Source organism: Lepidochelys olivacea, assembly GCF_965140295.1.
Source record: "Lepidochelys olivacea isolate rLepOli2 genome assembly, chromosome: 6".
NCBI lineage: Eukaryota > Metazoa > Chordata > Testudines > Cheloniidae > Lepidochelys > Lepidochelys olivacea.
In genome coordinates this window covers 4,729,941-4,798,642 of record NC_140416.1, presented here as the reverse complement: position 1 = coordinate 4,798,642, position 68,702 = coordinate 4,729,941, and the positions used below count along the sequence as shown (strand labels likewise).

The following is a 68,702-nucleotide window of genomic DNA, read 5'->3' as shown; positions in this document are numbered from 1 at the left end:
TAGCATGAAAATACATTAAAATTCAGAAAGGAGGTTTCATAGATTCATAGATACTAAGGTCAGAAGGGACCATTATGATCACCTAGTCTGACCTCCTGCACAACGCAGGCCACAGAATCTCACCCACCCACTCCTGCGAAAAACCTCTCACCTATGTCTGAGCTATTGAAGTCCTCAAATCGTGGTTTCGTACGAATGCAACATAGCCAGAATATTTTAAGCACCTCTAGTCGGCGGGGTTTGATTGTATGTGGTATGGTATAGTCAGGAAAAGTACAAAAAACTGTACTTACAAGTATCACAAACAGCTAAAGCTTATCAGGGGTAATAAAAATGAAAACTGTCTAAGTGCAGCTGTAAGTATGAGCTTACAAAGCAGGGTGTTAACAATCCAGGAAACTGAATCGCATAGAATGGTTTAAATAAAACATAAAAAACTACAACAATTGTTACTTCCCAGAAAGCACTGAAAGCTCACTCCCCCCGCCCCGCCCCAGTGGTACAGACTGTAACTCATATCTCGTACTCTGTCAGGCTGACCGTCACTCTGCTTTTCATTTAGGATTTCTAAGCCAACAGGAAACAAAAAGTCACTGAACCTTTGATGAGCAGCTAACATGTTGCTGTGAAAACTGTAGGGAAAATGCTTCTGAGCGTTTTGAAAAAACAAAAAAGGAAGTGGGCAACGTAAATTGCTTCTGACAAAATAATATTAAAGTTAAAAACCCGTAAAACATCTCATTCAGCACCCTTTTGATTCATTGGGCTATGTCTAATGTACGTGTACAAGGTAAAGCAAAGGCTTGCTTACTTGCTTACCTGTAAGTGGGAGGCAGTAGGAAAAGAAGTGAGGGTAACACCCCTTGGGTGAAATTAATTATTGTTTTGTTACTTGCCTATTTGTGTTAGCCAAATTGCAGTCACAAAGCTTTGGGGCTTAAATCAGTTGCTGTGCATCGTGATTCCAAAAATAGGTATCACGTCAGTTGTGATTTCAGACATACCCAGCACGGTAAAAGGAAGCCAGCAACATATAAGCTTTCTGCTTTACACAGGAAGTATCGAAGCAAAATGCAGCCACCTTTACTACTCACAACCTAAATCACAGTTATGGTTACAAGTCGTAATTCACCAAAATAAAATATTCGATTTATCGCTTGTAATTTTCACTTTACATACCCTAAACAAATAAAGTTAATCTTTTAATATATGTTAATATTTTTCTCTCTTACCCACTTATGTTTTAAGCTAGGGTCTAAAGATGCAAAAAAAAAACAAAACCCCATTTTGGCTCCTAACTAAATCATTAGATCTCTTTTACAGGCAAACCAAGGTGTAAACCCGAAACGATTACTGATTTCAACCCTTAGGTTTCCTAGACCTGCTCTGAACAACGTTTAACCATTGGTGGTATGGTTTGTTGAAATTACTTGTCTGTGAGTGCTGTGTTTTGTGTCACATGACTCAATTATGGTTCTGAGGGAGTTTTTGTTGCAACGACATTTTTGCACACAAAAATGTGCATAATAATAATTAATAATTAACAGTAAAACATTTTTCTTTTTGGTACCACACTATTTATAATTAGGGTTTAACCCCATGGGTGTGTCCCTATAAGACACCAGTAATGGTTCTATCTTTGCAAAAGTCAGTCATAAATATAGGTATGTTAGTCAACAAATAATTTAATTGCAACGAACGATTTATAAATATACAACTTTAATTTGAAGTTTGTCAGGCAATGTGGCCAGTTGTTTGGCAAAATCCAATTTAAAATTAAAAAGTTCATTGGGCAAGCCACCGTAATATTAATGTAAAATTCTGCCTTGTTATAATATGATATAATTAATAATTAATATTGTTTTGTTATTATAATCAAACTCAATAAATATATAAAATCAAGTTCTAGCTAAAGTAACATGGTGTTGGAATAATAATCAAAACTATCCCCCGAACAAAGTGGGGTGCATATGTCTATACTGGAACAAATGCTGGGTCATCATCCGAGACTTGTCTGTCTTAGCAATTGGCTGAGCAAGAAGTAGGACTGAGCGGACTTGTAGGCTCTAAAGTTTTACACTGTTTTGTTTTTGAGTGCAGTTATCTAACAAAAAAAAATCTACATTTGTAAGTTACACTTTCAGGATAAAGAGATTGCACTATAGTACTTGAATGAGGTGAATTGAAAAAGACTATTTCTTTTGTTTATCATTTTTACAGTGCAAATATTTGTAATAAAAATAATAACATAAAGTGAGCACTGGACACTTTGTATTCTGTGTTATAATAGAAATCAATATACTTGCAAATGTAGGAAAACATCTAAACTATTTAATAAATTTCAATTGGTATTGTATTGTTTAACAGTGCGATTAAAACTGTGATTAACATTTTTGAGTTAATTGCATGAGTTAACTGCGATTAATCGACAGCCCTAAAAAAAACCCAACTAAACAGGACCATTATTAAATGTATTGCCTAAACTGTAGGTGTCATATATATATACACAGTATGTATCTAAAAGGGACATATTGTAAAGGGACATAACCGGTGACCGTGCAACCCTCAGCTGTAAGCTAGTGAATGTAACCATGTCACATTTAGTAACCTGGAAAAGCGTTTATCTTCAAATCAATAACTCCAAAGTGCCTACATCTATACCAGGTGTAGCAATGGGTATAGTATGGCATAAATCAGTTCTGCTAACAGTATATATATAGAACACCATCCTATCATTTTAAAATTGAAAAAGGCCCCACATTTCATCAAGAATTAGCAATAGCTAAAGTGTATTGTTAGTTGCTGTTTTTAAAACGGAAAACAGAAAAGGCCACTTGTTTAATTGTTGTCAAAAGTGCCACTGAAAGCAGTTCGGGTCTGGGGTCTATAACGCTGTACCCTAATTAAAACTCTTATTTAACTAAAATTATCACGGCAAAACCTTGTTCCCAGCCTCTTTGCCTGTGTTCAGTCCAGGTGAGAATGTATTAGGTCACTGGGCAGTTATCCACGCAGTCGGTCACCTTAAAAACAACGTCTCCAATAAACACTGCAATGTATCTCCTCTGGTAATTTATCACTCAAATGGGGAAATTCCACCGCTGGCCTATTGCTCTGGAAAGGGGTATCAGTACATTGGCAGATACAATATGTTTAAGGTGGACACACCGTGGGGTGGCCAAAAGGAAGGTACCTACACAATCTGTCGTCCTGGTCGTCGGTAGCATGCCAGGCCAACCAAGCAATAGGCTTGTATGCAAAGGGTAATGTAGAATAAAAATGGCCAGTATTCTAGTATTGTACTATCAAAACTATTTTTATGGCCAATTAAAGTGCAGGGTCACGGGTCAAATTTTTGCCAAACCCCAAAGGCACATTTACACCTATACTAATTGAGAAGGTGGCAATTCCCATTCACCTCGTGTGTTAAGGGTAAAGTCCTCATCTTCTGTGATAGGGTTCAGTGACATTCACCCTATCAAAGGGGGGGCCTGTAGCCCAGTTTCCCTTTGTTATATTTACTGCTACTGTAGCCCAGTGGGCTAGCTTGCCTTTATTATATTTACTGCTTTGCATTATATTCTGCTTTGCATTACGTTCAGCAGTAATGCAGGCAACCTACAGGCCTGTATCCTGGAAGACATTAGCTTCAGCAAGTTAGCATAAGGCTTAAGGCCTATAAACTGTGAACAAATAACCTTTGCACAGATAAACGGCCCAAGGGAAAAAATATAAGTGTTTGGGGAGCTAAAAATAGCATTTAAGGGGAAGTTCTGACCCCAGGTACATGAGTCAACCGCAGAAGTGTCCTGGCAACGAACTGACCTATGTAACAGGTACGTAGGAAGGCTAGCCTGCTTGCTTGCCTATATATCTTTTCTTACACGTTTCTTCATTTCTTATGGGTTTAATTATTTGTTTTATTATAATAGGTTTATAGGTTCATATTAAAGTATATTTTGGCTGTAACACCAGAGACCTGCAGGCCACATCCTTTATGTTGAGCTAAGGCAAAGTTAGCATATGTATATTTGGGACCTTTCACCAAAATAAATGGTGATAAGATAAAGCATAAGATCCATGTATGGCTACGACCATAGAGGATGCATTAAAGCAGGTTGCCATAGGGGCTTTCCTAAGTTCATACCCTTTTAAACTTACTAGGTACACCACAACTTGGAACTTGGGAAAAAACAAAATATCCAATTACAAGAGAAATAACAAATGTAATACCTAATCACCAAAGGGTTGCACTTTCACGAGAAAGAGATTGCACTACAGTACTTGTAGGAGGTGAACTGAAAAATACTATTTCTCTTGTTTATCATTTTTACAGCGCAAATATTTGTAATAAAAAATAATAATATAAAGTGAGCACTGGACACTTTGTATTTTGTGTTGTAAGTGAAATCAATATGTTTGAAAATGTAGAAAAAACATCCCAAAATTGGCTAAATGTCAACTGGTATTGTATTGTTTAACAATGCGATTAAACTGCGATTCATTTTTGTAATCGTGGTTAATTTTTTTGAGTTAATCACGTGAGTTAACTGCGACTAATCGACAGCCCTTGTAATGATAAGTTCAAATCATGAATATACTAACCTATAAAAAGAACCACTCCAACATTAGTAAGGTAAAAAAATACAAATAAAAAAAATCCCCTACTAAATATACATCAAACATAGCGGCATCAGCGTAACATATGATAGAAGGGGCATCCCAGCCTCGGGGCGGTAAAAAAAAATGTAGCCCTTGGAAAGTGCCAAAATAATGGCCACTGGTAATAATAAAAAAGGTAATGGTAACAATATATATATATATATTGGCGAACATTTCAGGTTCTACAAAAAATGGGCAAATGTACATTCTGTAGTATCTCTAAAAAGAACAGGAGGACTTGTGGCACCTTAGAGACTAACTAATTTATTTGAGCGTAAGCTTTCGTGAGCTACAGCTCACTTCATCGGATGAAGCTCACGAAAGCGTATGCTCAAATCGATTGGTTAGTCTCTAAGGTGCCACAAGTCCTCCTTTTCTTTTTGCGAATACAGACTAACACGGCTGCTACTCTGAAACCTGTATTATCTCTATCTATCTTACTAAGCTGGGGTGTTTGTGACTGTGCTAAATATATTAATAAACTATATTTGTAAAGATAAAAGAGTTCCTATAATGGGAGTGTTGCAACTGTGCATATCAGGGTTCCCAATTATATAATAATTTAAATAATACTGGGCCTGAACTTGGGGCAAAAACCTGGCAACCCTCAAAGTAATAACTAAAAATTCTTAAGTAATCAATATAGTTAATACATAACCTAAAAACCAGGCAACAATATCTATATAAGCAAGTTATCTTTTATTTACAACTTTTCATAAGAATTGATAACAATTCATATTAAGTTATTCGCACACTTTATTGTGTTAATTTAGTAATTTAAGGCATTTTCCATTACTTTATATTACTTCATTTTAAAAAAACTCTGTGGAAATAAGGAAAACACGTTTCAAATAGTGGTCAGTGGTTAGGATTAGAAGCAGAGTCTGCATTTCTGTTGCTTGGGAACCATATCTTCAAGAAAGTTGAGAGTAATTCCAGCTGTGGCATTCCTGAAGGGTTAAAATGGTTAATTTACTGGGTTTATTTAAAGTAAGTTTTTACCTTGTTTTCTTTTCGTTTTGTTTTGTTTTGAGGTGCTTTGTCTTTTTCAGAAATGGAGGTTTATGTAATAACCATAACTTTTAAAACAGAGGACAGAAGGGAGCAGAAGTAGGGGAAGAGGGAGGGAGGGAGACCCGAGCCAGGAGAGATTAAGTAACTTCTGTCCAGGTATCTTAAAGTACAGGCAGCCGCAGCGAGGTGAGCAAACAGAGAGGATATAAAGGAAAATTGAACTGGTATGTAGAAATATTTGAGAAAGATTATACTATTAGCTCTGAGCAAGGAGTGGGACTCTGAGGGTTAAAGCAGCTGGGAACCCGTACCCTTGGCTTTTATACTGATTCTGGGAAGAGAGTAGTGGCCATGTGCTCTTGCAAAACCTGAATTTGTTCCCTCAGTGTCTGTTGCTTTTCGTCTACATGCCGACTGGATTGCAGGAGGGCCCTTCTCTGCTGCAGTTAACCCTTTCTGGACAACTCCATGTGCTAAAGCATCAATTTTAGGTGTTAACCTGCTTCCTCTCCGTTTTGCACTTGGAAATTCTTTTTTATCCACTCCTCTGTGATCATGTCGCATCTCCTGTCTCCTAAGGTGCTCTGTTAACCCCACGGTTTTCTCCTTCATCTGATTTACTAATCCATGTTTGTTACCTTTCTCCTGCTGTTTCAGACAAAACATCCCTCTTCATTACTTCTGTCAAACCATCTTATCAGGGGCTAGGTTGCAGTGAACTTGTACTGGCCTGCTGGAATGTGTTTACATATTCAATGTGTTTTACCAAGGCTAACAGTGTCTGTGCCAAGCAGCGTTCCCTCTAATTTCTTACGCCCATGTGCGGATTGAATTTTGCTATGTGCACCAATATGGAGGTGATGTGTGACACGTCACCTTCATATCGGTCCACATAACAAAATTCACGTGGTCGGGGTGGGGCCGAGGGGTTCAGAGTGTGGGAGGGGGCTCAGAGCTGGGGCAGAGGGTTGGGGTGCGGGGGATGGGGGTGAGCGCTCTGGCTGGGGGTGCAGGCTCTGGGGTGGGGCCATGGATGAGGGGTTCAGGGTACAGGAGGGGGCTCAGGGCTGGGGCAGAGGGTTGGGGTGTGGGGGGGATGAGGACTCTGGCTGGGGGTGCAGGCTCTGGGGTGGGGCTGGGGATGAGGGGTTCAGGGTGCAGGAGGGGGCTCAGGGCTGAGGCAGAGAGTTGGGGTGTGGGGGGATGAGGGCTCTGACTAGGGGTGCGGGCTCTGGGGTGGGACCAGGGATGAGGGGTTCAGGGTGCAGGAGGGGGCTCAGGGCTGGGGCAGAGGGTTGGGGTGTGGGGGGGATGAGGGCTCTGGCTAGGGGTGCAGGCTCTGGGGTGGGGCCGGGGATGAGGGGTTTGGGGTGCAGGAGTGGGCTCAGGGCTGGGGCAGAGGGTTGGGGTGTGGGGGGATGAGGGCTCTGGCTAGGGGTGCGGGCTCTGGGGTGGGGCCGGGGATGAGGGGTTCGGGGTGCAGGAGGGGGCTCAGGGCTGGGGCAGAGGGTTAGGGTGCGGGGAGTGCAGGCTCTGGAGTGGGGCTGGGGATGAGAGGTTTGGGGTCCAGGCTGCCCCAGGGCTGTGGTGTGGAGAGAGGACTCCCCCCAGCCCTCTCTCGCCACAGCAGCTCGGGGCCGGGGGAGAGGAGCTTCTCCCCAGCCGGGCTGGGCTGGGCCGGGCCAGGGGAGGAGCGCCTCTCCCCAGCATGGCAGGTCTGAGACAGTGGCCGCGCAGCTCATAGGGAACTTAGGGGCCAAGTTCATGTACCAGACAGTGAACTTGTAAGAATCTGCTTTAATACCTGGCCCGACTTTGGTCAGAGGCAGATTAACGTGTGCAGGGGTCCCAGGCAATTTGGGGGCCCCCGCAGGAGCACCAGAGCCTGTGTAGGGGAAGGGGGCGGGGGACACCAGCATTGGAACTATGGCCTTGCCCCCCCCCCCCGCTCCTCCTCTTTTCCCCAAGACCCCACCCCGGGCCAGAGCTGGGCTAGGGTAAGCGCTGCCCAGGGAGCCCGGGCCACTGTGGGGAGCCCCGCCCGGACCCTCCACCTGCCCTGGGTGGGGTGCCCGAGAGCAGCCCCCAGCCTGTGTCTCTATCCCTGAGGGCGCGCCGCCCAGGGCAGGTGGAGTGTCTGGGGCTCCCCACCGTGGCCCGGGCTCCCTGGGCGGCTTTGGCTACTGCCTGGTTCCAGCTTCTGGCCTGGCTGGGGAGCAGGGCCTCGGGGGGAGAGGAGAGGAGGGGCCCTGCGGTGAGGGGGGGGGGGGGGCTAAGGCCCACCGACTGGGAAGAGACCGATGCCACCGGCAGGGGCTGCGATTTGCTATGGGGGAGCTGCTCACCTTATCACCTCCTCTGCCGCATAGCACTCTGTGCCTCAGTTGCTCTGTGCCTGCCCTCGGCGTCTATGCCCATGTTAAAAAAGGGGGGGCATGGCCCCCCCTGATTCCGGTGGCCCTGGGCCTCCAAAGCATGGGGGGCCCAAATGTTCTTTGTGCCCAGAACCCCAGTAAACCTTAATCTATCTCTGCTTTGGTTCATGGCGTGGTCTGACTTTGGTTCACCACCTGTGGTTCAGGCCTCAGGTCCCGCACCAGGCCCAGTGCTCCAGGCTCTCTCTCTGCTACAGTGGGGTTGGTCAGCCCTGGCGAGAGCGACTAGGTCCACCTCCGTCCCAGCCTGATGCCCCCTTTGCACCAGCCCCTCATCATGCCCACCCCATTGCCTCTCCAGATCCAATGCACTACACTGGACTCAGAGCATCCTGCGGGAGGGGGCTATGAACCAGGACTCCTGGGTTCCATCCCTGTCTCTGGAGCTGGAGTGTGGTCTAGATGGTTAGAGCAGGCGGGGCTAAGAACTGGAACTTCTGGGGTCTATCCTTGGCTCTGGAGTGGGATGGGGGGGTCTCGTGGATTAGAGCAGGGAGAAGGGGCTGGGAGTCAGGACTCCTGGGTTCTGGTTCCAGCTCTGGGACAGGAGTGAGGTCTATTGATTTATGGTGGGGGTGGTGCTGCATCTCTCTGGGTCTCAGTTTCCCTACCTATAATGAGAGAATAATAATGTGCTGTTTGGGGCAGAGCCTGTCTCTCACAATTTGTCTATGCAGCGCCCAGCACGACAGCCCTGATCTCGGTTGGGGCCTTGAAGCGCTCTTGTAGTGCTTCTGATAAAACCAGCCTCTCAGCGTCCTTTGCCTGACTTGTTTGAATTCTCAGGTCATTGCAAAGTTTCTCTAAATAGGGTGTTTGTGAGAGACAGGAGCTGTGTTGTCAGCCCCGGGCCAACTTCCACCTCACACCAAAAACCTAAATTATTTTTAATAGTACTGATTAAAAAGAATAAAAATAAATGTCCCCACACTGCGGATAGACCCTGTGGAATTCGCTGCCACAGGATAGAATTAAGGCCGAGCCCTGTCGCTAGAACTGCCAAGGCTGATGTAGTCGAGAGAGCGAGCCAGCCTGGAGCACTGGGCCTGGTCTGAAGTTCGAACCAGAGTCTAGAAACCAAAGTCAGGCCATCTATTAAAGCAGATGCTTACAAGTTCACTGTTCAGTACATGAACTTGGCAAAGTTGTTGCTAGTGTACGAGGCCCTAGATAGTTACATAAACATATTTCAGCAAGTACAAATACATTCCCATCTAGTACAAGATAAGGCGGCTTGACAAAATAACAAACGTTTTGTCCAGGATAGTAGGAACAAGGGGAGGTAGCAAACAGATGTCATGAGACATGTAAGATGGTGCATAGTATGCTTATTCCAATTGCGGGGTACCTCGCCGTAACCCTTTGTCCAGCCTAGGGGGCAGCAGAAAATCCCGCCGCTAACTAAACTGAGTCCATTGGAACAAGCATCCATGTGTTAGTGTACCTGTCAACTAATCCGGGGACCGAATGCTGTGCTTTGTTGACAATAAGTCTGGCTGAGCGTCTTCGCCGCCAAACCAAGCTTCTGGTCTTTCTGTATAAGGATCATTGAGGTCTGCTGAATGGGCAGGCTGCCTGATCTGCTGTCAGTGGTAATAACACTTATTCCAAGGACAGAAGCATTGGGCAGCCCGAACAGTGTTACGGTGGCAACGACAATCCGGCCTTCAGTGCTTCACCACACCGGGCAGTGCTATCAGCTATCAGCGTCGAGCTGGGACGGCACACACAACACAAGCCGACTGACCACAGATGAGAGGTTTGTATGGATCCTGTGCTAGACCGCAATGATGGTAAATTAAAGAATTCAGTCTGCTTGGCTTATCAGAAAGAAGACTGAGAGGTCGCTTGATTACTATGTGTAATGTTTGACTGCCTGCCTGCCTGCCTGCCTGCCTATCTATCTATCCCTATACACCCCCCCTCTCTAATCTATCTATCTATCCCTATACACCCTATCTATCTAATCTATCTATCTATCCCTATACACGCCCCCCTCTAATCTATCTATCTATCCCTATACAACCCTATCTTATCTATCTATCTATCTATCTATCTATCTATCTATCTATCTATCCCTCTAAACCCCTCTGTCTCTCGCCTCTCTCTCTCTCTATCCCTATACACCCCCCTCTCTCTATCTATCCCTATACACCCCCATCTCTCTATCCCTACACCCCCCCTCTATCTAGCTCTCTCTCTATCTATCCATCCGTATACACCCCTCTCTATCTAATCTATCTATCTATCCCTATACACCCCATCTATCTAATCTATCTATTTAACCCTATACACCCCTCTATCTCTTGCCTCTCTCTCTCTCTATCCCTATACACCCCCCCTCTCTCTATCCCTATACACCCCCCATCTCTCTATCCCTATACACCTCTCTCTCTCTCTCCCTCCATCCCTATACACCCCATCTATCTAATCTATCTATTTAACCCTATACACCCCTCTATCTCTTGCCTCTCTCTCTCTCTATCCCTATACACCCCCCTCTCTCTATCCCTATACACCCCCCATCTCTCTATCCCTATACACCTCTCTCTCTCTCTCCCTCCATCCCTATACACCCCTCTCTATCTAATCTATCTATCTATCCCTATACACCACTCTCTCTCTATCTATCTAGCTCTTTGTCTATCTCTCTATCCCTATACCCCCCTCTATCCCTATACACCCCTCTCTATCTAATCTATCTATCTATCTATCCCTGTACACCTCTATCTATCTATCTATCTGGCTTTATATTCTTTATACTTATGCTAACAGTGTGTAACTGTGAATCAAATTCCCAGCCTGGTTTTCACTGAGGCCAAGCCTGCAGTGAACTGTGTGTAATCCCAGTTCCTTGTGCACGCGGGACCTGTCCGAGACTAAATGTATGTTGTGCTGAAGTTTGCCAAATGTGCTCGTGTGCTGGGTGCCATCTGTACAGCTTGGGAAGGCGGGAGATGATTCTGCTGATGCTTGACCACCATGCAGGCTCACCGAGGGCTGGTGCAGGATGTGGCTGGGTTTGCTGACGTCTGGAGACCTGTGTTCAAAACAAGATAAGAAACGGATTAAAAACTGGGTTAAGCCTTTCTTTGTTGTAAACACCTGAGGTATATACACAAGGAGGGTTAAAGTGATAATTTGGGAGAAGATTGGATGTTGCTGGAGAAGCTGAGTCTCTGCTTCCCAGATCAGTGTGATAAAGGGTTAACGCTTTCCTTTCTGGGTGGGGCTCTTTTGTCTCTGACTAATAAAGCTGATTGAGGCTGGGTTATTTGACATCTCATCAATATTCGAAAGTGAACCCTAACAATCCGTACTTTCACGGGGAGAAAACACCAGGTATGAAAAGGCCCTTTCACCCTAGAGGAGAAAGGCAGAACAAGAACGAATGGGAGGAAGTTAAGCCCAGACAAACTCCAATTAGACACAAGGATTCTTCCTAAATGTGGGAGGGCCATGAGACCCCCCCCACTCCATGGTCCCACCCCTGCCTCTCCTCTTCCCCCTGAGGCCCCACCCCTGACCAAGCTGGGAGCTGTAGTTGGGTCTGGGAGCCTGGGTCCCTCCACCTACCCGGGGTTGGGGGGGCCTGAGAGCAGCCCCCGGCCTGTGTCTCCACCCCCCCGGGTCTCCCCACCCAGGGCAGATGGAGGGTCTGCGGCTCCCCATAGCTGACCACATGGCTCTTACTCCGACTTGGCTCTGGCTTCTAGCCTGGCTGGGGATGGGGCCTTGGGGGCCAAAGAGCCATCGCTGGGCCATGGTAAGAGCTGTGGGGAGCCGCAGATCTTCCATCTGCCCTGGGAATGGGGTCTGGGGGGCAGGGCCGGGGGCTGCTCTCAGGCCCCCCCACCCAGGCACATGGAGGGGCCTGGGCTCCCCACAGCTGCCTGGGCTTCCCAGACCACTCTTACCCAGGCTGGGCTCCAGTTTCTGGCCTGGCTGGGGACACGGGGAGAAAAGGGGCAGGGAGCCAGGCCTGTGGTGAAAAGTAGGAGGGCCATGACCCCTTGATCCGCCCCCTCCCACCCCTGCCCCATTCCGGCGCCCCTGGGTGCCAGTTTTTACCCGTGTGGATGATTAACCCATTGGAACACACTCCCCAGGGGTGTGGTGTATTCGCAGTCCTTTGATGGCATCCAGAGCAGACAGGAGGCTGGTCTGGAAGATACTTTGGCCAAAACAGAAGCGATTGAGCTCAGTACAGGGGTGCCTGGGTGAAATTCTTTTGCCTGAGCTCTTCAGGAGGTCGGCCTAGATGATCACTGGTGACTTCAGTTCAGATCTACAGATCTATGAAAGAATTTGCCCCGGGGTGGGGAACTCTTCCCAAAGTGTCCACGAGGAGTTTCTCGCCAGACATGCCAAACCCGGGGGGGGGGGGGGGGACCAGACAGAGAAATTGGGCTTGTTTGGGGCTTAATGGGCTTGTGAGTTGCTTGTTGGCGAGTTTTTGCCTTGTTGTAGCTGGTTGCTTCTTTTTTGTTGTTTGGCTCCCGGCAGGGGCAAGTGGGGGAGAATCAGGGGTGCACAGCGGGCCCACCACCGTCCCAGACTGCAGGCCCGGGGGATCTAGCCACATAGAGTGTTGGGGTTCTTAGGGATCGGTTTGTTTTGAAGTGGGATTAGCTTGATTTTTGGCTTCTTGTGAAAGTCGGGGTGCTTATTTACCGCCTGCAAGTTGGCGACTGTGTTTCTCGCACCGTCCCCTGCTGCCGCTGGCTTTGGGCAGAGCTGGGGGCAGGATACTGGCTAGGGGGCCTAGCTTTGGCCTGATCCAGCGAGACAGGGAGGTCTGGCTTGATAATGGAGCAGGGAGGAGGCTCAGGATTTCCCTGGTTCTTTCCCTGATTGGAGTCCCCCTGGGGCGTTGGAGAATTAAAAGGGTTAAAACCAATGAGCTCTGAGCCAGGCCACTTCCCAGAGCGATGCTGTAAGGGGCGGTGGTAAATAGTGCAGGGACCTTAGTTCCTTCCTGTCCAGCCCCCTGCTCCTTGCCTGGATTCGGAGTCACTCCCGGTGCACAGGGGCGAGCCTCCGTCTGCGGCCCCCCGGCCGGGCGGTGAGTGGGGGCGCGGGGGAGACGCGGGGAGAGGCAGCTCCAGGGAGGGAGAGAAAGGGCAGCAGAGGCAGGAACTCGCTGCTTGGAGGAAGCGGCGCCAGGGGCGAGGGGATCGGAGCCAAACCGTGGCTGGGACGGAGAAACACCCTCCCCGCTCCCAGCCAGCTGCAGGGAAAGCACCGGGGGTGGGTCTGTGAGCTGAACCCAGCCAGCTCCAGGGCAGCGCACAGATATTAGACACGCTGAGTTGGGTCCCTAGGGGTTAGAGCAGGGGGGGCTGGGAGCCAGGACTCCTGGGTTCTATCCCCAGCGCTGGGAGGGGAGTCGGGGCTGGAGGGTTAGAGCAGGGGGGGCTGGGAGCCAGGACTCCTGGGTTCTATCCCCAGCGCTGGGAGGGGAGTCGGGGCTGGAGGGTTAGAGCAGGGGGGGCTGGGAGCCAGGACTCCTGGGTTCTATCCCCAGCGCTGGGAGGGGAGTCGGGGCTGGAGGGTTAGAGCAGGGGGGGCTGGGAGCCAGGACTCCTGGGTTCTATCCCCAGCGCTGGGAGGGGAGTCGGGACTGGAGGGTTAGAGCCGGGGGGGCTGGGAGCCAGGACTCCTGGGTTCTATCCCCAGCGCTGGGAGGGGAGTCGGGGCTGGAGGGTTAGAGCAGGGGAGGCTGGGAGCCAGGACTCCTGGGTTCTATCCCCAGCGCTGGGAGGGGAGTCGGGGCTGGAGGGTTAGAGCAGGGGGGGCTGGGAGCCAGGACTCCTGGGTTCTATCCCCAGCGCTGGGAGGGGAGTCGGGACTGGAGGGTTAGAGCCGGGGGGGCTGGGAGCCAGGACTCCTGGGTTCTATCCCCAGCGCTGGGAGGGGAGTCGGGACTGGAGGGTTAGAGCCGGGGGGGCTGGGAGCCAGGACTCCTGGGTTCTATCCCCAGCGCTGGGAGGGGAGTCGGGGCTGGAGGGTTAGAGCAGGGGAGGCTGGGAGCCAGGACTCCTGGGTTCTATCCCCAGCGCTGGGAGAGGAGTGGGGTCTGGGGCAAGGGCTGGGAGCCAGGACTCCTGGGTTCTATCCCCAGCGCTGCGAGGGGAGTGGGGTCTGGGGCAAGGGCTGGGAGCCAGGACTCCTGGTTTCTGTCCTGAACTCTGGGAAGGCATGGGGGGCTTGTAATTAGATCTGTGTATCAGGATCTAGGACAGGGGTTCTCAAACTGGGGTCCCTGACCCCTCAGGGGGTCACAAGGTTATTACATGGGGGTTGCGAGCTGTCAGCCTCCACCCCAAACTCCACTTCACCGCCATGATTTATAATAGCGTTTAAATATAAAAAAGTGTTTTAAATTTATAAATGAGGGGGTCACAATCAGAGGCTTGCTGTGTGAAAGGGATCACCAGTACAAAAATTTGAGAACTGCTGATCTAGGAACAAGACACGGGTAAGGAGTCTGTAGCCCAGTGGGCCAGCTTGCCTTTGTAGATTCACTGCTTGGCATTATGTTCAGCCACTGCGGCCTGCTTCCTCCTTTCCCTGGAGGTACTTGACTCCCCCGCTCTGCCCCAGGGCCCACCCCCACTCATGGGTGGCAGGTGCTGGCTGGTGGATGCTAGCCCCCAGCTGCCTCCCCCACGGCCCCACCCCCTTCCCCTGCAGGAGCCCTGAGCCCCCCTGTGGCTGCCAGCCCCTCCCGTATCCCCAGCCCTCCCCCCCACAGCATCAGGTGGCCCGGCCCCAGTGCCAGGTGGCCCCAAGTCCCAGCCGCCCTAGCTCCAGCCTCAGCAGTACTGAAGAGGAGCAACCTGTCTGGGCTGGGGCCAAGGGGGAAGGGCAAGGAGGGGGTAGCTTCGGGGAGGAGCATGGGTGGGGCACAGCCTTCCCTAGCCTGTTGGACCTGCCGCCCTGGCCCCCACTCCGCCCCTTCCCCCAACACTCCATCCCACTCCTCCTCTTCCTGCCCCCACTCCGCCCCCACCCCACCTCTTCCCATCCAGTTCCACCCCCTCCCCAAGTGCGCCCCGTCCCCACTCCTCCCCCTCCTGCACACCACGGAACAGCTGATCGCAGCGGGCGGGAAGCGCTGGGAGGGAGGGGGAGGAGTTGATCAGCGGGGCCACCAGTGGGCGGGAGGCACTGGGGGGAGGGGGGTAGCTGGCTAATTTTTTTCCGTGGGGGCTCCAGCACCTATGTATGTAGCAGGAACGCAAGGAACCTACAGGCCTGAATCCTGGAAGACATGAGCTTCAGCAAGTTAGCATAAGGCTTGAGGTCTATGAACTTTGAAGAGCTAAACTTTGCGCAGATAAACGGCCCAGTGGAAAACCGCAAGTATTTGAGGAGCTGAAAATAGAGTTTAAGGGGAAGTTCTGACCACAGGTACATGATCCGACCACAGAAGTGTCATGGCAACGAATTGATGTACATAAAGGTACATGAGCTACATCCGCAGATACCTAACCACTAAAAGGCCGTGGCAATGAATTGACGTATATTATAATAAGTTGAGATTATTGATATACTAACCTATAGAAGAAAGACAGTCCAAAATTAGAAAGGTAAGGATATACAAATAAGGAAAAAGGGAAATACCCCTCTAAATATGCATCAAACATAGTGTCGTCAGCGTATCATATTATAAAAGTTTCATCCCAGCCTCGGGGCAGTAGGAGAAGGAGATGTAGTCCTTGGGTTGGCCACTGGAGATGATGGGGACGTTGATAGCCATCATCTTCCTCATTACTAACATTTCCAGTTGTTCTGCAAGGGATGATGTGAGTATGTGGATGTGCAGAGGTACATTCTGTAATATCTCTACCTACCTTACTGAGTTGGGGTGTTTGTGACTGTGCTAAATGTATTAATAAACTGATATTTGTAAATATAGAAGCGTTCCTATAGCGTGAGTGTTGCAGCTGTGTACAGTGGGGTTCACAGCTATATAATAATTTAAATAATACTGGGCCTGATCTTGGGGCAAGAACCTGTCAACCCTCAAAGTGATAACTGGGGATTCTTAAGTAATGAATCTATCTATTTATCTAGAATATATCTACCTATCTATCTGTAGATGAGGCTACAAGTCCTGATCCTTTTTGGATTGATTTTCACTTCACATGGCCAGGAGGAGACCCAGGTGTGTAGAAATATGTAGGTGATGGGAGATCAAGAGCCACCAACCTTGAGGTCACCTGCGCTGGGTCCGTGTCTTTCCCCACAACACTGGGGCTGGGAGGGGTGGTTCCTGTGTGTCTCGTTCCTTCTGTGGCTCTAATTTCTCTCCCCTCTTCATAAAGGTGATCATCCCCTGGGCTAATCTCACCCCCCCTTGGACGTGCCCCCCCACCCGTGTACAGATGGTGCTGCAGGGGGTCCATTGCTGATGCCAGGTGCTCCCCAGGGAGATACGGCTGTGCCCTGGCTCAGAGACGGGCCATGGCTGCCCAGGTGGCTCCCCCAGCTGCTCTCAGGCTCCAGTTCCAGCCCCCACCGGGATGTGGCCTGGTTCCCAAAGAAGAAGTGGAGGAGCCGGATGCCCACGGACCCATCGACATGGAGATGCATCGTCTGCGCTTCAGGGGTTTCCGCTACCAGGAGGCTGAGGGGCCCCGGGAGGCGTACGGCCACCTCTGCCTCCTCTCCCGGGCGTGGCTGAGGCCGGAGCAGTGCTCCAAGGAGCAGATGCTGGAGCTGCTGGTGCTGGAGCAGTTCCTGAGTATCCTGCCCCAGGAGATCCAGAGCTGGGTGGGGGGGTGTCACCCCCAGACCGGGGAGCAGGCTGTGGCCCTGGCGGAGGGTTTCCAGTTAGCCAAGCAAGAGCCCGGAATATGGCCACAGCAGGAGGTAAGGATGTGAAATAATTCGGGAGTGGGACACGGGGCCTTTCCCATCTAGGGGGCACCAGCTCCCATCCACCCATGAGGCGGGGGGGACTGGTTGGTTGAAGGGGGTCGGGGAATGGGATGGGGACCTTTCACCTTGCGGGGAGGTGCTGGCTCTGATCTGGCCGCGGGGCAGGAGACTGGCTGGCGCTGGAAGTGGAGAACGGGCCATGGGGCCTTTCCCCTCTAAGGGGCACTGGCTCTGATTCACCCCCAAGATGGGGGGGATGGGGTGGCTCATGCGGGTGGGGAACGGCATGAGAGGCCTTTCTCCTCTCTGTCTCCGGGGCAGGAGTTCCCATCGGACGGTTTGCAGGCTGGCGGGGAAGGAGTGGGTCTGGCTAGGGCTGCAGCGCTTGGTGACCAAACTGAAGTAGAGTGTAGGCCATAGGTGAAGGGAGAGACCGCTGCTTGCAAAACTGCTGTACTAATTCTTTAGTGGCAATTTCCATCAAAGGAACGGACTTCTGCTGAGGAGTGTGAAATCAGCTGGCAGACAGATTAACAAAATGTGAATTGCTTTACTCCTATAGTACGATTGTCTAAGGTGGCCATGCACAGCAAAGAAGGAATAGTATATGTTGTACATCCATGAACTGTACTCTCCAAATTCTTTATACTTGTACTCCCATTTCCGCTTTGCTGTGGAAACCTCATGGGAGCTAAACGGTTGCAATCTCTGTGCCTCTGTTCTTTGGAGGTTTAGAAGCTTAGCAGAACCTGTCAGAATGAAGATATCTGAGGCTTGCAAAACCCAGAAGCCTCCGGGTATCTGAGTCTGGCTGTTACAAGACACCTCTGTGTCTGGCAACTCCTCAATGGAGCTAGATAAGAGAAAATCATAGAAGGTTAGGGTTGGAAGGGACCTCAGGAGGCCATCTAGTCCAACCCCCTGCTCAAAGTAGGACCAATCCCCAGTTTTTGCCCCAGATCCCTAAATGGCCACCTCAAGGATTGAACTCACAACTCTGGGTTTAGCAGGCCAATGCCCAAAGCACTGAACTATCCCTCCCCCCAAACCACTGAGCTATCCTTCCCCCGATGAGGTCTCTGTGTTAACCAATATCATATAATGCCAATCTATATCAATAGCATATGTTAATGCTTTATGTGACTATGAATTGTATTCATGTTAAGCTCTTCCCAGGGTGCTTTTCAGCATCCCTGATTGCTAAGATTGGTTAACTGAGGGCACATATGAAGTGTTGCAATTTCAGTGTCAGGTACAGAGACATACCAAAGAGACAGGATAAGATGGATAGTTTTGTTGATGCTTAATCAACATCCGTTCAGTACCAAGGCACGAGTCTCTAAGAGAACTATGTTCAAAATGAGATAAGAAACCTGGTATGTCAACCTTCGTTACTATCATGGGATGTGTAGAACTTTCCCTTTGTTGTAAACAACTCAGGGATAAATATGATCAGAGGTAAGCCAATAATTTCAGGACAATCTGGATCACTGCAAAAACGGTCTTCCAGATCAGATTGGCGATGTATTAACCTTTGCCTTTCTGTGCTATGCTTTTGGGGCTCTGACTAACGAAGCCTGATTGAGCCTGGTTGTGGGATGGCTAAACTGAACTGTAACATGCTGATCTGCAGCCCTTGTTGTTCCAGGAGCTGGTGACATGGAAGGAGGAGACTGTGTGTTCCTCTGAGGCAGAGCTGGATCCAGGACAGGGCGAGATCTGCAGGGAGGTTAAGGAGGAGAATAAGGAAGAGACTCTCGTTTTGCTGGGTGAGGAGCTGCTTCGGGAGCTGGGGGTGGGGGTTGGCAGGAGTTACTGAAGTCGACATGCTGCATCGGGGGCATTACATTTCTGGGGAAGTGGCTTGTGGAGCCCCCAGGCCCAGCAGCACAGAGACGGTCACCCTCCAAATGGTGATGCTTCATCTTCCTAGCAGAGAGCAGGGCTGGGGTTACAATCTGGCCACGTTCTCCATACAAAGCCCTAGGAGGAGATTTCACCAAGTGCGTCTCGCCTCCCCACCAGAAGGATTCACCATCCCCAACCTGGCCATGGTCTCCCGGATGGAGCGAGAAGAAGAGCCGAGGGTCCCGGATCTCCAGGGCTCTGAGGAAAGGGAGACCCTGAGAGGTGCCCGTACAGGTGAGGAATGAGTGACACTGGCTCAGAATGAAGGGAACAGATGGGATCCCAGTAAAGCCAGTGGGAGCCCCCCAGTTCTGTCTCGTCTTGCTCAGCAGGGGCCTCATGGCAGGTGCCACTCCTGGATCCACCCCTGGCAGGACCCATCCCTCCTCCAGCCTTTCTCTGAGGGCTCAGCTGGGATGCTGGGGAAGCCCCGGCCCCTCCTCTCCCCTCAGGGAAGGGTTTGGGGGTTTCGCTTCCTGCCGATCAGGTTTTCTGCTCAATGACAATCCCATTTGCTGCCGCTTCTCTCCCCGGCACAGGGAACGAACCCTGGCTGGATTCTCTCTCTCTCCCAGCAGGTGCCAGGACAGACGAGGGGAATCCCCAATGGGAAGGACCTGTGGGAGCGGAGTCACCTGGGGCGTCCCAGAGCCCCGAGCAGGGAGACGTCTGTGGGGCAGCATGGCTGCAGAGAGACCCCGCAGGGGAGGAGAGAGCTGCTGGGTGTGATGATCCCCAACCTCAGGGAACCCACGTGGGACAGAAATCCCATAAATGCCCCGACTGCGGGAAGAGCTTCAGGTGGAACTCGGCGCTTCTCCATCACCAGCGATCCCACACGGGGGAAAAACCTCATCAGTGCAGGGAATGTGGACAAAGCTTTGGGCAGAAATCCACCCTGACTAGGCATCTGAGAATCCACACTGGGGAGAGACCCTACACATGTGCCCAGTGTGGGAAAAGCTTTAGCCAGAAGTACAGCCTGTCCCAGCATCAGATGACGCACCAGCAAGAGAGACCTCACACCTGTACCGCATGTGGGCAAAGCTTCACTCTCAAATCGTACCTTGTTCGACACTTGGTGAAACGCCACATGGGACAGAAACCCTATAAATGCCTCCACTGTGGGAAGCAGTTTGCTTGGAGCTCAGACCTGAGGAAGCACCAGACGACCCACACGGGGGAGCGCCCCTACCGATGCCCCCAGTGCGGGGTAGGGTTCACCCAGAGGTTCAGCCTCCTAACGCATCAGAGGACCCACGTGAATGAGAGACCCTACAAATGCCCCCACTGTGACAAGAGCTTCAACAGGAGATCGGGGCTTGTCAAGCACCAGAAGATCCACACGGGGGAAAAACCTCACGAGTGCACTGAATGTGGGCAAGGCTTTGGGCAGAAATCAAACCTGACTAGACACCTGAGGATCCACGCTGGGGAGAGACCCTACCAATGTACCAAATGTGGGAAAAGCTTCACTCAGAAATCGAACCTGGTTCAACACTTGATGAAACGCCACATGGGAGAGAAACCTGATGCAGCAAATGTAACTTCAGATTCAGTAGCTCTAGCATTGTGATAGGGACTCCACACACGGTAGAAAACACTGGTGCGGTACTTCCTTTGCTTGGAGTGGCTTAAAGAGCCTGGGTGGGTAGTAGCGGCTTATCGCTGATGACAAGTGTGAGATTTGGGAGCACGGGTGCCAGCTTCCAATTTTCCCCGGGGGTGCTCAACCCCCGGCCCTGCCCCCACCCCCCCTTCCGCCTCCTCCTGCCCCACCCCTACCTCTTCCCGCACAGTTCTGCCCCCTCCCCTGAGTGTGCGCTGTCCCCTCTCCTCCCCCTCCCTCCCTGTGCCTCCTGCATGCCACGGAACAGCTGATCGCAGAGGCCGGGAGGCGCTGGGAGGGAGGGGGAGGAGTTGATCAGCGGGCTGCAGGTGGGCAGGAAGCGCTGGGGGGAGGAGGGGGGCAGCTTGGCTGCCGGTGGGTGCTAAGCACCGGCTAACTTTTCCCATGGGTGCTCCAGCCCTGGAGCACCCCCGGGGTCGGCACCTATGTTTGGGAGGAAGGAAGAGAGGGATAGCTTAGTGGTTTGAGCATTGGCCTGCTAAACCCAGGGTTGTGAGTTCAATCCTTGTGGGGGCCATTTAGGGATTTGTGGCATAAATTGGGGATTGGTCCTGCTTTGAGCAGGGGGTTGGACTAGATGACCTCCTGAGGTCCCTTCCAATCCTGATATTCTATGATTCTATGATTCTATGATCTTTCGCTGGGGGGAGGGGGAATAGTTGGTGGGAATTTCAAGGTTAGATGATTGGACGCTGGAGGGAAGTGATCACGAGGGCACTAGTGGTAGAAAACTAGGGCAGAGAGAGACCGGTAGTGGAGGTACGGACCATTTGAAACGTGGGATGATGTAGGAGTGGGAATACGGGTGTGTTTCTGTGTGCATGCGTTTGTATCTTTTAAACACGTCTCAGGGCATGTCTAACCCCGGGAGGTTTACTCGTATAATTATGCCACTCTGGTAATACCGGTTATAACTTCCCCAGTGAACACTCTTATTCCAGCATAAGTGTGTCCACACAGGAAGTTACAGAGTTATCATTAGACTTGTATACAGATGCCTGTAAAATCCCCTGTGCTGACCAACCCTCACTGGGGGAAGTTTAAAGGTGGCAGCTGAGTAGGAGTAAATCAGTCGTGCCCCATCCGGACAGCAGCTTGCTACCATGTTCCTAACTGGCGAGTAGCACGATGGGACAAAAATGCAACTCAGTGTCACAAAGCGCATGGTGAACAGTGGGTTACCAACCATCCCGTCTGAGCCTATGGCTTCAGTGTCAAGCTGCTCAGTCTATCGCAGGGTTCCAGGAAGTGGTTGGGCACACGGCGGTTTTCCTGCGTGGCCGCTTCCTGTAACTGTACCAGTGTAACTGATGATTCACATCCTACTTCCTCCCCTAGCTCTGCATCCCACAGTCCACTGTGAGTGTCTGAAATAAATAACGTCCATGTTGTAGGGAGCTGCTCCTTGGCCGGTGTGGACTAGTAGCCCAGGATATTTCACCATTTACTCCTACAAACACCGCGGGGCCGAGTGCTGGGTGTGAACCGGAAACCAAAAAACGCCCCGTTTGCCTCGGAGCTGGTTGGGCCCTAATACTGTGTGCCTTAGACCAATCACAAAACCCCAGTTCTCTCTGCAGTGTAAATGGGGTGTTGGCCAGTCGGTTTCACAGGGATTGAGCAGGACGGTGTCCCAGAAGCGTGGGGCTTTTAGGGGAGGGGATTGCAGGGCACAGAGAAGTGGCCATTCCTTTCCTTTCCCAATAGGCTGATCACTACTTTCCCTGATCAACCCTGCGTGCTGTTAACTAAGCGTGAGTGTGCCCTGGGAAGGCAGCTGTGCCTAGACCAGCGAGTTTCTGTATTTCTTTGGTTGTGCTGGGGCCTGCTGTGACCCCTCAGCTGCCGTCCGCTGGGAAGAGCCTGGGGCTATGTCTACACTACACTACACAACGCCAGGGCTGCGGGTCCGCTGGTGTAGCGCAGACACGACGGCAATGGAAGGGGGTTTTCCGTCCCCTGTAGCAAATCCGCCCCCTCGAGAGACGGTAGCTAGGTTGGCAGAAGAATTCTGCACAGAATTCAAGACATTTTTCACAACCCCGAGCGATATGGCCAGGTCAATGTCAGGTTTTGATGTAGACCATGAGTCTCTTTTCTTTGCCCCTCGCCAAAATCAGCGCTCTCTTCTTTCACCCTCTGCCATGACGTTGTTCAGTCCCCATAGGAACAAGTCACACTGGTGGCCAGTGGCCACTAGTTAGGCCCTTCATAGGCACATGAAAGAAACCCAGTAGCGGAAAAAGGTGGCACAATTTGCCCCGAGTCCAAGTGTCTTCCTAATCCTGTCAGCTAATTATTGGGTTGTGCCCAGAAGCAGATTCCTCCCAAAACCATTTTTTACTTGAGCTAATAATGTACCTAGGGAGGTTCTCATTATCCATGTTGCTGGCCGATCCCTCACTGAGCTCCAGGCCTCAGTGATATCTAGTGGAAATGAGTTCCACCGGCTAATAATGCATTGTGGGTAAGTGTGTGTGTGAGTGTGAAAGTAGAACCTAAATTTTGATGAATTTTCTCCCTGTGAAGATGCTAATACACCAAAATCAAGTCACCCCCTACCTTTCTGATAAACTAAACAGAGTGAGCCAAGTCCCGCCCTGTAAGGCGTCGTTTCTAGCCCCTGAATCATTTTTGTGGCTCTTCTCTGCACCCTCTCCAGTTTGTCAACGTCCTTTTAAAAATGGGGACACCAGAGATGGATGTTGTGTTCCAATATCGGTCTCCCCAAAGCCACACAAAGAGGTCAAATCTCCTCCCTCCTCGCTGCTCCTGTTTAAACAGCCAACGATGGCTTGGCCCTTTTTCCCCACAGCATCTCACCGGGAAGTCATGTCCAGTGGTCTGTCGACAATGACACCAGAATCCCTGTCCGAAGCAGTGCTTTCCATGAGACAGTCCCTCGTGGGGTCAGTAAGGCCTGTATTCTTTGTTCCCGGTGGCATGATCTTGCCTCTGGCTGTATTGAAACACACTGTGTTTGCATGTGCCCCGGTTACCCAACAGAGCAGATCCTGGGCACGCTCCCACCAGCGTCACCAGCTCCCATCCAGCCCCAGGGCAGGGGGACTGGCTGGCTCAGGGGGGTGGGGAATGGGACATGAGGCCATTCTCTTCTAGGACCGGGTGGTTCGTTGGCTGACGGGGAGCGAGTGGGTCCAGCAGGTGCTGAGCGGGGGTCTTTGTTGTTCCAGGAGCCGGTGATGTGGGAGGCGGAGGCTGCGTGTTCCTCCAGGGCAGAGCCGGCAGCGCTGGTCCCAGAGCAGGGCGAGATCTGCAGGGAGGTGAAGGAGGAGAATAAAGAAGAGCCTCTGATCTCGCGGGGTGAGGAGCAGCTTCCCCTCAGGGGTTAGCAGCTGCGGGGGAAGGGAGGTTCTGAAGCCCCTGTGGTGCCTTTGGGGCACTGACCTGTGGATGCCCCAGACGCAGCAGCACAGAGCCCATCACCCCACAATTCAGATCCTGCTTCCCCCCGAGCAGAAAGCGAGGCTGGGGTTAAAATCAAGGGGCAGTTTTCCGGGGGAGGCCTCGGGGGAGATTTCACTGAGTGCTATCTCGCCTGTTTCCTTCCCCTGAGCAGGATTCCCCGTCCCTGACCCGGCCATGACCTCCTGGATGGAGCGAGGGGAAGAGCCGAGGGTCCCGGATCTCCAGGGCTCAGAGGAAAGGGAGACTCTGAGAGGCACCCGCACAGGTGAGGGATGAGCGACACTGGCTCGGAGACCGTCCGGGAGGGAAGGGAAAAGCTGGGATCCCAGCAAAGCTGCCAGGATCTCCCCATCTCCCCTTCAGTTCTATCTTATCTCTGTCAGTATCGTCCCCAGCAGGTCCTTGTCCTCAGGTGACACTCCCAGATCCCACCCCCGGCCGGAGCCCTCCCCTCCTCCAGCTTTTCTCGGAGGGCTCAGCTGGGCCCCTGGGGCAGAACTGGCCCCTCCTCTCCCCTCAGGGAAGGGTTTGGGGCATTTGCTTCCTGCCCATCAAGTTTTCTGCTCAGTGACAAACCCCTGTGCCCCCCCTCTCTCCCTGGCACGGGAACGAACCCCAGCTGGATTCTCTCTGTGTCCTAGCAGGTGCCGCGAAAAAGGAGGAGAATCCCCAGCTGGAAGAGCCTGCAGGAGCAGAGCCGAATGGGATATCCTGGAGCCCTGAGTGGGAAGACCCTGGTGGAGCAGGATGGCAGCAGGGAGACCCCGTGAGGGCGGAGAGACCTGCTGAGTGTAATGATCATAATCCTCAGACAGCCTACATGGGACAGAAACCCCATAAATGCCCCGACTGCGGGAAAAGTTTCAGGGGGAACTCAGCGTTTCTCCATCACCAGCGATCCCACGTGGGGAAAAAACCTCATCAGTGCAGGGAATGTGGGCAAAGCTTTGTGCAGAAATCAAACTTGACTAGACACCTGAAGGTTCACACTGGGGAGAGACCCTACACATGTCCCCAGTGTGGGAAAAGCTTTAGTGAGAAGTGCAACCTTTCCCAGCATCAGTTAATGCACCGGCAAGAGAGACCTCACAAATGTACTGAATGTGGGCAAAGTTTTGTGCAGAAATCAACCCTGACCAGACACCTGAAGGTCCACACTGGGGAGAGACCCTACACATGTGCCCAGTGTGGGAAAAGCTTTCGTCAGAAGTACAGCCTTTCCCAGCATCAGTTAAGACACCAGGAAGAGAGTCCTCACAAATGTACCACATGTGGGCAAAGCTTCGCTCTCAAATCGTACCTTGTTCAACACTTGATGAAGTGCCACATAAAAGAGAAATCCTATAAATGCCCCGATTGTGGAAAACTGTTTGCTCGGAGCTCGTACCTTAGGAAGCACCAAATGACCCACATGGGGGGGCGCCCCACAGATGTCTCCAGTGCGGGGTAAGGTTCACCCAGAGGTTCAACCTCCTGGTGCATCAGAGGACGCACACAGGTGAAAGACCCTACGAATGCCTGGACTATGGGAAGAACTTCAACTGGAGATTGGGGCTTGTCCAGCACCAGAAGATCCACATGGGGAAAAAACCTCATGAGTGCACTGAATGCGGGCAAGGCTTTGGTCAGAAATCAAACCTGACTAAGCACGTGAAGGTTCACACTGGGTGAAGATTCACACTGGGGAGAAGCCCTATAAATGTCCCTGGTGTAGGAAAAGCTTTCATTAGAAGATCACCCTTTCCCAGCATCCAGTTACACACTGGCACCGGAGCCCTCAGAAACGCAGCAAGTGTTGGAAAAGCTTCACTGTCAAATCAAACCTTGTTCAACACTTGGCCAATTGCCACATGGAGGAGAAACCCGATGCCATAAATGTAAGTTCAGATGAAATGCGATCTAGCATCGCAATAGGGACTCCACACAAGATAGAAAACATTGGCATGGTACTTCCTTTTCTTGGAGCAGGGCGGTTCTCCACTCATATATATATATTAAAAATTACAAGGTTCAATGTTCATGGGTGGGTAGTAGCAGCTTATTTATGGTGACAGGTTTGAGATTTGGGAGGGGGAAGGATCTGGTCAAGGAAGGAAGGAAGAGATCTTTCACTGGGGCGAGATGGTTAATGGAAATTTCAAGGTAAGATGATTAGGTGTTTAAAAGGGATTGGCAGGAACCAAAAGCAGAGAGAGCCTGGTTGTGTCCACACAGGGATTTATGGTGGTATAATTATCCAGGTATATTTGCGCTGGTAAAATTCCCCATGTAGATGAGTGCTTACGGACAGAAGTTTAAAGGTAACAGGTGAGCATTTTCAGGTTTATAGAGAACAAATATGTCTTGAACGATTAGTACCTATGACTTCCTCCTGGTCCTCAAAAATTAGCAAAGCTATCTACCTCTGTTCATCCCCAAATAAGATCCATCTGGATAATAAGAAAATGGTTCATATCATGTGAGACACTTTGTCTAAGAGAGTGTTTCTCAAACTTATTGTGTTGGAGAACCCTTTCACACAGCAAGCCTCCGAGTGCGACCCCCGTTATAAATTAAAACCACATCTTTTAAATTAACACTACTTTCAATGTTAAATTTATAACCATATTGTTTAAAATGAATTGACCTTTTCTCACCGCTTTAAAATTAAAACACATTTTCATGGAATCACTGTTCTACGCAGAAGAGTTATTTTGTAAAATAGTTACTGATTAACACCGGGAGGGCGCTGCTGTGAAGTCTGCCTCAGCCAGTCTGCGGTGAAAAGTGAGATTTGTACGTTTGTTCATTTCACTTTTCACAGCCTCCCTGCTCTGAAGGCAGTGCGGCTGCCAGCAGCAGTGCAATAGGGTCCTAAGTCTGCTGTGAAAAGTGATATTGACAAAGTTTCTTTGCGCCCCTCACCAGAGAATCTCAGGCGCACCTCCCAGTTGGTGCACCATTGGTCTAGCCCACCTCAGCCCGCCCACTGGGAAGAGGCTGACACAGCCCCTGACTCGTGACCCCCATGTAATAACCTTGCAACCCCCAGTTTGAGAATTCTTTGGTCTAAGACACTTGTCTCCACATTAGCCAAGGTCTGGAGTTCCACTTCTTCCCAAAAATAGAACCTAAAATGGCTGGATGAGATTGTTAATTGCCTAAACAAGAATCTCAATCAGTGTTGGCATATGGATAAAACCTCTTTCTCACTCCCAATATAGCTAAAAAGACCTCAAAAAGTCACCAACTAGGGTGATACCCTGCTTTCCCATGTCACACTGGAAGTGGATCAAATGATGGGTGGCGAAGCTGGCTATGAGACTGAAGGTCTAATCGGGCAAACTGTCTGTTACCCCAAGAAACCAAAAGCACACGTTTTCATCCCAAATGCAAAACTGTACGTCTGTTGTGCTTATCAATCAAATATACCATGGATGATCTGTTTTGTCCTATCAATATGTCTTCCACCCCAAAGTTAGAGGCTGCACACTTGTCTGCTCTGTGAATCAGATAAACTCTCTCTATGTGGATAATGTCTTTTCTGCTATTGTGAGAACTAAACAGTATGAAATGCATATATACAATCAAAGAATGTATGGAATTTATCCACCAAATTTAGAAGACTACAATGGATTTTGTTTGTTTTCTTGGTAAATGATGGCCGCACTCCAGAAGCGATAGGCATTGGATAGCACGCAATGGAAGATTGAAAGGTATAACCACTTCACCAGGGTACAGCCTTGAATTATTAAAAGAAATTGCTTAAAAAGGGTGAAATTCCAATAAACAACATCACAAGGTGGGTGAGGGGGAAAACTTTTATTTTTTATTTCTACTGGCCATTTAATGCCAACCTAGAGCTCAGATTTCAGCTCAGTTTCTCTGCTGTTTCCATGGGTATCCAATAGGTGGTGGTCGTGTACAACAAAAGCCTTCAACCCTTTTCCTATCAGTCTCTTTTGTTTGATTCATTTCAAGGATTGTATTTCATATCCCCCCGCCTCATTTATTGCCTGCAATGTCGTTGTAACCGTGTTTGGTCCCAGGATACTAGAGAAACATGGCCACTCTTATTTCTCTGCTGCTGCTGGCCGCGGCACTGCCTTCCTGCAGGGAGGCGGTGAAAAGTGAAATTAACAAACATACAAATATCACTTTTCACAGCAGACTTGCTGGCGCAGAATTCGCAGCAGTGTAGAAGGAAGGGTGGCAATGAGGCGCTAAGTCGGCTGTGAAAAGTGATACGGACAAAGTTCCTTTGCACCGCATCAACAGTATTAAACAGTATCTATTTCCCCCAAAATCACTTTTCTGCTTAGAACAATAATTCAATGGGGTTTAGTCTTAAGTTGGTCCAATAAAAGATATCCCTTCACCCACCTTGTTTCTCTAGTATCCTGGGACCAACCCAGCTATAACTACACTGCAATGCAAGAAATGAGGCGGGCGGATATGAAATACAATCCTTGAAATGAATCAAACATAAAAAGACTGATAGGAAGAGGGTTGAAGGCTTTTGTTGTACACGACCGCCACCTACTGGTTACCCATGGAGGCAGCAGAGAAACTGAGCTGAAAAAATGAGCACTCTGTTGGCAAATGGCCAGTAGAAATTACAGGGAGGCCCCCTCCATCAAGGACGGGAGTCAAGGTCTATAAAACTGAGGTCACCATGTGGGAGGAGCCCAGGGTTGACTGAACCCACGAAGAAGCTGCAGTATCCCCAGACGTACGGAAAGCATTCTCCCCCTAATCCAGGGTTAACAGGATAAGAAGAAGGGGTGAGATTTCATTTCAAAGATTATATTTCCCCTTCTGTTCTTTAACATAAATAACTGAAAGTTGTACTGAGTAAATCAGCATTCTCTAGTGAGACATCACGTAACCACACTGTAGATTTTCACTAATGCTATAAGCACTCTCCTTTATAAGCCCTGCGAGAGATTTAAAACAATAACTTTAAGCAAGTGCTTTTAACAGTCTAAACTTGTCTCTTTTGGACAGTCCATTCAAGTAGCAGTGATCACGGTCTTCAAAGTGCCTTAAAGATAAGTATCTCCTTGGAACTGCCATAATGTGTCAGGTGCTAAAGAACCGATGCCTGATGTCATAAGAAATCTTGTTGACTTCTATCGTTCATTGATAATGACTGCTGAGCCTCAATGCTTGCAAGACTGTATTGTGTATTCAGTACCTCCCCAGAACAGTGGTTGTGTCTACACTGGATTGGTGAAGTGTTGGTTCTACACTAGGGTGGTTCTAGGTGGATTCATAAATTGTTGATTGGTTAAGAATAGCCCTTGTCCTGATTGGAGAGACACTGTTCAAGTTCAGTGATGACCTGAGGAGAACCTAGTGTTAAATTACTGAACTAGCATTCTTTGCATTCACGAGGAAGGGATTATCCTATTAGATTCCATTCTAATATTGGCCACATACCCTATTCAACTGATCTAGTTTATTGTATTTCAGCTTTAAATCTAACTGGTGCATCAGCAAATTAATAAACTGACCCCCTTTCACACTTTTCAGCAGGACTAAATCAGTCATGCCCCACCCGCATGGCAGCTTTCTACCATGCCCTAACTGGCTAGTGTGCTATTGGCTAACGATACAGCTCATGTACACAAAACATTTGGTTAATAATGAGTTACCAAGCGGTGCATCTTAACTCACAGCTTCTAGGTCTAGCTGCTCAGTTTATCCCGGGGTTCCTGCGGGTGGCTGGGCACACAGGGATTTTCCTGTGCTGCAGGTACCCCCAACTGGTCATTCAAGTCCTACTCCTGCCCATACCTGCATCCCACAGTCTGCTGAGAGTGTCTGAAAAACAAAACAAAACAACCCTGCCCCCCCACACCCTAAAAAACATAGTCCTTGCTGCATGGCCAGTGTGGAATAGCTGCTCGGGATGTTTCACAATTTACTCCCAAAAACATAGTTGGGAAGGGTGCAGAGTGTCAACTGGAAAACCGAAAATGCCCCGTTTGACTTGTAACTGGTAAAGCCTGAGAGTCCCTCTAACCCGTTACAAAATCCCAGTGCTCTCTGCAGCGTGCATGGGTCCTTGGCTGGTGGGTTTCATAAGGACGGTGTCCCAGAAGTGTGGGGCTTTTAGGGGACACTGAAGGGGAGAGGACTACAGGGCAATGAGAAGCTGCCTTTACTTATCCTTCCCTGATTGAACCAAACGCTCATTACTTTACCTGATTAACCCTGCGTGCTGTCAATTAAACTTGACTGTGCCCTGTGAAGGCAGCTGTGCCTAATACAAAACAGCAGGTTTGTGTATGTTTTGGGTTGTTCTGGGGACAGCTGGTATACCACAGCTCACAACACAAGCCCCCTCCCCCCCCGGCTCCTCACTAGGGAACACATTGTTTTGTATCTGGAAGGTTGTGGGGTAAATCTGAAGCATCTCTAAGCAAGCTCCTTGTCCTGCCGTCCGTTGGGAAGAGACTGGATGTACGTCTACACTACACGTGCTACGGCAGCACAAGTCTGGTGCTGCAGCTCTGGCCGTTGCTGTATAGAGAGGTCAAGTCACCTCCCTCCTCCTACTCACTTCTCCTCTTTGTACATTCAAGGACTGCATTAGCCCTTTTCCCGCACAGCCTATATAGCCTTGCCTGTATCTTATGCCCTGTGTTGTGTTGCATAGATGTGGAGTCCTTTGCCTGTATCCTGAGCCATATACCATCAATATCATCAGCATCTCCTTTTTCCAAAACTAAGTTTGGGTAAGGGGGTGGTTATGAGTGGATTCCATCCACACCTGTTTTAAGCCCCCTCTTTGAGCCTTGTGGGGGTTGCCTGGATGGTTTCAGATACCGTGTTGTAACACTGTCTCCTTGGATGCCTGGGGCCTCTCTCTCCAGGCACTCGTACACAGAGAACAATTGCAGATCATCAGTATGGGGTCATTCTGGCATCATGGCCAAACCCCTTGTAGTTGTCGCCGAGCTCTGCCTGGCAATCCATGAATGGGGAACTCCTCTCCTGGAGCCAGGAGGCTTAGGTGCCTCAGCTGTGTCTTGAGAGAATGAGCTAGGCTGGTGTCTTGCTCCCCACAAAATAGCCAGAAGAGGAGATGGTGCCCACCTTGCAGGGGTTAGAGCACTCACCTCCAACAGGGCAGACCTCTGTTCAAATCCTTTCTCCCCAAGGGGGGGAACTGAACCTAGGTCTCCCACATCCCAGGCAAATGTGTGAACCACTGGGCTAGAGAGTATAGTCACCCACCTTGTCCTCCTCCAGCCAGATTCTGAATGGGCCCTGATCCAATAGTTAGCCGCTGAGGACACCTACCAGATCAGGACCCACATGCAAGATAAGCATTACCCACCCTCACCTACCATCTTCCCTGATTCATAAATCACGCCGTGGGTTCGGTTGGATACCACCATCCAGATGCCTAGGATAAGGCAGCTGTGTGCATGCTCAAAGGCAGAGACAGAGATGCTTAAGGAACTTTTACCCAGAAGATGTAGCTGCTGAGTTTGTTTAGGTGCCTAAAGGGTTTGGTGGGAGTTTTGGAAATTGCAAGTGGAGCCTAAAACTGGGATGTAGACCTCCGTCTCTACAAAGAGGAACAAAGGGACCCGGAGAATTATAGACCAGTCAGCCTCACTTTGCTAGCTGGAAAGAGACTGGAACAGATTATTAAACAATCAGTTTGTAAGCACCTGGAGGATAATCAGGTTTATAAGGATTAGCCGGCATGGGTTTGTCAAGAACAAATCATGCCAAACCAACCTAATTTCCTCCTTTGACAGGGTTACTGGCCTAGTGAAAAGGGGGGAAGCAGTAGACGGGATATAGCTTGATTTTAGGAAGGCTTTTGACACAGTTCCACATGACAATTTCCATAAGCAAACTAGGGAAATGTGGCCTAGATGAAACTACAATAAGGTGTGTGCACAACGGACTGAAAGACCATACTCAAAGTGTAGTTATGACTGGTTTGCCGACAATCTAGTGGGGTACTGTAGAGGTCGGTCTTGGGTCTCACAATTATTCAATATTTTCATTAGTGACTTGGATAATGGTACTGAGAGCACACTTGTAAAGTTTGCGGACGATACCAAGCTGGGAGGGGTTGCAAGTGCTTAGGAGGATAGGATTAGAATTCAAAATGATCTGGAGAATTGGTCTGAAATAAAAAGGATGATATACAGTAAGGACAAATGCAAAGCACTCCACATAGGAAGGAGCAATCAGTTGCACACATACAAAATGGGAAGTGACTAGGAAAGAGCACTGCAGAGAAGGATCTATGGGTCATAGTGGATCACAAGCTAAATATGAGTCAACAAGGTAATGCTGTTCTAAACAAAAGCGAATGTCCTTCTGGGATGTGACAGGGTGTATAAATCCCTCACTGGACATCAGAGGATGTAAGAGACGCTCCAGGCTCAGGAGGCCCCACCCATCCACCCTTGCTGAGCATGCTCCAATTGGAGGCGGGTTTTAAAAGGGAGCGAGTGGCTTTATGGGGGCTGGACAGGGCAGGGAGAAGGACCTCCTCCAGGACAGGATGCAGCCAGGCCCTGGCTAGGAACAGGTGCAGCAGCCTGTACGAGTTGGAGGCGGGTAGGCAACCTGCAAACTGGTGCTTATGAGGACATCATGCATCCTGGAGCAGGAAAAAGGAGGTAGGAAGTGGCCCAGAGAGGCTGACTTAGTGCCTATCCCTGCACCCTCACGGGCCTCAAGAAGGGACCTATATGCCCATCCCTTATTTAAATGCCCCACAACTTGATTAATGCAGAGTTAAAGTTGCCCAATGGTGCCCCGTCCCCTTTCACAGTGGTTGAACCTAAACCTCTGAAAACCAGGAAACGCCAAGTTAAGGTACGTGATCTCAAGGTACAAAAGAACTTGGGAGGTAGTTGAGTCATGACGTAAGCAGCGGGGTTTTGAAAACGAATTCCAGCTGCTTCATTGAGGTGAGATCCATTGTGCTGGTTGCAACATCTGAATGGGGTGTGTGTGTTCGTTTATGTACTGTGATGCAATAAGCCTGAAAGAACACGCTGTACAGGTAACAGATCCCGTTTCATGAGGGAATAATGTCTCCTGAGGATTATCTTTAAATTTCCCACCTGCTGTTTCTTAGAGGTGGTGATGCATACTGGGATTTTCAAAGGACCCTCAGGGAGTTAAGTACCCAAAATCCCAGCTGTAAAGAAGCGCTGGATTTACAAGGAATAGCGAAGGGGATTCCCTCATGTGTGTATTCGATCTTTCCCTGTAGTAAGACACCCCGTTCCTCTCCCAGCCTGTACCTTAATGAAGACATTTGTGCATTGGATCCGGATTGGGACCTGGCAGAAGGGGGTAGCAGTGTGGGATGTTTGACACAGGGCAAATCTACACTACAAAATTAGGCCGACCCAAGTTAAGTAGACGTACAGCCAGTGCAGTAACTGAATCGCTTTTACATGTCTACACTATGCTTCTTGCGTCAACTGTGCACATCCTCACTAGAGTTGCTTGCACCAATTTAACTGCCAGGGTCAGGCATTGGGGGATGGTTTCTGAAAGGCAGCAACAGTTGAGGTAAGCATTCAGTGTCTACACTGACACTGTGTCAACCTAACGACATCAACCTAAGCACTATGCCTCTCGGGGAGGTGGAGTTAAGTCAGTGGGAGCTACGTTTTAGCACAGACGCTTACAAAGCTAGGTAGACGCAAGCTGCCTCGCATCGACCTAACTCTGTAGCGTAGACCAGGCAATTCTAGGGCACTGCTAACCCCATATGGTTCTGAGCGATGGTACACAGAAACTGACCCCCAAGGGGACAAGACTGGCCTCATGGACACACTTGATTCTCCCCCCCCTTTATGATACTGTGAAGAAAAGTGACATTCTACCAGAAAAGAAAACAACTTCACGTTCCAGTTGAATTTTTATTGACTCAGATTGCACAAGATCAACACAATGGCTCTTCCAAAAAATAAGAGGTAGAAAAGAAACTCACTATCCGCCCCACTCGGAGGCCCCACTCCTCCGCCATACCAGAAGTCCTCTTCTGAGCTCTGAATGACGCTTACCTCCACATTTATTTCTCAGGCCTGTCTCTGCTGTGGATCTTCTGATGAATAACAAGGTACATCCTGGGATTAAAGCTCTTCCATCAGTTGGGGCGTTTATAGGTAGCCCCCCACGTGCATTCTCTGGTACCTACTAAGCTCCGAGCTGAGACAAAAGCTCTGGCTACAGTTGGGGCATTTATAGCGTCTCTCCACTGCATGGGTTCTCTGTCTAAAGAGCCCAGAGTGATCACAGTAGCATCTCCCAGAATTGGGTCACCTGTCAGGTTTACTCCTGGGCGTGGGTCCTCAGATGCCTGCTAAAATTTGGCCAGCCACTAAAGCTCTTCCCACAGTGGGGACATTTATAGGGTCTCTCTCCTGTGTGGATCCTCTGGTGGACAACAAGGCTGGAACTCACACTGAAGCTCTTCCCACACTCATCACATCTATAGGGCCGCTCCCCGGTGTGGGTTCTCAGATGCTGGGCATGGGTGGAGCTCTGACTAAAGCCCTTCCCGCAATGGACACACTTGTAGGGTCGCTCGCCTGTGTGGATGCGCTCATGCCGGGTCAGGACAGAGGGATCGCTGAAACACTTCCCGCAGTGGGAGCATTTGTGGGGTTTCTCCCCTGTGTGGATCCGCTCATGCTGGATCAGGACTGAGAGAACGGCAAAGGCCTTCCCGCACTGGAGGCATTTGTAAGGTCGTTCCCCTGTGTGGATCCTCATGTGTCGAATGAGCATGGAGCGGCGGCCAAAAGTCTTCTCGCACTCGGGGCATTTATAGGGTCTCTCACCTGTGTGGACCCGCTGATGATTGGTCAGCGAGGAGCTGTGGCAGAACACTTTCCCACAGATAGGGCATTTGTAGGGTTTCAAGCCTGTGTGGATCCTCTCGTGCTCTAGGAGCTTGGAGCTCTCCGAGAAGCTCTTCCCACACTCATCACACCTGTAGGGCCTCTCGCCCGTGTGGGTCCTGGAATGCTTCATCAGGGTCGCGCTGTGCCCGAAGCTCTTCCCACACTGGGCACACGTGTAGGGTCGCTCCCCCGTGTGGCTCCTCTGATGGCGAAGGAGGTTGGAGCTGTCGGCAAAGCTCTTCCCGCACTGGGGGCATTTGTAGGGTCGCTCCCCCGTGTGGGTTCGCTGGTGCCTCCTCAGGGTCGAGCTCTGCTTAAAGCTTTTCCTGCAGTCAGAACATTTATGGGGATTTTCTTCCATGAGGACAGGGGTGGTCTCTACGCGGGGATTGGGGGGCGGGGGGGGGGTTTCCTCTCTGCTGCCGACCAGCCCCGCGCTGCGCCAGGCTGGTGTCTCTCCCGGCTCAGGGCTTTGGGGTCTCCCCGCGAGGGGCTGCGCGGCTCCGGGCTCCAAGTCCCGGCCTGACGGGGATCCCCTCCTTTGTTCTCACCTTCGGGGCAGGAGGAAAGCGCCGCACAGCTGATCTAGAAACCCCCCTGCGACGGCTGCCCCAGGGCGGGCTCGGCTGGGGGGGCCCTGCTGGGCTCAGGGCCACCGACCCCCCCGCGCTGCTCCAGAGCTGGCTGGGGGCGGGGGGGTCTCTCCGGTCCCAGCCGCGTTTCGGCTCCGAGCCCCCCGCCCCTGCCACCACTTCCTCCAGGCAGCGATTTCCTGCCTCGGCCTCCCCCCGGCGCCCCCACTCACCGCCCGGCCGGGCCGGGCCGGGCCGAGCCCTCCCGGGGCCCGCGGGCTGCAGACTGGGACTCGCCCCCTCACGGCGCTGCGAGCCACGCTCGGAACCCAGGCGTCCGGGGCGCTGCTGCGCTCCCACCCTGCTCCCGACCTGCCCTATCACAGCCCCGTTATGGCACCACGTGCCCCGGGAAAGGGCGGAGTTCGGATTAACCCTTCCCTGCCCACACGCTCGGCGCAAGGCTCTGGCGAGGGTGGGAAATAGCGATAGCCGAGGCATTAGCGAGCTGCCCCGGCACGCTTGGCCGCCACCCAGGGGGGCACTGGCGGGCAGCCAGCCCTTGTGGAGGGGAGCCCCGGCCGGGATCTCATCCAAGGCCTCAGCCCGATGGATGTTCCCGCCCCAATGGACGCAGTCCCCCAGGGATCCCTTAGCCCAAGGACAGTGCAGCTGGATGGAACGTTGGAGCCCTGCCCTGAAGGTTCTGTGGCAGCTGGGCAGAATCTTGGGTTCCTGAGGGTTCCGAAGCCACTGGATGGAATGTTGCTGTCCTGCAGGTTCTGAGGCAGTGCATGAGTGAGAAGCAGACAACAGGTTTCATGGGCCGGGATTTCATGCCTGAGCATTTGCTCTGGTGGGGGGTACCGGGGATGGGGGCTTTCCGAAAGGGCGGAGCTACTGAACCCAGGTCAGAAATTATTTTAAGGGACAACAAATTAAAAATAGAGGGACGTGAGTGAAAGTCACAGTTTCAAAAACAAGGATTCAGAGGGGGGCACTGAGCAAGGAATCCCGGACAGTGCCCACTGCTCCTCAAAGCCATCCAGGGAGCCAGTGGACATGGCCCTGAGGAGCTCTGCCTGGAGATGTGATTTAAGGGAGGATTGGAAGTAGGCCCCATAGTTCCAGAGCACCTCCCTGTCCAGCTCCCTCCTCCTGGTATGGTGGATGGTCATCTTGGCCAGCGCCAGGTGGAGGTCCACAACATAGGGTACTGAGGTGTGGTTTTTTTTTCCTGTGTGCCATGGAGATGCGTGCCCCATGAGACAGCCAGTATTTTTCCAGCCCAAAGGGTCAAGATATAAAAGGAGAGAACAAAGGCTCCTCCCCACCTCTTTCCTAGCCCATCTCTGGACTGATGAATTCTAACAAGGGAAGTTTGAACAAAAGGACTGAGGCCCCCCCCAAACTACTTGGGCAATCCAGAAAGATTTACAGAAAACCAGCAGATTTAACATCCCTGCTCTCTTTTGGACTACATGCTATATAATTCAATGGTAATGTCCTTTATCTGTTTAACCTTTTAATAACTCTCATTTCTTTTTCTTAGTTAACAAACCTCTAGACTTCGCTTACTAAAGGATTGGCTATCGGCATGGTTTTTTATTTATGATATGAAGTATCCGTTGACCTGGGTACGTGGCTGGGCCCCTGGGGCTGGAAGAACCCGATGTGTGGTGAATTTGGTTTTAATAAGCTTTCATCACAAACTCCAGTTTGTCTGATGATGAGACAGCTGGGCTCTGTGTGGTGAATAGGGCCGGGGCAAGTCCCCGTCTGCAGCCCCAGGCCCAGGAGGGGATTGCCCCAGCTGGGTGGTGAGCAAAGGCGCCAGAGAGACGCAGGCTCAGCGAGGGGGACTCGCAGGAGGGAGAGAAACATCAGCAGAGGCAGGCAATAGCTGCCTGGAGGAAGTGGGGGTCGGGGGTGTCATAAATATAAAGGGAAGGGTAAACCCCTTTAAAATCCCTCCTGGCCAGAGGAAAAATCCTCTCACCTGTAAAGGGTTAAGAAGCTAAAGGTAACCTTGCTGGCACCTGACCAAAATGACTAACGAGGAGACAAGATACTTTCAAAAGCAGGGAGGAGGGCGAAAAACCAAGGGTCTGTGTCTATCTTTATGCTGCTTTTGCCGGGGACAGAACAGGAATGGAGTCTTAGAACTTTTAGTAAGTAATCTAGCTAGGTATGTGTTAGATTATGATTTCTTTAAATGGCTGAGAAAATAACTGTGCTGAATAGAATGACTATTCCTGTCTGTGTGTCTTTTTTGTAACTTAAGGTTTTGCCTAGAGGGATTCTCTATGTTTTGAATCTAATTACCCTGTAAGGTATCTACCATCCTGATTTTACAGAGGTGATTCCTTTACTTCTATTAAAAGTCTTCTTGCAAGAAAACGGAATGCTTTTTCATTGTTCTAAGATCCAAGGGTTTGGGTCTGTGGTCACCTATGCACATTGGTGAGGATTTTTACCAAACCTTCCCCAGGAAGTGGGGTGCAAGGGTTGGGAGGATTTTGGGGGGAAAGACGTGTCCAAACTACATTTCCCAGTAAACCCAGATAAAGTTTGGTGGTGGCAGTGGAAATCCAAGGGCAAAGGGTAAAATTAATTTGTACCTTGGGGAAGTTTTAACCTAAGCTGGTAAAAGTAAGCTTAGGAGGTTTTCATGCAGGTCCCCACATCTGTACCCTAGAGTTCACAGTGGGGAAGGAACCTTGACAGGGGAGAGGTCGGGATCAGATCCAAACAGGGACTGGAGACACACCCTGCCAGCTCCAGAGCAGCAAGGAGAGGGAGTTTGGGGAGCTGAATCCCAGGGGTCTCCCACCCATCCAGCCGGCTCTAGGGCAGCAGTGAAGCAGGAAAGATTTGTCTGTATTCATCTGCTGCTCAGCTGTGGTTTATTCTCTTCCAGGAGGTGAGGAGGAGAGCCCCCCAGGAGGAGATGCCAGCGAGAGTCAGGGCAGAGCAGGACAGCCGCCGGCAGACCCCCGCTCAGCATGGAGAAGACTTCAGCCAAACCAAAGCTAACCCTATCACCATGGGAGAAAAAGCCCACAGATGTTCAGAATGTGGACAAATCTTTAGCTGGAGATTGAACCTTCACAGGCACCAGAGGATCCATACGGGGGATCGACCTACAACTGCCCTCAGTGTGGGAAGAGCTTTGCCGACAGCTCCAACCTCCTTCACCATCAGAGGAGCCACATAGGGGAGCAACCCTACATGTGTGCCCAGTGCAAGAAGAGCTTCAGTCAGAGTGCGACCCTAATCAAGCACCACAGAACCCACATGGTTCGAGAAGCCCTATGGGTGTGGCGAGTGTGGGAAGAGTTTCGCTCAGACCTCCAACCTCCTCGAGCATCAGAGGATCCATATAGGCATGAACCCCTACAAATGCCCCGACTGCGGGAGAGTGTTCTGCCACAGCTCCTCACTGGCAGATCATCAGAGGGTCCACACCAGTGAGCGACCCTACAAATGTGTCATCTGCGGGAAGAGCTTCACACAGCATCAGCGGACCCACATGGGGGAGCGACCCTATACATGCGATGAATGTGGGAAGAGCTTCAGTGTTCACTCCAGGCTTGTTATGCACCAGAGGATCCACACAGGGGAGTGACCCTATAAATGTCCCAAATGTGGGAAGCACTTTAGTGCCTGGCCAAATTTCACAAGACCGCTGAAGACACATACCCAGGATGGGACCGAGAAATAAATTTGGAAGAAAGCTTTATTTGGCGCTCAGACCCTGGTGGTGAGAGCAGGGCTCTTGGATTATCAAGACTCCTGGGTTCTATTCCCAATTCTAGTAAGGGAGTGGGGTTTAATGGGATAGAACAGCGGGAGGGATGAACGTTGGGACTCCTGGGTTTTATTCCCTGCACTGGGAGAGAAGTGGGGTCTAGTGTGTTAAAACAGGGGGCCAGGAGTCAAGACACTTGGATTCTGTTCCCTGCTGTGGGAGTGGGGTCTAGTGGGTTAGAGGAAGAGCTGGGAGTCAGGATGGCTGGGCTCCATTCCCAGCTCTGAGAGGATGTGGGGTCTACTGGTTAGAGTGGGGAGGGTGTTTTATAAACACCATTGCCAGGATACCGATGAGCCCCAATGTCCTGTGGCCAGGCAAAAGGCAAACACGATCCCAGGATGTATCAGGCAAGGTCCTTCCAGTAGAGGTTCTTCTCGTCCCAAACCATCTTTGAAGACCCGGGGAGCAACGCAGCATCGCCATTCATTCCCGTTCTAGAAAACCATCCAAGACCAATGGCTGTCCAGCCTCCTTTGGAAAACCTCTGGTGAAGGAGCTTCCACCACTTCCCTAGGCAGTTTCGCGTTTTCATATCTTGTTCTCTTGATGCCACCTCTGGTTGTTGAGCTGCTTCTTTCCAGAACTTGTGCTTGTCCAATCTTTGTGATTTCTTCACTGCTTTGTGCAACACCTTTTCTTCTTCCGCTTTCCCAGCAGCCTTGGCTTGTTTACACTTTTCCTGCAACGTTCTTGTTTTGTTACTTATCCAGTTTTTCCTTGTGTGCTTATACCTTCCAATAACTTCCTCCGCTGTATTTTGTATAGCTTCCTTGAATGGTTCCCATTCAGTCTGTAGTGAGATTTCCTCGTCATCACAAATTAATACTCTGAAATACCCCCCCAAGCATGGCCTTGTGTGCCTCCCTCGTGGAGTTTTCCTTTATCAAAATCAAATTTGGCTCCAGCTGCACCCATCTTTTTCTTGGGCTTTCGCTTAATCATTCCCATGAGTAGTTTGTGATCCCGGCCACACTCTATAGACTCTAACATCCAACAGTGGCCATGTGGGCCTTTCACTGAAAAGAATCAGGTCAGTCAGGTTTTTGGTTTGACCAGCTGGTGAATTCCAAGTAGCTGTGTGCATAACTCTGGGAGGAAGCCAAGCACGGCCAAGCATCAGGTTGTGTATCTCACAGCAAGTTCTTAACCTTTCCCCATTATCGTTTGCTCTCTCAACGCCATGTAGTCCAACACTATTCATTTGTTTATCATGTCCGCTAACAATTGTGATGGTTCTCTCAGCATATCCAGGATTGTAAATCACCTTGTTACCCGCCTGCCTCTGGTGAGAGGGAGTCTTGCCTGTGGTAGCTGGGGGTTAACTCCCTATCACCACCATCCTTCACCCACCAAACACTCTCCTCTGGACTATGCCAGCCATGTCTTTACCTTGCAGGTAAAGAAGTGGTTCACTAGTCTCCTTGAAGCATTCCCAGTGTGACATACAGCCCCTGACACTGGAGCAGTGTACCCCCATTTACGAGTCTGACCTTACCTCACCGCTCGCATAGCACTGGTGAGCACTTATAATAAAACAAAAGGTTTATTTAGGGAAAAGATAGACATTCCGCTAGAAACGAGAGAGAGGTGGTCACAATACAAAACCAAATCATAAATCATGAACTAGAGCCCGTTGGGAACAAAGGCATATTTACACAGAAGCCTGCTGTGGATTTTAAGAGTTTGTTCTGATAACAGCAGAAGCAGAGCTATGTATATGTAAGAAACTGCAGAGCAATCATGGCTGTGAGCACAAGAAAAGATCCAGTGCCTTAAAAGCTAAAAAAGACTGGTTTGAACTAAAACTAAATTTGTACTGATGGGGGAGGAGAGTTGACGTGGAAATGAGAGACTAATACACATCTATAAGAAAAGAATAAAAATGGGAGATAAGTTTGTGTAACAAAGGGAGGTTGAAGCTGCATTGTCTGATGCTGCAAGTGACTGCAGTCGTCCTAAGGAGCTTCCCACTTGTAAGTAGTTGATCACAACTTGCTGAGTGTTTTGCCTGAATAAATATTTGTTAGCCCCATCTGCTGAGTACTAATAGTTGCCTTTCCTACCTAATGCATACCTCTTCTGCTGAGCATTCATTGACCCCAGAGTGAAATGATGTAGTGGCCATAGTCCAGTTCCAATGAACAAATTTCCTAAGCAGTGTTAGCCAACGGCCAAGGATGTTTGGTGAGGTGCCAGCTATGCCTGTTTATACCATCCGTGACTTTAACCGCTAGGACTCAGAGCTCCTTCGCAGCGGGCAGTCAATACCGACTGACAGGTGCCCCAATGGCAGCACTAAGAGCCTCTCCACACCCGTGACTTTAACTGCTAGAGCTCAGAGCTCCTTCGCAGCGGGCAGCCAGGATTGACTGACAGGTGCCCCAAGAGTTTGCCCCGTGGAGGCGGCACAACTCAACGCTAGGCTCTTAGTACTCTCACCTAATGGCCAGGCTTTAGAGCCAAAACGGCTGAGGTTCTTTAATTGTGTTGGCTGCTTTACAGTAAACCAGAGAAAACAAGTCAGGCTTATGCATAAATGGTTACCAAAATTTATTAAGCTAGATTCTAATCATGTGGTTACAAAATTGCTAGTGCCTACTTATTTAAATGTAGAGATGTTACACACACAAACAAGTTACAAAACTGAAGCCACAATCCCAAAGAAAGAAAACAAAGTATAGAGCTCTATTTCAAAATATGTGTACACTAAAGATAGGAGATCAGGTGTGGGTGCTTCTTACCCTCCTTGCATCTCTCGATTCCAGCGGTGCCAAGCCAGGATCGGTCACTCAATTCCGCGGAAAGACGAATAAGGGACAAGGCGTAGGGACCCTCTTAGCTGCAGAAGCCTTGGGAGGCTGTCACTTATCTGACCAGCAGATAGATAGTGAAAAGCACTCAAAAATCATGGTGCTGTAGGTCCCCTACTTATACCTCTGTACTCCTTTATTCTCTTTCTCCTTTCTTATGCCAAATTGAGGCTGGTCTGTCTGGGTGACGCCAGCTTTCGCAAGAGTAGTTTACACTTGCAAAGAAGAGAAACAATAAGTGTCGACTACTGGACATTTCTTTTATCAGGGTAAATATTTTCCCACCTAGGATGTTGGGGTGTGTGCATCACGCTGTTTAGTAGGGGCTAAGAGCCATGTCTGTCACAGGGCCTCTGCCTGCTGTGAACTTAATCGTTGTATCTGTTCCCAGAGGCACATTGTAGCAGCACACCTGTGCTTTCACAGCTTCAAAGGCTGTGCTGGAATATATGTTAAATGCCCTGTTCCTGCTTCCTCCTGTGTTTCCAGCAATGCTGGTCTGAGGGCGGGGGGGCTGGCTGTCTGGCTACATTCCACCCCCTGATGCACCACACTACATCCCAGATTGCAAGGTGGCGGTGATGCCAGCACCTCTTGCCCTCCTTGGGGAAATCTAGAAATACCCAACAACCAAATTAGAGGATGAGGGTTCGCGGAATTGGGTAGGATCCCTTTTTAGCTCTAGGTATCTGATTTGCGTGGAGGAAAGAGCAGTTTGAATCAAACGCTTCATAATACATAAAGTTACACAAAAAACAATTACAATAATTAAAATGGTTAAAACAGTATTCACAACCGAATGTAAAACCGGGGAGAGGGAGAATCCCAAGTGTTGAGCTAACCATTGCATCCATGAGGTTTGTCCATTCTCAGCCACTGCATGTACTGGTACAAATTCAATTCCCAGTCCATTGGTTGAATCCAGCAAGGTGCACATCCAGCCATTTGTAGCACCAGCAGCTGAGGCGATGGTTTGGATTGCTCCCCGAAGAGGATGTTCTGGTATTGCCAAGGTGACTGGAGCCAACAGAAGGATCATGAGGGCTTGCAGGAACATATCTCTGGTGGGTCGTGTTCTAGCTAAAAAACTTATTTTAAAACCAAAAGCAAAAATTACACCTGCTATTATAAGTAATGGCAAATATATCAACAGTCCATAGTAGTCTCTAGTGATCAAACAGGTCTGCTGCATGGTCCATTTTGCTGACAGGTTAGCTGGCAGGTTGCTCGGAACCATGGGACCATTCCTGCAATAAATCACATGGTCAGCCGGTCTTGGATGCGATCCAAGCCTCTGTAATGGTTATTAGCCTTTTATCAGCATTTAAGGCACTCCATACACCTTTCTCTTTATAGGCGTGCAAAACGCAGGTAAAGGTTCCCAGGGCTGGGTGTTTAATCACAACAGTATCTCCGGGAGCATACTTGGAACTGTGCAGTGGTGTTCTGGCAGGGGAGATAGCTTTCCCTGTAGGGAAGAATCCCCTGCTGATTGGACTTCCTGTAGGAGTCTGTCTGTTGTTTAATCTCTGCACCACTTCGTCCAGTCTGTCTCCCCATGTGCCATCAGTAGGCTTCAAGTGATTCTTTAGCAACCCATTCCAGCGCTCGACCATGCCATTAGATTGAGGTCGATATGGAAGGTGGAAGGTCCATTGGACTCCATGGTTAAGGGTCCATTCCCTTACAAGTTTATTCTTAAAATGCGAACCATTATCTGATTGGATTTCTTGAGGCATTGGGACAATTGCTGTTAAGCGGTTTAGTCCCATAACTGTGGACAACCCTGTTGCCAGTCGGGTTGGATATGCAAAACCAATCCCTGAAACAATTTCTACTCCAGTCAAGATGTATTTCCACCTCTGCCTTGTAGTGGGCAGTGGTCCGACATAGTCGACCTGCCAGGTTGCCCATAGTGTTTTTCCATCTCTTAGCCTGGCAAACCTTTGTCCTTCTGCTATATGTTTTCTAGTCTCAGCACAAATAGTGCAAGCTTGCACCAGGTCTCTAGCCTGTCTGTGGGTGATAGGCCACCCCCTGATATGTGCTTGCCGCACTAACTCATCACTTCCTGTGTGTCCTAAATTATCATGTAACCATGAATATAAGCGTTCCCATTCTACTTGTGTGGTAAAGAGCTGGGCAGCTGCATCGGCTAAATTGTTTAACTATGCAGCTGGGGTATTATTCCTCTGATGAGCTGAGACATGTCCTATAGACAGGGGTTGTTGCAGGGCATGCTGATATAACCACTGCCAGTATTCCAGTCCCCAGTCTGGTTTACCTCCTATTTCCCAGTGGTTATTTTTCCAGTTAGTGATCCACTGAGTGGCACCTGCCCATACCGCATAGGAGTCCGTATATACTGCGGTGGCTCCTGCTTCACAGGCCAGTTTAATTGCAGCTAATTCTGCAAGTTGTGCTGACCCATCAATTTCAGCAGTTAGGGGTGCTGCAGAGGTGTCTGCAGGCACTGCTGCAGCTTTTCCCTTCCATTTTCCTTTGACCAGCCTGGCACTGCCATCAGTGAACCATACTCCCTCAGGCTTAGAAGGATCAAATGGGGCAGCATCCTTAATGGGAGACTACTGTGGAGGTAGGCGGTATTCATCAGGCATTCCTACTTTCCATAGGGATTCCTGAATCATAGTGGGGTTTTGTGCAGTGTCTGCACTCCCTACCCTGTGGTGTATGTAAAGTGCCCATCTTTGGATAGTCATCTTTTGTGCTACACCAGGTGGTAACTCTTTCCTTTCCAATATAGGTTTAATGATTGGAAGAGGAGTGTGAATTGTGATGTCCTTATCCTGAGTTAATTCCTCAGTTTCTCTCAAGGCTGTGTAAGCTGCCAGAAGCACCTTCTCATAAGGCGTGTAGTTAGCCTGTGACCCTTGCCATGACTTGGAACCAAACTGAATTGGTCGTCTGGGAGCAGTGTCACTGTCTTGCCAGAGAGCATAAGACATTCCAGTGGCTCCCACAGTTAGGTACAAATGGAGTGGGGCTTCAGGATGTATGGGACCCAGAGCCTGATAGGTGTGTATCTCCCCTATCAGTTGCCTGAGGGCTTCCTCATGGGCAGGAGCCCATTCCCAGGCAGCCCTTTTCTTTAACAAATTGTACAATGGTCTGGCGATAATGGCAAAGCCAGGTACATGTTTTCTCCAAAACCCCAGGGTTCCCAAAATCTGTCTCAATTGATCTTTACTTTCAGGGGAGGGTGCCTGATTTAGCTCTTGCACAGTGTCATTAGGCACAGACCTCCTACCTCCCATCCATACAGTACCTAAGAATTTTATCTCTTGGGAGGGACCTTGGCATTTCTCAGCTGGTAACTCTAAATTAAGGGCTTCTAGTGCTCCTTTGATTTGATTCATAGCCTCCTGTACCTCTTCTGAGGTTTTCCCACCTATTAAGATGTCATCAATGTATTGCACAGTTTGTACATTGTGTGGCAGTATAAGGTCATCTAGGACCTTTGCCAGTGCCCCATGGCAAATAGTGGGTGAGTGTTTAAACCCTTGTGGCATTCGGGTAAAAGTGTATTGTACACCTTTCCAAGTAAAAGCAAATCTTTCCTGGTCAGCTGGTTGCAAAGGGACCATGAAGAACATGTCCTTTACATCTAATACTGCTAGCCAGTGTTTATCCCAGGTTTGTATGGTGTTTACAATATCTGTTATGCTAGGGACTGCTGCAGTTAATGGTCCAGTGTTACTGTTTAGCTTCCTATAGTCTATAGTGAGTCTCCATTTGCCATTTGGTTTCTTGATGGGCCACACAGGAGAATTAAAGCGAGAGTGGGTACGAATTAAAATTCCTCGCTGTTCCAAATCTTTGATCAGGTCAGTAACAGGGCTTATGGCCTCAGCTGGGACATTATACTGCTTTGTGTTTGTTACTGTTGAGGGCGGGAGAGCAGGCGCGCTGCTAAGTAAGTTTACAGAATAGTGGGGAGGGCTTTCCTCTTCCAGGTGGGTGGCATGAGGAACAGAACTGACTCCAAAAGCCCATCTTTCCCCATTAATCCTTCCCTTCTTTCCTCTTAAAACGTCCATGCCCAGTATGTTGGCATTGCCCAAAATCACCTCATATTTTCGGGGCTGATGGTGGGGTTGCAAGGGGATATCCAGTTTTATCTTAACTAATGGGTAAGTTATGGTACTGCCATTTACCCCTGTAACAAGTACCTGCTTTCCGCCAGTAGGTGGCGAGCCCTGAAAACTTTCTCCCTTAATCATGGACCTTTGAGCCCCTGTGTCCATTAAGAAAGGAATAATGTGTTTGTCATTTACAGTTCCATGTATCCGGGGGTCTTTTGCTGTTGTTTTCTCCTCTTTGGATTTAAGCTGGTTTATTAGGAGAGGAGATTGGCCCCCGCAAGCTAGTTTCCCTGCTCTGGTAACTCTTGCAGTTGCCGCAGCAATGGAGTATACCGGGTGTCTGCAGGTGGGGAACGCGGAGAGAGCTGCAGAGGTGCACTGGGAGTAGCATTAGTTGTCTCCCAGTCAGCTCTTTTAAAGGTGGTTAATAATTTTAGCCGCTCTGTGGGCAGTCCATTTATCACATCTCTGGGATAACCTAAAGCCAGACAGGTTTCAGAGTAGCAGCCGTGTTAGTCTGTATTTGCAAAAAGAAAAGGAGGACTTGTGGCACCTTAGAGACTAACCAATTTATTAGAGCATAAGCTTTCGTGAGCTACAGCTCACTTCCTCAGATGCATATCGTGGAAACTGCAGCAGGCTTTATATATACACAGAGAATATGAAACAATACCTATTCCCACCCCACTGTCCTGCTGGTAATAGCTTATCTAAAGTGATTTCCAGCACAAATCCAGGTTTTCTCACCCTCCACCCCCCCACACAAATTCACTCTCCTGCTGGTGATAGCCCATCCAAAGTGACAACTCTTTACACAATGTGCATGACAATCAAGCTGGGCTATTTCCTGCATAAATCCAGGTTCTCACATCCCCCCACCCCCATACACACAAGCCAGACATTGTCTCCACAACTTGGCTCTAAGCTCCTTTTCCTCCTGGGTTGGCTCTCGCTTGTTTTTATGTCCTTTAGATGGTGCCCCCTTGTTTCCCTGAAGGGAACGCATCTTAGCTTTGCCTGTCAGTGCTCTGATGTCTCCGAATTCTCTAAAGTATGACACCAGAAGGTTTAGCAGTGCCCGAAAGGTACTGTTATGTGCTGCAGCTTCTGATCTAAGGGACAGTGCCATAGCCCTGTGGTTACTCGGAACTCCCTTAAGCAGGGGTCTGAGATCATCTACATCTACCTGACCCTCCCATGGGCTTTCATAGGCTAACTCTTGAGGGTTTTGGCCAAGCATGCTAATGACAGCCACAGTTAACAGAGCTGTTTTTACCTCATCTATGTTGGTCCAGTGCATTACTGTGGGTTCATCTCGGTCTGCTGGGTAAATTCCTCTTGCCCATCGACAAGCCAGAGACCAAAGTGTTTTAGGGGTGTTCCCCTCTGAATGTTCCAGGAATATTCCTGCACCTAAGTTAAGGCGCTCAGTTTCTTGGGCTGTCAGGCATATATATCCACCCCCAGTGTCCCAGAGGCGGACCAGCCATTCTATTATACCTTCCTCAGGCTTTTTAGCAAAATCTCCCTGGATTGTTTTTAACTCCATGGGAGTATATTGGCGGGTGGTAATTTTGGTAAAGTGTGTTGGAGCTTTACTCCCTTTTCCCTTTTTACCTCCCTTCTTTGTTTTTGAAGAGGTGGATGGATAATTGTCATCCCCTTCTTCATCCAGCTCTGCCCCACTCAAATTTTCCTCATGTTCTTCTGATTTGTGATGTGTGATAGCTGGTCTTAATTTTACAGAGGGACCTTCCTCCTCAGAGGAGGGGGACTCATCTGCTGAATCCCAAATGTCTCCATCCCATTCCTCAGGGTCTAGCCAGAGAGCAGTCTCAACTTTAGCCCGGTTGATACTGCGTGTTTTAGTCTCCAGCTTTTCCCTTCGTTCTATCCCTTCTTTCTCAATTAAGGGAAGTAATCTTTTCTGAAGATGTACCATATCCCTATTCAGTGTTCTTACTCTGGTATCTAAATTCTGACATTCCTGGCGCAGTGTGTCCCTTTCCTGTTGTAGCCTATTAAATTCTATTGCCAGACCATGATAATCCTTACAGGCAGCTTGCCAAACGTTAGTAAGCAGCCATATACAAGCACCTTTTCCTTTCCCTTTCTTCATCTTGCAGGCAGTTCTCCAGTTACAGAAATGCTGCCAGATCTCTGCTGGTTTTCCCCAATATTTCTCCAGCAGTTCTTTGCTCCACAGAGGATTTCCCCATCCCTCTTGGGTCAAACTTTTCTCTAGCTCAGGGAATTCTGTGGTGTTTATCATGACTGGTTTCATTGTGTTACTGTAGTGCAGCCTATATCACAATCCTGTTCGTGATGCCAATTTCTGTTAGCCGATGGCCAAGGATGTTTGGTGAGGTGCCAGCTATGCCCGTTTATACCATCCGTGACTTTAACCGCTAGAGCTCAGAGCTCCTTCGCAGCGGGCAGTCAATACTGACTGACAGGTGCCCCAATGGCAGCACTAAGAGCCTCTCCACACCCATGACTTTAACTGCTAGAGCTCAGAGCTCCTTCGCAGCGGGCAGCCAGGATTGACTGACAGGTGCCCCAAGAGTTTGCCCCGTGGAGGCGGCACAACTCAACGCTAGGCTCTTAGTACTCTCACCTAATGGCCAGGCTTTAGAGCCAAAACGGCTGAGGTTCTTTAATTGTGTTGGCTGCTTTACAGTAAACCAGAGAAAACAAGTCAGGCTTATGCATAAATGGTTACCAAAATTTATTAAGCTAGATTCTAATCATGTGGTTACAAAATTGCTAGTGCCTACTTATTTAAATGTAGAGATGTTACACACACAAACAAGTTACAAAACTGAAGCCACAATCCCAAAGAAAGAAAACAAAGTATAGAGCTCTATTTCAAAATATGTGTACACTAAAGATAGGAGATCAGGTGTGGGTGCTTCTTACCCTCCTTGCATCTCTCGATTCCAGCGGTGCCAAGCCAGGATCGGTCACTCAGTTCCGCGGAAAGACGAATAAGGGACAAGGCGTAGGGACCCTCTTAGCTGCAGAAGCCTTGGGAGGCTGTCACTTATCTGACCAGCAGATAGATAGTGAAAAGCACTCAAAAATCATGGTGCTGTAGGTCCCCTACTTATACCTCTGTACTCCTTTATTCTCTTTCTCCTTTCTTATGCCAAATTGAGGCTGGTCTGTCGGGGTGATGCCAGCTTTCGCAAGAGTAGTTTACACTTGCAAGGGAGAGAAACAATAAGTGTCGACTACTGGACATTTCTTTTATCAGGGTAAATATTTTCCCACCTAGGATGTTGGGGTGTGTGCATCACGCTGTTTAGTAGGGGCTAAGAGCCATGTCTGTCACCGGGCCTCTGCCTGCTGTGAGCCTAATCGTTGTATCTGTTCCCAGAGGCACATTGTAGCAGCACACCTGGGCTTTCACAGCTTCAAAGGCTGTGCTGGAATATATGTTAAGTGCCCTGTTCCTGCTTCCTCCTGTGTTTCCAGCAATGCTGGTCTGAGAGGGGGGGGGGGGGGGGGCTGGCTGTCTGGCTACAAGCAGTTGGCGGGGTGGGGAGCAGGAAGTATAAATACATGACACATTTCTGCCTCCTCAGCTATCCACCCCAAATACGATCAGGCCCCTGATCCTCCCCGGCCACCCCCTAAGCACCACCTAAGCCAGCTGTGTGATATGCAGGTGGCTCACCTCCAAACTGTGCCTTGGAAACAGCTGTAGAGGCTTGTGCTCCACACTCTTCACTTCCTCACCCTTGTGTCCTGCCCCAGCAACATGTGGTGGGACCTCTTATTACCTGTGGAGGGTGAAGCACTTTGGTGGGCAAAGTGCATGTTTCATGCTGGTCCCCTGGCCCAGCAGGGATATTATTTGGCAGCTCCTTCACAGAGCCATGAGCATAGGTGTGTGCCTGGTGCTGTTCACCACCTCCCCCAACAGCTGCCCTTTCTGTGGCAAGAGGGAGACCAAGTATATGGCACACATATACATTGAATTTGCCAGGTTGCAGTCTCTTCTCTGGTCCCTCCAAAATCTTCTCCTGAAGTTCTGGCTGCACTTTCCCCCCACACCTCCTGATCTAGGCACACCCCATCTGTAGCCCCATGAAGTCGCAAGACCTCCTTGTCAGCCTCCTCCTGGTGCTGTCCAAGGTGGCTGACCACCATACCAGGAGGAGTTAGCTGGATGGGGAGGTGCTCTATGACTGTGAGGCCTACTTCTGATCCCCCCTTCAGTAACATATCTGGGCAGAGTTCCACATCAACTGGCTCACTGGATGCCACTGAGGAGCATTGAGCGCTGTCCAGGGGTCTCTGCTTGGTGCCCCGACTGGAGCTATGTTTTTGAACCTGTGACATTCACTTCTGTCCCTTTTTTCTTTCTTTCTTTCCATTTGTTGTCCCTCAAAATCGTTTGAGAGCTGGGTCCAGTAGCGCCTCCCTTAGGCTGGAGGAGAGGGGCTTTAGATGTGGGTGGGCGTGCACCATCCCCTCCTCAGAGCCTCAATAGGAACCCCCCCACAAACCCCCCCAGGTCAAAGTCTCGGGCAACCTGAAACCCCTTCCTGTGGAATCAAGTTTGCTTCTCACTCAACACTGCCTCTGAACCCTGAGGGCCCCCAACATTCCATCCAGCTGCTTCAGAACCCCCAGAGGCCCAACGTTCTGTGCAGCTGCTTTGGAACCTTCAGACTCCCCAAGATTCTGCCCAGCTGCCACAGAACCTTCAGGGCAGGGCTCCAACGTTCCATCCAGCTGCACTGTCCTTGGGCTAAGGGATCCCTGGGGGACTGCGTCCATTGGGGCGGGAACATCCATCGGGCTGAGGCCTTGGATGAGATCCCGGCCGGGGCTCCCCTCCACAAGGGCTGGCTGCCCGCCAGTGCCCCCCTGGGTGGCGGCCAAGCGTGCCGGGGCAGCTCGCTAATGCCTCGGCTATCGCTATTTCCCACCCTCGCCAGAGCCTTGCGCCGAGCGTGTGGGCAGGGAAGGGTTAATCCGAACTCCGCCCTTTCCCGGGGCACGTGGTGCCATAACGGGGCTGTGATAGGGCAGGTCGGGAGCAGGGTGGGAGCGCAGCAGCGCCCCGGACGCCTGGGTTCCGAGCGTGGCTCGCAGCGCCGTGAGGGGGCGAGTCCCAGTCTGCAGCCCGCGGGCCCCGGGAGGGCTCGGCCCGGCCCGGCCCGGCCGGGCGGTGAGTGGGGGCGCCGGGGGGAGGCCGAGGCAGGAAATCGCTGCCTGGAGGAAGTGGTGGCAGGGGCGGGGGGCTCGGAGCCGAAACGCGGCTGGGACCGGAGAGACCCCCCCGCCCCCAGCCAGCTCTGGAGCAGCGCGGGGGGGTCGGTGGCCCTGAGCCCAGCAGGGCCCCCCCAGCCGAGCCCGCCCTGGGGCAGCCGTCGCAGGGGGGTTTCTAGATCAGCTGTGCGGCGCTTTCCTCCTGCCCCGAAGGTGAGAACAAAGGAGGGGATCCCCGTCAGGCCGGGACTTGGAGCCCGGAGCCGCGCAGCCCCTCGCGGGGAGACCCCAAAGCCCTGAGCCGGGAGAGACACCAGCCTGGCGCAGCGCGGGGCTGGTCGGCAGCAGAGAGGAAACCCCCCCCCCGCCCCCCAATCCCCGCGTAGAGACCACCCCTGTCCTCATGGAAGAAAATCCCCATAAATGTTCTGACTGCAGGAAAAGCTTTAAGCAGAGCTCGACCCTGAGGAGGCACCAGCGAACCCACACGGGGGAGCGACCCTACAAATGCCCCCAGTGCGGGAAGAGCTTTGCCGACAGCTCCAACCTCCTTCGCCATCAGAGGAGCCACACGGGGGAGCGACCCTACACGTGTGCCCAGTGTGGGAAGAGCTTCGGGCACAGCGCGACCCTGATGAAGCATTCCAGGACCCACACGGGCGAGAGGCCCTACAGGTGTGATGAGTGTGGGAAGAGCTTCTCGGAGAGCTCCAAGCTCCTAGAGCACGAGAGGATCCACACAGGCTTGAAACCCTACAAATGCCCTATCTGTGGGAAAGTGTTCTGCCACAGCTCCTCGCTGACCAATCATCAGCGGGTCCACACAGGTGAGAGACCCTATAAATGCCCCGAGTGCGAGAAGACTTTTGGCCGCCGCTCCATGCTCATTCGACACATGAGGATCCACACAGGGGAACGACCTTACAAATGCCTCCAGTGCGGGAAGGCCTTTGCCGTTCTCTCAGTCCTGATCCAGCATGAGCGGATCCACACAGGGGAGAAACCCCACAAATGCTCCCACTGCGGGAAGTGTTTCAGCGATCCCTCTGTCCTGACCCGGCATGAGCGCATCCACACAGGCGAGCGACCCTACAAGTGTGTCCATTGCGGGAAGGGCTTTAGTCAGAGCTCCACCCATGCCCAGCATCTGAGAACCCACACCGGGGAGCGGCCCTATAGATGTGATGAGTGTGGGAAGAGCTTCAGTGTGAGTTCCAGCCTTGTTGTCCACCAGAGGATCCACACAGGAGAGAGACCCTATAAATGTCCCCACTGTGGGAAGAGCTTTAGTGGCTGGCCAAATTTTAGCAGGCATCTGAGGACCCACGCCCAGGAGTAAACCTGACAGGTGACCCAATTCTGGGAGATGCTACTGTGATCACTCTGGGCTCTTTAGACAGAGAACCCATGCAGTGGAGAGACGCTATAAATGCCCCAACTGTAGCCAGAGCTTTTGTCTCAGCTCGGAGCTTAGTAGGTACCAGAGAATGCACGTGGGGGGCTACCTATAAACGCCCCAACTGATGGAAGAGCTTTAATCCCAGGATGTACCTTGTTATTCATCAGAAGATCCACAGCAGAGACAGGCCTGAGAAATAAATGTGGAGGTAAGCGTCATTCAGAGCTCAGAAGAGGACTTCTGGTGCGGTGGAGGAGTGGGGCGGATAGTGAGTTTCTTTTCTATCTCTTATTTTTGCAAGAGCCATTTTGTTCTTGTCCAGTCTGGGTTGTTAAAAATTCAGCTTGAACGTGAAGTTGGTTTTTTTTTTTTTTTTTTTCTGGTAGAATGTAATTCTTTTCTTCACGCTATCCTAAAGGTGGGTGGGGGTAGAGATCAAGTGTGTCTGTGAGGCCAATCTTGTCCCTGTTGTGGGTCAATTCCTGTGCAGTATTGATCTGTACCATACGGGGTGCCGTCACTTTGGATGGGCTATCGCCAGCAGGAGAGTGAGTTTGTGTGTGTGTGGGGGGCGCGGAGGGTGAGAAAACCTGGATTTGTGCTGGAAATGGCCCAACTTGATGATCACTTTAGATAAGCTATTACCAGCAGGAGAGTGGGGTGGGAGGAGGTATTGTTTCATGGTCTCTGTGTATATAATGTCGTCTTCAGTTTCCACAGTATGCATCCGAAGAAGTGAGCTGTAGCTCACGAAAGCTCATGCTCAAATAAATTGGTTAGTCTCTAAGGTGCCACAAGTCCTCCTTTTCTTATAGGGTATGAGAAACTGTTATCTGTAGGAATTTGCTACCAGTATTTGCTACCTCTCGCCTTTCCCATCTTCTGGTGCAGAGGTAGGAAATTGTTACCAGTCGCAGTTACTGATCCTTAAGGCTGTTTTACACCTTCGACTGTGACTGAGAACTAGCCCTGATGACTCCAAGATCTCTTTCTTGAGTGGTAACAGTTAATATGGACCCTGTGTGTTTATGCGGGGGAGGGCGGGTGTCAAGGTTCCTCCCCCACTCTGAACTCTAGGGTACAGATGTGGGGACCTGCATGAAAACCTCCTAAGCTGACTTTTACCAGCTTAGGTTAAAAATTCCCCAAGGTACAAACTATTTTACCTTTTGCCCTTGGACTTTCGCTGCCACCACCAAACATCTCACCGGGTTCATTATTGGGAAAGAGCCATTTGGAAGCATCTTTCCCGCCAAAATCCTCACCCAAAACCTTGCACCCCCCTTCCTGGGGAAGGTCTGATAAAAATCCTCACCAATTTGCATAGGTGACCACAGACCCAAACCCTTGGATCTTAAGAACAATGAAAAAGCATTCCATTTCCTTACAAGAAGACTTTTAATAGAAGTAAAAAGAATTGCCTCTGTAAAATCAGGATGGTAAATACCTTACAGGGTAATTAGATTTAAAACATAGAGAATCCCTCTAGGCAAAACCGTAAGTTACAAAAAGACACAAAACCAGGAATATCTATTCCATTCAGCACAGCTTACTTTCTCAGCCATTTAAAGGAATCATAATCTAACGCATACCTAGCTAGATTACTTACTAAGTTCTAAGACTCCATTCCTGTTCTGTTCCCGGCAAAAGCATCACACGCACACAGAGAGCCTTTGTTTCTCCCTCTCCCCAGCTTTGAAAATATCTTGTCTCCTCATGGGTCATTTTGGTCAGGTGCCAGGGAGGTTATCCAAGCTTCTTAACCCTTTACAGGTGAAAGGGTTTTTCCTCTGGCCAGGAGGGATTTTAAAGGTGTTTACCCTTCCCTTTATATTTATGACAGGGGGTCTTTCTGATAATTGCTTCCTGCCTTCTTTTAGTTTTCTGGTTCCTTTTCCCTGAACTCAGTGTTCGTGTGTCTGTCTGTCTGCCCGCCTAACTTCACTGGGTGATGGTCGTTACATGGTTTGATTGTTCACCTACCTGAATGTCTTGCAGCCATTTCCTCGTGTTTTGGGATTGTTGTCTTGGGGTGCATCAGAGTGTCCCATTATGGAGACTGGTGATCTGTTTTGGGGTGCACACTCCATCACTTTGTACATACAGATGAGATTCTATTTTCCAATGTGCACGTTACTTTGCACTTACCAACATTGAATTCAATCTGCCATTTTGTTCCTCAGTCAGCCAGCTTTTTGAGATCCCTTCAGAGTCGGTTTTGGACTTGACTGCCTTGAATAACTTTGTATCCTCTGCAAACTTTGCCCCCTCAATGTTTCGTCTTTTTTTCCAGATCATTTATGAATATGTTGAATAGCACTGGTCCCAGGACAGATCTTTGGGGGACCCTGTTGTTTAACCTCTCTCCACTGGGAAAACTGACCATTTATGTTTACCCTTTGTTTCCTGTCTTTTAATCACTTACTGATCCAGGAGAGGACCTTCCCTCTTGTCGCATGACTGCTTAGTTTGCTTAACAGCCTTTGGTGTGGGAACTTGTCAAAGGCTTTCTGAAAGTCCAAGTACAGTAACTCCTTGCTTAACGTTGTAGTTATGTTTCTGAAAAATGCTACTTTACGCGAAACGATGTTAAGCGAATCCAAGTTCCCTATAAGAATTAATATAAATAGGGGGAGTTAGGTTCAGGGAATTTTTTTTTTGGTCAGACAAAATACTGTATATAAAAGTTTTAAACAAACAAACAAGTTAATACTGTGCACAGCAATGATGATTGTGAAGCTTGGTTGAGGTGGTGAAGTCAGAGGGTGGATATTTCCCAGGGAATGCCTTACTGCTCAATGATGAGCTAGCACTCGGCTGAGCTCTCAAGGGTTAACACACTGTTGTTAATGTAGCCTCACACCCTACAAGGGAGGGGAGACAGCATGGCAGAGAGAGACAGAGACACACACCCTGTGTGTGAGAGAGATGCACATTGCCCCTTTAAGTACGCTGATGCCACTCTAAGTACATTGCCTTTTTAAGTAGATCAGAAAGTTGAGACAGCAGCTACTACCAGCAAGCTCCCTCTGTCCTGAGCCTTGTTGTGTCTCTCCCTCCCCCCCCCCCCGCCCCACTCTGTGGAAATGGGGTAAAGTAGCAGGGAGGGGACACATCCTGACTTTAGCATCCCTCTTTCCTTCCCCCCCCACAAAGCAGGTAGGAGGCTTCTGGGAGCAGCTCCAAGGCAGAGGGCAGGAGCAGCACATGGCAGTCCGGGGGAGGGACAGCTGAACTGCTGGCAATGGGTAGCATTCTGAGTGGCTGCTGCACAGGGAATTTAGGGGGGCTGTCGGTCCACCCTGGTTTCAAGCCCCCACCAGCTCGCTGCAACGGGCTGCTCTTCCTGCAAGCAGTGGACAAAGCAGGCAGCTGCCAAATGACGTTATAAGGGAGCACTGTGCAACTTTAAATGAGTACGGTCTCTAATTGATCAGCAATGTAACAACGTTAACCAGGACGACTTTAAGTGAGGAGTTACTGTACACTATATCAACTGGGTCACCCTTGTCCACATGCTTGGTGACTCCCTCAAAGAATTCTAATAGATTGGTGAGGCATGATTTCCCTTTACAAAAACCACGTTGACTCTTCCCCATCAATTCACGCTCGTGTGTGTGTCTGATAATTCTGTGCTTTACTATAGTTTTGACCAGTGTGTCTGGTACTGAAGTTAGGCTTACCAGCCTGTAATTGCCTGGATCACCTCTAGAGCCTTTTCTTTTAAAAAAATAAAATAAAAATGTTAAATTAGCTATCCTCCAGTCTTCTGCTACAGAGGCTGATTTAATGGATAGGTGTCATGGAGTGGAGTGTACGTGGCCTGGCCTAGAAGAGCAGGAGTGAGATCTAGTGGGTGGAGCAGGCATCCAGGTTGGGGAACGAAGCCAAGGGTCAGCACCAGTCAACTACCAGTTACCAGAGCCAGGGGTCAAGCCAGAGTCAGAACTAGGAATTGAAGCTGAAGGTCAGAGCCAAGGTTGGATACCAAATTCCAGAGCCAGGATCAGGAGTCAGAGGATGGGGTCAAAGCCAGGACGGGTCACTGAGGATTGGAGGTGAGGCATAAGGGCAGGAGGAGACACAAGGATCAAGCACAGAGCAGGAGCATGGTGGGAACAAGAGTGAAGCCAGGAGCAGGGATGAGTGCAGGAGATAGGCACAAGCAGGGTCCAATGCAGCCACAACAGGAAACTACCTTGTTGCTCAGACAAATGTCCTGTTCCGCCTCCTGGCTTAAATAGCGTAGTAGGACCAATCAGCGGAGCTGGGCAGTACTCCAGTCAGAGCGCTCGTGGGTGATGCCTATAACCCCAGTAGCTTTTCAGCCCACTTGACTTCAATAGCCATTGGGTGGAAGCCAGGATGTGACAGCTGTTTGGGGATGTGGAAGCCTGAGGTCAAGTCCTGGGACGTCATAATAGGTTACGTACCACAGTTAGTAGTTCTGGGATTTCATATATAAGTTGCTCCAGAACTCTTGGGTGGATCGCATCTGGTCCTGGGGACATATTACTGTTTCATTAATCAATTTATTCCAAAACCTCTGACATCCCAATCTGGGACAGTTCCTCAGATTTGTCACCTAACAAGATTGGATCAGGTATGGGAATCTCCCTCACATCCTCAGCTGTGAAGACCAATACAAATAATTAGCTTCTCCGCAATGGCCTTGTCTTCTGGCCATTGCGGAGAAGCTAATTGGGTGCTCCCTTAGCACCCTGATGGTCCAGTGGCCCCACTGATTGTTTGGCAGCCTTCCTACTTCTAAACAACTTTTTGCTGTTAGTGTTTTGCTTGTTAGCCTTCAAATTCATTTTTGGCCTTCCTGCTTATACTTTTACACTTGATTTGCCAGAGTTTTTGTTCCTTTCTGTTTTCTTCAGTAGGATTTGAGTTCCAATTTTTAAAGGATGCTGTTTGGCCTCTAAGAACCCTTTTTACTCTGCTCTTTAGCAGTGGTCACGTTTTTCCCTGTTTTTTTTATTTATTTATTTGGGGAATATGTTTAGTTTGGGCCTCTTATGGTGTTTTAAATAGTTTACATGCAGCTTGCAGGCATTTCACTCTTTATTTTTATTTCCATTTCCTCCTCATTTTTGTGTAGTTCCCCTTTTGGAAGTTAAGTGCTATTGTGGTGGGTTTCTTTGGTATTTCCCCCCCCCCCCAACAAGGTTGTGAAATTTAATTACATCATGGTTGCTATCACTGAGCCATCATACTCTATTAATCTTTTGGACCAGATACTGTGCGCCACTTCATCAAGAATGGCCTCTCCCTTTGTGGGTTCAAGGACTAGCTGCTCCATGAAGCAGCCTTGAAATGCAAAGCACTATTTGACACTAGGGACATACTTTAAAGTAACACTTCTGTAACTTTGCCCTCTTCACATCAGATTTCCCCCTAAAAACTGCCATGAGAAATATCCTTAATTATGGCCCCATTGTGCATTCACTCACTGTGTGACCTTGGGAAAATAATTTTGCATCTGTTTCTGAGGTTTCCCCACCCATAAAATAGCAATTATGAAACCCACCTTTGTGGTCCGCAGATTAAAAGTGATATTTAGGTGTTCTTACTACTTTGGAAACACACATCTGCAGTGAAGAAAACTTTGAACTGACACTCCCAGGCCTCACAACGGGAGCCAGTGAAAATTAACAGTGAAAATTGAAAGCATAGGTTCATCTGCAAGCATCAGAAATGCAGTGTCCTGGGAGACACTGGAATGGACTGAGGGGAAGATGGGGTCAAACAGCTCAAGTTAAAAGCACCTGTGACTATTGATAATAAATCAAAGTGGAAAGCTCTTCGCACGTATGTGTTTCTTTAAGCAGCTTGTGCTACTGTACAAGACAGGACAGCACTGCTTTATCCCGCTGTAGGAATGCATGGGCGTCCCTCCCTGTCAGCCTCAGAGGGAGGCCACACGTCCTCGCTGTCACATCTATAAAGGGCAATTTTTCAAAGGGGGAATTAACAGTGTTTGAAGCTCAGGCCCTCTGTCCAGGCTGATTCCCCACCCTGGCACTCCGAGTGCAGAAGCTGAGGGCCCGCAAGGATTCTAAAAATGGATACTGGCCACTCCAGGCTGGTATTAAACTCCCAAGGTCACAGCTTCTCTCTGACCTTGGATGGGTAGATGCTGCCACCACCCAAACACAAAAAAACGCTTTGAACCTAGGAAGGGGCACTTGGGAATTCTTCCCTGTGGGGTGCCCTCGTGCCCTCTTCCCCACCCCTCCGGGGAAGAGCTGAGAAAGAAAACGAATGAAATTAGCTGTTGTCACCACCTAGTGAAACGGCATCTGCACAAACCTCTTAGGACACAAAAAACCCCCAACCCTGTTGTGAACAAAGGTAAATTTTATTAGAAACCAAAAGAAAGAAAATACGTCTGGAACTTAGGCTATTGCTAGACTTAAAAAGAGCAAATCTAATAATTAAGCATCAAGAATGTTTTTTTTTTTTTTTTGAGGTCCGGCTTAATGGTTACCAGCAAAACAAAAGGATTTTGGGGGTTAGCACAGAGGAGTCCACAAGCCTTACAGAAATAAAAGAGAGAATCTAATCGCGCCTTCCTAGACATTTCCTGATCTACTTACATATCTGGGGTTTCAAATTGAGTAGTTCTAGGTATGATCTGGTGATTTTCATACCTGGTTCACAGCTTTTTACAGCATAGCTTTACCACTGACAAAGGGAAAGTTTCCCCCCGCCCCCCATTTTAAAAAGTTCTAGCCCTCCCCTTGGCTCTTTTGGTCAGTTGCTCACTCCCTTCCTTTTTACCTATGGGCTTTTTTAACCCTTCACAGGTAAAGCAAGTAGAGAACAGCTACTAACATGGATTTTATAGCTGGCTGGCTGGCTAGGTGTCCATAAAAGGGAGCTACCCCTCCCCCCTTCATTTATCACATGCCCCCCAAATCACAGACGGTGCTGGCCAGCCTGGTTCAGGTCAGGTCCACACTGACTGGGATTTCCTCCTGGAGGTTTAGGAAACAGAGTTAATAAGATACACGCACCTCTAATTTTACTACCAATTACATGGATAACTCAACAGTATTTTTCACATTTCAAGGACTACGTTGACTTAGAATCCGGGGACATTTTTACCCAGCTGATTCTGGGAAACCTTTCTGGGAGAGGGCATCAGCCACTTTGTTAGAGGCTCCTGAAATGTGTTGTATTTCAAAATCAAAGTCATGAAGAGCTAAACTCCACCAAAGAAGTTTTTTGTTAGTTCCTTTGACTGTGTGAAGCCACTTCAGCGCAGCATGGTCGGTTTGCAGGTGGAAACGCCGTCCCCAAACGTATGGGCGTAGCTTCTCTAGAGCACACACAATGGCGTAACATTCTTTTTCCGAGACTGACCAGTGGCTTCCCCTCTCAGACAGTTTTTTGGCTGAGAAACACGACAGGATGGAATTGCTGATCTGGTCCTTCCTGCATTAAAACTGCTCCTACACCACCTGTGGTTATGACGAAAAGTTGGTCAAAGTCCAGGGCCCTTAGTACAGGGTCAGACGTAAGGGCTGCCTTAAACTGGTTAAAGGCTTTTTGACACTTTTCGGTCAACTGAACGGCATTTAGCTGTTTTTTCCTGGTTAGGTCTGTCAGTGGGGTGGCAATTTGGCTGTAGTGTGGTACAAATCGTCAATAATACCCAGCCAAGCCCAAGAAGGATTGGACCTGTTTCTGTGACATAGGGACAAGCCAATTTTGGATAGCATTTACTTTAGCCTGTAGGGGGTTGATAGTTCCTTGACCCACCTGGTGTCCAAGGTACCTGTTACCCTGTTTAGGCCTATTTGACATTTTTTGGCCTTAACGGTTAATCCTGCCTCCCTTATATGCTGAAAGACAGCTTGGAGGTGTTCCAGGTGTTCTGCCCATAAATCTGAGAATATAGCCACATCGTCAAGGTAGGCTACTGCAAATTCCCCCAATCCAGCCAGAAGGTTATCTACCAGTCTCTGGAAGGTGGCGGGTGTATTTTGCAGTCCGAAAGGGAGCACATTAAATTCATACAGCCCTACATGGGTCTTACCTTTCCTTGGTGGGGTCATCTAGCAGCACTTGCCAGTACTCCTTAGTTAAATCTAAGGTGGAGATGAACTGGGCATGTCCCAGTTTCTCCAATAGTTCATCTGTGCATGGCATTGGATAGTTTTCTGGGTGAGTTACAGCATTTAGTTTATGGTAGTCAATGCAAAACGAATTTCCCCATCGGGTTTGAGAAGCAGAACCGCTGGAGAGGCCCATGGACTCTCAGAGGGGCAGATTACACCCATCTGTAACATGTCCTTCATCTCCCTTTCTATAGCAGTTTTGGCGTGAGGAGCCACCCGGTAGGCTTGGGCTCTAAGTGGGCAAGCATTACCTGTGTCAATGGAGTGGTACGCTCGTTCTGTCCGTCCTGGGGTGGCTGAGAACATCGGTGCGAAGCTGGTGCACAGCTCCTGGATTTGCTGTCGCTGCTTATGCCCAAGGGTGATGGAAAGGCTCACCTCTTCTACGACACCATTGCTTTTTCCTTCATAGTAGACTCCTTCTGGCCACTCAGCATCGTCTCTCTCCTGGGCTGTAAACTGGAGAACCTTGATTTCTCAGGCATAAAAGGGCTTTAGAGAATTAACATGGTATACTTTAGGTTTTAGGGTAGGGTCTGGGAATGCTATGCGGTAATTAACAGCTCCTAGGTGCCATAAATGGCCCCTCCTATGGCACTTGCATCTTATTGGCCTGGAGCGCTTTCAGGACCATGACTTGGTCACCTACTCGGAAGGAACGCTCTGTGGCATGTTTATCATACCAGGCCTTTGGCTCTTGTTGAACATCTTGTAGGTTTTCTCAAGCAAGGTCTAGAGAGTCCTTGAGGGTGTTTTGCAGGTTGGTTACAGAATGCAAAATGTTAGTTCCTGGAGAAGATGCAACTCCCTCCCGTTGCTGCTTCATCAATTGTAAAGGCCCCTTTACTTTGTGGCCATAAACGAGTTCAAAGGGTGAAAACCCCAACCTGGGATGTAGTACAGCCCTGTAGGAAAAGAGCAACTGCTGCAACACTAGGTCCCAATCATTGGAGTGCTCATTCACAAATTTACACGTCATGGCCCCCAAATTCCCATTAAACTTCTCCACTAGGTCATTTGTTTGATGGTGGTAAGGAGTGGCAACCAAGCGGTTCACCCCATGAGCTTCCCAAAGATGTTTCATGGTCCCTGCCAGAAAGTTAGTTCCTGAATCCGTAAGGATGTCGGAGGGCCAACCTACCCTTGCAAAAATGTCTGTTAATGCCTGGCACATGCTTTTAGCCCTGGTCTTGCTTAGAGCTACTGCTTCCGGCCATCTGGTGGCAAAATCCATGAAAGTCAGTATGTACTGCTTTCCTCTGGGTGTCTTTTTCGGAAAAGGACCCAGAATATCCACAGCTACTCGCTGAAATGGAACCTCAATGATGGGGAGTGGCTGGAGAGGGGCTTTGACCTGGTCTTGGGGCTTTCCCACCCTCTGGCACACCTCACAAGTCCGGACATAGGTAGAAACGTCCTTGCCCATTCCCTCCCAGTGAAATGACTTCCCCAAATGGTCCTTGGTCCTGTTCACCCCAGCATGGCCACTAGGGTGATCGTGGGCTAAGTTCAAGAGTTTTTCCCCTATACTTAGTTGGAACTACCAACTGTCTCTGGGGATGCCAGTCCTCCTTGTGCCCACCAGAAAGGGTTTCCTTGTGTCCTCCTTCTACAACAAACCTGGACCTATTGGAAGAGCTGAGAGGCAGTGGGTGCCGCCGTTCAAGCTCCCTTAAGATTTTCATCCGCTTCCTGTTCGGCGTGGAACTGCTCCCTTGATGCTGGAGACATCGGTCCCACTGGAAGCGATGCGGGTGACGCGAGGGGTGTCTCCGTTGACTGTGAACCGCTCTCCGCTGGTGCACTGGGTTGTATTTCAGGCTCCGGTTGAGCTTCTTGCGCCGGTTGAGCTGCTGCTGCAGGTGCAGGCTCTGTGGCGCCCTTTGGTGCTGGCTCCCCTGACTCTGGCGGGGTTGCAAGCACGGGCTCTGGTGGCTGAGGGCTCTGCCAGTTCCGATCCTTGGGCTGGTTCTGGCTGGGTCCCAGGAACTGGATCTACAACCGTTGTCATAGACTCTGGTCTGGGGTCTGGTTCCATCAGCTCTGGCGGGTCCCTGTAGGAGGCTGAGGAATGGAGTTAGGTGGAGAGGCCTGTTTAGCCTGGTCATGGGTGACCATCCCCACCCATTTTGTTAGCCTCACATGGTTGGCTAAGTCTTCTACCGGCAGCATGGGAATGCGATAATCGTCATAGACTGCAAAAGTCCGTATTCCTGACCCACCCTTGTATTGGACAGGCAACCTGGCTGTAGGCAAGTTAAAAGAGTTGGCCTTAAAGGGTTGCACCATCTCTTGGGCCTCTGGGTTGATGAATTTGGGGTCCACCAGGGATTGGTGGATAGCTGACACCTGTGCTCCAGTGACTCTCCACTCAGTAAACTTCCTCCCACCCGCACTCACAGTTTCCCTTCGCTCTGGAGGTATTTGTGAGGCATCTGGGCCTGAAGGCTCCTGGTGGGACCCTGGGGTGATGAGTTGCAGTCAGCTGGTGCTCTTGGGGCAGTTGGTCTTCACATGCCCCAGCTCATTACACTTAAAGTATCGCCCAGCTGACTGTGGGTTGGGGCGAGGTGGGTGGTTGGAGAGTAGGGTGGTGGGTAAAAAAGCATCTGCGATCTCCCTGGCTGTGTGGAGGGCTCCTCCTTGCAAGGTGGGGCCTTGGGCTGACCCAGATGGTGGGGTGTTTGGTCGGGTTGCCCCTTCTGGTATCCGCTCCAACTGCTACTAGCTTTCTTCTTCTCCACCACCTCCACCCATTTGGCTCTGATCTCCCCCGCCTCAATTGCAGTTTTGGGCTTCCCATCTAGGATGTACCTTTCTATCTCCTCAGGAACATCCTCTAAGAACGGCTCCATTTGCATTAGGAGAGACAGATCTTCCAGAGATTTAACGCTTGCTCCTGATATCCAGGCATCCCAATGTTTCACAATGTGGTCGGCGTGTCGGGAAAATGCCACGTCTGGTTTCCACCTTAGGGCTCTGAACTGCCGATGGGCATGCTCGGGTGTTCACTCCATCCTAATTTTGGCCTTGTGTTTAAAAAGTTCGTACAGGTGAGCCAGATTCATTTCCAGGTCAGTGTTCAGTTGAGACTTAGGGGCCTTGTCATGGGCTGGCACCTGGCCTGCCGGCATCACAGAGGCCACTGTCTCTGAATTATCCTCCCGGTTCCTGACAATTATAAAGTGCACCAGAAACTTATGAAAAGGGCAGCCCTAGGTGCACAGGTAGAATTGGTTAATGGCAATCCATATAAGTTAGTTCATATTTGACATATTGCCGGGCCTGCTAGAGTGGTTTTGCTTATTCATGAGGCCATCTGGGAGCTTACCATGATCCTTTGGCAGACTCCCTCCTCTCTGATGCCTGCTGCCACGAGAACAGAAAAGAGGTGCCAGATTCCTTCTTAGGCATGTGAATATTTTTACTCACCCCCAACCTCAGGATCTTTGGCCTTCATTATGCTTAACCATCAGTTTCACTGATTCCAAGAACTTTAATGAAGCTCAGACAAGACTCAGCTTCTGTGATTCGCATTGCACCAGTATGGCACGGACAATACTGCTTTCCAGAACCGGTCAGGCTGTCGATACAACCAGCCATCACGGTTCCTCTTACTCCCAACTTGATATTGCAGAATGGCATCTTCATCATCCTCACGAGGTAGGTTAGTGCGGAGACAGAGGGGAGAGTGCCCCCTGCTGGGCCCCCTGTGCCCTGCAGCACAGAGCTCCCTAGCGCTGGACTTGGTCATAGGTGTCAGCGCTGACTGCAAAGGGAGAGCGCCCCCTACTGGGTCCTCACCCTGTTTCTTGCAGCACAGCGCCCCCTACTGAGCCCTTCCCTGCAGCACAGTGCCCCAACCTATTGCCGCTCTCTAGCCCCATCCATCACACTCTCGTCTCTCTCCTTCTTTCCATCCTGTGCTTCCCCAAGCCTCAAGGACTCAATCAAGTACATCAACTTGTCCACCGAGGAGGCAGGGGCAAGTGTGCCAGAGACACATCAGTACGAGGTGAGGCCGGCAGCAGGGAGCCAGGACTCCTGGGTTCTATCCCCAGCTCTGGCAGGGGAGTGGGGTCTGAGGGTTAGAGTGGGGGCTGGGGATCAGGGCTCCTGGGTTCTCTTCCTGAAGTGCCCTATGGTGAGTCTGTTTTTATTTCAGGTCAAGAACCTGCGGCAGCGAAGTGTCCCCATCTCGGTCACGATCCAGTTCCCCGTGGAGCTGAGCGGGGTCCGGGTGTGGGACGCCTCTGAGGTCGTCCCTTCCAAGGTACCTGCCTCTCCCTGCCCTTGTGTGTGTGAGATGGGCCCAGTGACACCTGCTCGGCCCTACAGCGCCCCCTGCTGGGACAGGCTGCCTGGGGGGGGAAGACCCCTTCCCAGTGGTGAAAGTAAAATTAATTTTTCCCAGTATTGGGGGTGGGGGCATGTCACCTCCCCACATGACCCTCCCTGTGACTCTGTCCTGTCCCCAGCCCAGGATCCCCACGCTTTTCCCCTCCCATCCCCATTACCTGGGGGGAGAGGGGGCTGGGAGCGGTACAGCATCCGGAGGAGCTATCGGCATCTACGCCTTTCCCCGCTGCCCCTCCCAGCCCCCTACGCTTCCACAGAGCTGCATCTCCTTCGGCAAGGCTGCTGCTGTATGTGACGAGCTGGAGGAGGCTCAGCTCCATGGAGGAGCTGGGGACGGTACGGTGTCTTTCCGGTATGCCGTGCTGGCTATAAATAGCTTTCTAGTACAGCAGACCGGACCGGACCAGCCCGGCTTTTTTCTTATCAGTACACCACACCGGCCCTTACCAGGTTACATTCACCGCTGCCCCTTCCCCAGCTCCTGAGCCAGCCAGCCAGCCCCCTGTGCTGGGGCCCTGTAGAGGTGAAAGGTCCCATGGCCCATTCCTGCCCCTATTAACACCATGTCTCTCTCCCTCCCCAGCCCCAGCTGGCTCAGTGCGTAAGTGAGGCTGGAACCCCGGGTTCGAAGGACTTTGTGAAGCGGATGAGCGAGCGCCCCCTGCTGGTGAGTACAGGCCAGTGCGGATCCCACCAGCCCCTTCCCCTCCGCACTAACACAGACAGTGCATGTGGGGCTGGGCTGGGGGAGGGACAGGGCCCCGTGCTATAGACAGACCCAGAGCCTCATGACCATGCTGAGCCCCTGCATGCCCCCTGCCTCACCCGGTGATATCCTTCTGCACCCAGGACTTCTCCGTGGCCACCTGTAAGAAGATCCGGTGCAGAATCACCTACCTGGAAATGCACCAGCTGCTGGAGTTCATGATCAAAGGGAACTTCAGCTTCCAGTGGGTCTCCCAGGTACGAGAACTGCCTCTGCCTTTCAGCACCGGGTGAGGGATCCCTCATGTGAACAGCCCCCACGCCTCACCCCTGAGGGTTGCTGCATCTCAGTGCCGGGCAAGGGATTGCCCCTGTGTGAACAGCCCTGTGTGAACATTGCTCTGGGTCCCTCTGGATTGATGCTCTGGGCTGGTTTGTGTCATTTCTGGTCAGGGACAGTGAATTTCTCTGTTCCAGACTCAGCAGCAGAAAGTGAGTCTGGTGAGCGAGGCCCGGATTGAATACGAGGAGCAGAAATACACCCAGAAGGAGGGATTCGTCCAGCGGCAGGTACCAGAGTGACTGTGCCCGGGATAGAGAGAGCATTGGCTAGTGGTTAGAGCTGGGAGCCAGGACTCGTGGGTTCTGTCCCTGCTCTGGGAGGAAGTGGGGTCTGGTTTGATAATTTCAGGACTTTTGGGTCCCCATCTCACAGCTCCTCTCCCCCAGGTGCAGACGGTGGTGGAGCGCTTCGTGGGCTATAACTACCTGCCCATCACCGTGGGCAGCAGCGTGGGGGGCCTGATTCTGCTGGCTCTCATCACTGCAGCCCTCTGCAAGGGGAGTGGGGCAGCGCTTGGACCCCTCCCCCACCGCCCATCACCCTGGGGGTGGGGCCCGTAGCTCTCCCAGCTGGTGGAGAAGGGGCAAGAGTCTTTCCTTTGGAGGTTCCCACAGCCTGTCTCTCCCCATCCTCCGCTATAAGCCTGTGTCTGTCTGGCTCTCACCATCTCCCCTCTTTGTCTCCTTCCAGTTCGGCTTCTTCCAGTGCCAGTACAAGCAGATGATGGAGGACGCTGTGGAGGGCGAGGGGCCTGGCCCGACCCGGAGCGCAACCGCTGGCAACCCCCCTGCTTCCGATGCCCCAAAACAGTAGCCCCCCAGACGCCAACGCCCCCCGGCTTTGCCTCCCTCTTAGTTGCTCTAGATCCACCTCTGCCTCCTAATGTTTGCCACCCCCAAGACGCAGAAAGACCGGCCACTGCCCATCCCCCAACCATTAAAAGAGATCCTAGTGCCAACTCGAGCGAATTGTTACTCAAATTATGCTGGGCAGAATTCTGCTTACTTTTTTTTATCATTTTGATGGAGAACATTAAAGTTAGTTTATAGGCATTTTTTTTAAGAGTTCTATTGATTTAAATTTTGATGTGGAAAGTTACTTGTTTTAAGCATCCCTCCCTCCCCCATTTTTATCAGTTTAAATAATCACGGTTGTAGGAATTTGTATGTGTTGGGAGTCAGGCCATAGGTGAAGGTCAGACAATTATTTAATGGCAATAGAGGTTGAGATTCAAGAAGTGGAGCTTTATAATTATGCTTGGAAGGACTGGATTTTTATTGGTAAATGTTGAATTCATCACACACGCGCAAGCTGCTGGCAAAATATTTCCATCGCTAATCATCAAAATTTGCTGCTTGAGAACTTCTAAAACTGATTGAAAAGGAAAAAAATCAATGTCTCTGCCCTGCAGGTTTAAACTGAGGAACTCCCTGCCGCATGTGGTAATGAGGCTGTGACAGAATACGTTCCTGTATTCACACCCTCCATATTATTGTTATAATCTTTGTACGAATTATGCCTTGTGAGGTATAATTCGAAACCTCACATGTTGTTAATCAGTATTGTCCTGATAAGATATGGGTCTCAACATTGTCAATAGGATGAAATTCAATAAGGACAAATGCAGAGTACTCCACTTAGGAAGGAACAATCAGGTGCACACCTACAGAATGGGAAATGACTGCCTTGGAAGGAGTACTGGGGAAAGGGATCTGGGGGTCATAGTGGACCACAAGCTAAATCTGAGTCAACAGTGTAACGCTGTTGCAAAAAAAGCAAACGTCATTCTGGGATGTATTAGTAGGACAATGGGGCACGGCACGGTGGGGGCAACCCTGCTTCGTCCAGTTCAAGAGCACTGTTTACAAGCCGCAGCCCTGTGCTGCCAGTGTGCCCCTTCCCCGTGGGGGTGGGTCCATGCCATGCCACACAGCCCTCCCACCCAGCACCCCTGGACCCACTATGCCTAGCACCCCCCCCCACAAATGCACAGTGCCCTGAACACCGTCACCCCTGCCCAGCACCCCCCCACACCCTCAGCCCCACCACCTCTGCCCAGCACCCCCCACAGACCCCCCACTGCCCAGCACCCTAACATGCAAAGATCTCCCCCACTGCCCAGTACCCTTCCCCACAGTCCCACCATCACAACTACACTGCGCCTCACACAGACCCCCCCCCCCCACTGCCCAGCATCCCAAAATACACAAACCTCCCGCACTGCCCAGCACCTCCCACCCCCTCACATCCCAGCATCCCCTCACAGACCTACTCCCCGACACCCTGCCCCTAGGCCCTGCTGAGCCAGCGCAGAGCAGGGATCCCTCTCCAGAACAGTGCTAGGGGGCAGGACAGCAGAAGCTTGGGAACGCAGAGCGGCCCTGTCCCCCAG

General features: G+C 50.1%; 3 protein-coding genes across 15 annotated transcripts; 2 read left to right on the top strand and 1 right to left on the bottom strand.

Annotated features, from left to right (window-relative positions):
- The first annotated feature begins 13,087 nt into the window (after nt 1-13,087).
- LOC311521791 (uncharacterized protein) lies at nt 13,088-27,559 on the top strand. Of its 9 annotated transcripts, none has more exons than XM_084630377.1 (9): nt 13,088-13,176; nt 16,219-16,284; nt 16,445-16,991; nt 18,649-18,769; nt 19,026-19,142; nt 19,484-20,451; nt 23,733-23,862; nt 24,119-24,232; nt 24,609-27,559. In XM_084630377.1, exons 3-9 carry the CDS (start codon nt 16,584-16,586, stop codon nt 25,415-25,417), a joined length of 2,667 nt encoding a protein of 888 aa, XP_084486503.1. In that variant the 5' UTR covers nt 13,088-13,176; nt 16,219-16,284; nt 16,445-16,583; the 3' UTR covers nt 25,418-27,559. The 9 variants fall into 9 exon arrangements, 8 of the variants coding, with proteins under 8 accessions (XP_084486503.1, XP_084486502.1, XP_084486504.1 ...); XM_084630376.1 differs by having other exon boundaries at nt 13,115-13,176; nt 16,194-16,284; XM_084630378.1 differs by lacking the exon at nt 13,088-13,176 and adding an exon at nt 14,080-14,592.
- Nucleotides 27,560-33,849: 6,290 nt separating this feature from the next.
- LOC311522277 (uncharacterized protein) lies at nt 33,850-35,790 on the bottom strand. The gene has a single exon (XM_084631406.1). It carries the CDS (start codon nt 35,209-35,211, stop codon nt 34,276-34,278), a length of 936 nt encoding a protein of 311 aa, XP_084487532.1. The 5' UTR covers nt 35,212-35,790; the 3' UTR covers nt 33,850-34,275.
- Nucleotides 35,791-51,195: 15,405 nt separating this feature from the next.
- LOC311523026 (integrin alpha-M-like) lies at nt 51,196-67,353 on the top strand. Of its 5 annotated transcripts, XM_084632683.1 has the most exons (8): nt 52,707-52,979; nt 63,734-63,956; nt 64,840-64,918; nt 65,069-65,176; nt 65,846-65,929; nt 66,112-66,225; nt 66,445-66,537; nt 67,001-67,353. In XM_084632683.1, the coding sequence occupies exons 2-8, from the start codon at nt 63,832-63,834 to the stop codon at nt 67,121-67,123; spliced, it is 726 nt and encodes a 241-aa protein (XP_084488809.1). In that variant the 5' UTR covers nt 52,707-52,979; nt 63,734-63,831; the 3' UTR covers nt 67,124-67,353. The 5 variants fall into 5 exon arrangements, 3 of the variants coding, with proteins under 3 accessions (XP_084488809.1, XP_084488811.1, XP_084488810.1); XM_084632685.1 differs by lacking the exon at nt 63,734-63,956; XM_084632684.1 differs by lacking the exon at nt 66,112-66,225.
- The last annotated feature ends 1,349 nt before the right edge of the window (nt 67,354-68,702 follow it).

Coding starts and splice junctions, on each gene's coding strand:
- LOC311523026 (XM_084632683.1), top strand. CDS start 63,832: ATGTGGTCGGCGTGTCGGGAAAATGCCACGTCTGGTTTCCACCTTAGG. Junction 65,177..65,845: donor CTGAGGTCGTCCCTTCCAAG/GTACCTGCCTCT, acceptor CTCCCTCCCCAG/CCCCAGCTGGCTCAGTGCGT. Junction 65,930..66,111: donor TGAGCGAGCGCCCCCTGCTG/GTGAGTACAGGC, acceptor TTCTGCACCCAG/GACTTCTCCGTGGCCACCTG.
- LOC311522277 (XM_084631406.1), bottom strand. CDS start 35,211: ATGGAAGAAAATCCCCATAAATGTTCTGACTGCAGGAAAAGCTTTAAG.
- LOC311521791 (XM_084630377.1), top strand. CDS start 16,584: ATGGCTGCCCAGGTGGCTCCCCCAGCTGCTCTCAGGCTCCAGTTCCAG. Junction 18,770..19,025: donor AGAGACTCTCGTTTTGCTGG/GTGAGGAGCTGC, acceptor CCTCCCCACCAG/AAGGATTCACCATCCCCAAC. Junction 24,233..24,608: donor TCTGAGAGGCACCCGCACAG/GTGAGGGATGAG, acceptor TCTGTGTCCTAG/CAGGTGCCGCGAAAAAGGAG.